The sequence below is a fragment of the Battus philenor genome, unplaced genomic scaffold (assembly GCF_028537555.1).
Source record: "Battus philenor isolate CCGP_79_NKW_IND1 unplaced genomic scaffold, ilBatPhil1.0.hap1 SCAF_14, whole genome shotgun sequence".
Lineage (NCBI taxonomy): Eukaryota > Metazoa > Arthropoda > Insecta > Lepidoptera > Papilionidae > Battus > Battus philenor.
The window spans coordinates 7,032,037-7,097,338 of NW_027181676.1; the positions used below are offsets into that span (position 1 = coordinate 7,032,037).

Here is a 65,302-nt window from a genome sequence, read left to right on the forward strand (position 1 = left end):
GGTTTTAAGAATTCACTTTTGTTTGTGACACGAATTGCAGAATTAGGTCCACAAATTATTCAAGAACAAACTATTTTTGAAAACTTGTGTTAAATAACAGTTTAAAACCATATATCTTTTGAACCATTGCTGTACCATAGTGACTGTTGGTACGTAAAATCTATCCTTAGATTCAGATCATAAAAATATTTTCTTATAATCAATATACTAGCAAGAAACGTGATGTCACTATTTACTTTATACAAGTTAAATGTATATGTGCCATCGTATTTTAAGGAAAATCTCACATCTAAAGGATTTCTTAACGCACAGGGGATATACCGTTTGTTTATGTTCAATACATTGAATACATTTTAAACTCGTTTATGTTATGTATGCATTTTGCAATTGTTATATGGGTACTATATAGTTTATTACCTTCGAATTAATTTGTGGTGAATCCCGTGTTTAGTTGTTAATTCTTACAGTTAAAATGACAATGTATTTTGCTATTCATAACCAACATTATTATTTTAGTCGTACGACACTCACTGCTAAATATAGGCCTCCTTATTTTGGGATGGGTTAAGTAATTTTATAGAAATATAATAGTTCGCTTACGTCCGGCTAACGGAAAAGTAGCTTAAATAAATAATCAACAAACTTTTGTATCTAATCGATTTTAAGTGATTTTTTGTAAAAGTTAGGTAATATTATAAATTATCTATCGAAATTTTATTCCCGTAACACAAAGCTGTGTACAAATCTACATCGACTATAATCTATGAGGCTTAATATCACTGAAAACAGTAACTTCGCTTGTTATGTCTATGTAAGTGACTTTACTAACAATAATATGAAGTAAAATCTCTAACAATTAAAGGAAAGGATACATATGAAAATAATTATTCTGTCTAGTTAGATTGTCGAAACCAATGAAGCCAGGATAATTTATGCGTCAATTTTAAATACTTAACCTATAACGAAATGTCATATTGAATTGAAATAAACGGTGGATATTTGTTTGTGTATTCCAGAATTGGTACCATATATGAAGACGTTACAACAGACGTTCTGGGAGTTATGGGAAAGTGGCAATGGCTTATGACAACTTTCCTCACTGTCCTTATGATGACCACCATGTTAAATCAATATGCATATGTGGTCTTATTAAAACCATCAACAGAATTAAATTGCTTATTATCAGAGCAGTTAGATGTAGCCAACGCTAGTTTGTGCTCTTATATCTTAAAAAGTAACCTATCCAAAGAGATTCAATGTAATAAATGGCAAACAAAACTATTAGGAATTATACCAATTAAGAAAACGGTGAGGTTTAACATTTAACGGTGACCTTTATGCTACCTATAGCAAAGGAGTTAAATAGTTTTTGTTTTAATTATATTTTTATTACTTGCAATATTACAAAGCAATGTCCGATCACAGCTCCTCAACGAGACATTGGATCCGAACTTCTCTACGAGACCAAATCAAGGATAATAAGATCTGTATATGAATATAGGTAACCAACGTAGTCATAATCTAAATTGGCAAATAAATGTGGCAATGAGCAGACCACACAGCGCGCAGAACAGATGCCCGCTGAGGCCTTCAGACTCTAGAGTAGAGACCATTGACCGACAAGCGCATTGTAGGACATCCACCCACAAAATGGAAAGATTACCGTGTAAAGATCGTAGGAAAACTTTGGAAGCAGGCCACTTCCAATCTGAGTCTTACAATTAATATAACGATGATGGTGCAATAATTTATATCTATAAATTAATTCTGTTATATAACGCATATTATGTTAAAAATGTAGCCGTAAATTATGTTAAAAATATTCTTTTCAGTGGCAAATATTCTGTGACGATAAATTTGCACTCTTATCAACTACGATAATCTGCCGCTTGGGTTTTATTTTTGGTTGTATTATATTTGGCGTAGTATCTGACAGGTAAATAAAATAATCGCTTACATAAAAGGTAATCCACTATTTATCGCTATTAAATGGCTACCGTGGTGCCTAATTAAAATGTGCACTACATAAATTTCATAATATACCAACTGGTTTAAAACATCGTTTATATACTATTTAGCTATTCACCACACTTCACATTCACATCATCCTGGTCCTAGTACGAATAATACTTAAAATATTTTAATGAAGTGTTTCAGCGGCTGCATTAGATAGAGATAAGAGGACAATGCCTTCCAGTGGGCGTCTATGGGCTGACATGAATGAATGAATTAGAAAAAAATAAAAAACAAAAAGAAAGTTAATACTAACCAGCTATACACAAATAATAAATATGCTCTTGTTATAACACTGAAATGTTGTATAATATATTCGTATGTTGTCTGTATTTACAGTTTTGGAAGAAAAATGGCGGTTGCAATAAACATTGTCGCAGAAATAATTTTTGGAGCTGTTTTAACATTTTGCGATTCTGAATCTTGGTTTCGATTACTAATATTTTTAAGATCTCTATTTGCCAGTGCTAATTTCTACACGGGAATAATTTTAAGTAAGTCTTAAAATAAGGGCCTTGACGTCTGGAGTGGAAACCATGAAGCGGCTGGCACCGCATAGAACGCCTACAAGATGGACAGATGATTTTTTTTAAGTCATCGGATGACACTATATGTAGGCTCCTACCAACCGCTTCTGTTAGAAATCTATGTAGGAGGCCTATATACAGCAACGGACTCCCCATGGCTGAAATACTTTATCTTACTATAAATAATTAACTAATACAATAATGTGCGAAAGGCATCTATTTTAAAATTTATTATTGAAAATGACGAGTATACTAAAAACTGTAAATCCAAAAAAAATATCTTTATTATTATTTTCAGTTTGTGAAATAGCCAGCAATAATTGGCGTACTTATTTAATAATTATAGTTGCATTACCACAAGTAATCGGGATCACATACATTGTGCCTTTAACCAATATTATGCCCAATTTTGAGACATACAATTGCTTAGCAAGTATTTATTGTGTCGGCTGTTTAACACTTCTAAGGTAAGATAGGTAGTAGTAGATTGCGGTCAATATCTCCAAAATATATTTAGGTAACAAAAAAACTTATTTATAAAATTTATGTGTAGTAGGGATTATATATGTAAAAGCTTTTAAGAGGTAAATTTATAGCTCATTTGTCAGGAAAAAACTTTAAAGCTTTTACTCCCATTTCCAATTACCACCCTAAAGCGATCACTCTGAAACTCAATTGGTATAAGACAAACCAATAAATTCTGGCAGTACAAAGTCTGCAGTTAGCACTTAAAACTGGCTTTTACATTTCATTGGTTTTTTTCCAAAGAATTAGCAGTAGTAATAAATATATATCGAAGACATATAACAAGGGTATCGACCTCTCGAGTTGATATGAACTGCTGTAGTTGGCAAATAAATACTTAAAATAGGCAATTAATAGACATGAGACAATAAACAACTTTTATTTTATCGCAATAACAATACAATTAACACAGTTACTAATCATAATGTTTCAATTATTTATAGTGAGATGGGCAGTGGCAGGTTAGTTGTTTAAAATAAAATGCAGCTTATGATCAAATCTGACATATTCAAACCTCGACAGGCGCTGTCCAATTGAAATATATGTAAATATATAAATATATATATATCTATATATATCTATATATATCTATATATATATATATATATATATATATATATATGTATGTATATATATATATAAGTGTTGAATTACGAACAGCATACGCGTCCGTCGCAGTATCGTTTACGCTTAAAACGCAGCCTTTTGACAATAGGGCAGCTGTAGTACATATTATTTTTAGCTGTCTCCTGCCCGCTTCCCCAACTTAATGAATTGTCCTCGCTGGAAGAATTGCGTAAATTTCATTGTAACCATTATTCGAAAAAAAATATTCTTACCAAATTCCAAGACTCTAAATCTTAAAATTCCTAAGATACCGTGATTAGTATATAGGTAGAAATTTTTTAAATAGTATATATGAATTCAAAAGATATTACGACAGCAGACAAGCGAAACAAAGTGTAGGTATTACGAAAATGTGCACTCTTGATTAATAATATTATATATGATAAATAAACAAAGCAAGCTTTACCATTGCAATGTGTTATATTTCAGATGGCTTCCAGAGTCACCACAATGGTTGTTGTACAGCCGTAAAATATCAAAAGCTGAAAAAATTCTGTTCAAAGCTGCCTTGAAGAATAAAATTAAGCTATGCAGCAATTTTAGAATCAGACCAGTTAATCACAAAGTAAATATTTTGTAATTACAAACAGTAGCGTGAAGGCTCTAATCGCAAAGTAGATATTTCGTGAAGGCTAATGTGGAATTGATAAGTTTATCAAATATTTCTACACGATGTTTATAATAGAATGCTAGTCTTTTCCGTTTTATTGGTGGTAGCCAATTGTTGAAGGCGCTTAACTTCCCTCTCTTTACTTTAATTTCGAAGGCTCCTTCTGAAATACCAAGTCTATCACGTACACTATTGGTTCACTGGAGTGAAAACACGCTAAGGTCTTCATCATCATCATCATTTCAGTCGTAGGGGAACCACTGCTGGACATATGCCTGCCCCCTATATTTCCAAAAGGAACGTTTGAAAGCGCCTGCATACAGTGTCCAGCGACCTAAATAGAAGTAAAGTACTAAAGTCGTCGCCATGAATTACGAGTATATTCCCCTTGTATATTTATATATCAATTGTAACTTAAAAATTACAACTAACAGAATAAATTATTACCGATAATAATTACTACTAAAATATTAATAAAGGTAAATATTTTATATCATGAACATTTTTTTAGGCTTATTATTGTATAGAAGAAAATAGAACGTGTATAAGTATTTTCTGTGCATATAATACAAGGATCATTGTAATATTCGCGTTGATATTTTGGCTGTGCTACAAGTTTTTATGGAGTTTTTTATATGTAGACATGTGCAGCGCCGATCGTAACATGCCATACGCTGAAGTGTTAATATTTTTTTGCATTTTTGGATGCCTAACTCTACTACTACTAAAGAAGTTTAGATTGAAATACCTCCTTTTAATTCATCTATCTATTATGGGTACTCTGTCTGCTGGCATAATAATCATGAAACACTTTCAAATAAAGGTAAATAATATCATTTTATTAAAGTACTAACATGCGTTAAAGCAGCGTGACCAACCTTGATAGTCCGAGCCATGTTTTAAATTTAGTTTATTTTTTTTGCGAGCTGCCTTTAAATGCGTATTTAAAATGTACGCAAAAAAGGTATTGAAAATAGTTACAAAAATTGTATTAATTGAAAATACATAAAGAAAAGGACAACACGTGTATATTAAATTTAATCATAAATAATTTAGCATAATTGGTATTTTCTTGACTATTCTTTAAAATTGGTAAATGATTTTTGATAGTGCTTCTCAGTTACTCATTTAGATACCGGTTTGTTAATATTGATCGGTGGCTGTATTTCCCGAATTATATAGTGGAAAAACAACATTACAAAATTTTAGTCCATTTTACTTAATATAGAAGTAATATTGAGAGCACAAATAACCTTCCTTCAAAGAACCGCAGGTTAGCCCGCGTGTTATAATAATAAATTGAATAAGCACGCATATTTCTACAAAGTTATCTTAGCCAAGAAATTAAGGAGGCGCTTCAATTGGTAACTAATAATTTAATTAACAAAAGGACATATTTGTGGAGTCTATTTACACGTAGTCAGGTATAATATGGTGCCTTACTTACAAACTATTACAGTTATCCGCGTCGCAAAATTGTAGCAGAACTAGGTAAAAAAAGACACAAATTGATTACAGTTATATAGGTGTATGAATTGACTGCGTATTTTTTGCTGATAAGAATTTTTTCTGGTAACCGTTATAGATAAGTTACATGTAATCGAGAATTGCAAAAAGTCTATTTAAAATAATGAAAACGAATGTGGTGGTAAACATTTTGAGAATTTCATTTAAAATTATCTAATTAATTAATACCTGATGGGTTAACGAATCCATAGCACATAAATATTTTTTCATTTTTACAGAATTTTGTAGACAGGTTTTTATTTTTCTCCAACCCTGTTTGGTGATGAACTTTTAATAACTTAATCATGAAATTATTGAATCCAATAAAATATATATTTTATAACAAAGCTAACGAAAAAAAAACCTTACAATAACAATATATTTTGATTATATATAATAACAAAAAATATCCATGTTGATGTATATAACTTACCCCTCGATTTTATTATTTATAACTTTAATTTATACGTAATTAAAACTTGATTATGTATATTATATATACGTAGTATTAGTTATTCCTACAAAACAGAAGGCATGTTTCGTGGAAATAATATATCAGATGGTTGGTTTCTTTAACGACTTTAACGACTAAAAAGGTGAGTACAGTGCTGCTGAAACCGCTGTACAACGCCTAAGATATGCACGTGGCGAGACGGGGGAAGTATTGGCCAAACAGTTTCGTCAATCCGCCGTCAATAGCTGCAACAGCAGCGCTCTTGCTCTTTTTTTCTTGGCTCCCACCTCTCCACGCTATTTATATATATATATATATATATGTTTTACTAGAAGGGTATGCATTTGTATCCTATTTTTAATAATAAAATATTTGTTTTAGGATGTCAAAATAGATTTTGTTCATTCAGCGGCATTGGGTACTGGAATGATAGGACATACGATACTCTTGAGTATAACACCACGTCTTTTTCCAATAAACGTACGAGCGACTATATTTGGTTGCTGTCATTCTTCAGGTCAACTCGGAACTGTTATTTGTTTCCTACTATTCCGTCTTCAACTAGACAATCATATTTCACTTATATTTGTGCAAACAGGAGTTACCTTTATTCTGATAATACTATGTTATATGATTCCCGATGTTGATGGAAGAGAACTTCCTGATGTTGTTGAAGATATGGATTATTTTTCTGAGTGAGTATTAGTTAGAACTTTCACGTACTAAAGTTTTTTATTCTATGGATATGACTACTTTTTGTATTTTAATAGGAGTATAAGAGAATTATGAACCTTAAAACAAAATCAGTACAGAAATAGTAAAAGGATAGTTAGCCTAAATACTTAGGTAAACACGGCCCTTTTTTTAAACTAGTATATGATGAGACAACCTAATTGTAAATAAGCAGAGAGAGAGAGAGAGAGAGACAGTGAGGTCGTAAATTATACACCCCCAACCATAACAAAACAGTGTTACAGTGCCTCCAATTCCATACACCAACCCATGAGATATATTTTTATCGGTAAAAATGGCCACAGACATTGCCCAGTGTTTTTAATTAATAATTAATTATATTTTGAAAAAATATGTTCTTAAATATATACATTTGCTGATATCGCTTATATAATATTGGAAATTACAATAAATTAATGCCGCTGGTGCATCAGTGCGTCAAGAATGTAGTAATTTTAAACAATCACGTGATTACAGAACCTGCACGACTTAGTAAACGAAACATATTCAAAATCAAACGACATCTAATTTTTGTCACACTCTTCTCAATGATTTAATAACGAAAACTGCATTTGAAAAAATGACATTTAGTCATAAAAAAACTGATAACTGTCATTTTTTTGACAAATATATTTATTAAAAAAATTAAGTTCTCATTAATCATACACGCTCGACAAATATTTACAATTTTACAAATTTTTCTATTTTTAATATATTCAGTATCTACTCACTATTTCACAGATTATCAAAACCTCTGCGTTGGATAACACAGAAAACAAATTCTCCTTCACAAGAGGAAGTAGAAATGAAAATATATTCCTACGGTAGTGCCATTCATAATTTTTCAATCAATAGCTTTTCTTTGGAAAGGATACCGGCACATCCAATTGGTTTCAGAAAATTATGGCATACATATTGTGCGTTTTTTCGCTCTAGATTGCGATAAAAATATTACAGGCGCTTTAAAACATTTTAAATGGATAAACCGGAGAGTCACTATCGACCCAAAAAATCATATAATATAAAATATAAAATTTGTATTGGAAAATTTTTAACACCATTACAGTAAATGTTAAAATTATTCTTATAATATAAAACTCACAAACGTTATCCAACCAATTTTTTTCCAATCACAAAACTTCATTATTAATAAATTTTGAAAGAACTGTTTTTGAACCTTTGTGTAAATGTAAACGCTATTGTATTGCTGAATAAGTTCATACATTTTCAAAATCGCTAATAAGGATGACATAACTACATTAATTATTTATCTTTGTTATTTTTTATATTAATGTGTGTCGAGGCGACCCTGGTATTCATCTAATGGTTGTGTTGAAACTTTAGATTACGTTAAATACTAAAAAAGTTACAAAATATAAAACATGTTCACTGAGTATTTTTTTTCAATAAATCTTTTGACGAAACTGTCAAGATTATAAACAAAGTTTTATACCAACCAATTTTCAAAACAAATTTTCCAACCTTCAACTGGTACTTTTCCAACCTTTTTAAACGTTAATGCGTTCACTTTTAGGCGATAAAAACTATTCTATTCAGCAGTGTTTTTAGTTTTGTGGAACAATACATATGCCAGCTGCAACTGTGAATTATATAAGATACCTGAGTCCAAAGCATTACCGGTGTTGTGTCGAAATAGTTCCGTATTTTGGTTAGACCGAGTGCACGTTGAGGTTGTAGGGTACCGTAAAACAATCCGCCTGTGTACAATAGAGTAGAATATCATTAACATTTCCTAAGCTGACGTTCAGAATCTTATCGCACGTGATGAGCCGATTTGTTAAATTTAATTTTGCATTTGCAGAACGTTTTCGTCAGCAATAGCAGTCGAACGACGGCTGCCTCTTTGTAAATTCTTCAAATCTTACCTCACTTAAACTAGTTATAACAGCGGAGAACAGTAGCTTCAAGGTCCATAATAGCCAATTGAAGTCGATTAAATGATTAATCATGTTTTAAGTTGAAGTCATAAAAATAATTGCACGAAAATAGACCATTTTATACCCAACCTGTTTCAACTATTCTAGGACATATGATGGTTTACGTTCTTCTATTTATTGCGATGCTCCCTTATATATTTCAGCAAATATGCATTTCGTAGCATACACTGAGTGAGCGCTCTGTCCGCGTTATCAATTTCTAGTACTGGAAAGGTGCCAAGTCGCGACAAAAAAGTGTTCTATGTGGTCTAAGAGCTTGGCAACTTCTCAATCGGGTAAAAAAAAATATTGTAACGGCTTTAGACAAGATTTAAAATAGGGCCATCATACTTATACTTAATAAAGAGGCTTTACGTACCTAAAAAAACGATAGGAATAGAGAAGTTCTTAGTTAAATAAAACTTCAATGTGTGAAATAAAGTGTATTGATGTTCTACACTTAACGCCTGTATTGACAGAAATACAGGGATTTTTATACACTTGGAGATGTAATATGATAGAGGGTTCCCCCTGTGCATGAGTGTCTCGTCGAGCCGACGTTTGACAAAGCGATGTGTTCTTTTCTTTGTGGCTCCCTTTTGGGGCCTCTCGTACTCCTCTATTGTGGAGGGACAGGGACATTTTTTCTTACTATAATGATTTTTACATGACTTTATTTCCACAAATTTCTTTCATTTATCAAATTTTTTCCATTCATTTCTCTATTATCCATCAGATTTTCGTTTATTCCTTACTTACTTAAACCTTGTTTGCCTTCCATACATCGCTTCGTTTCCATCGCTATACTCGCGATACAAATTTAATTTATGCCTTGTTTTTACTTTTACTTTATTTTAATTTATCTTACAACGGTCTCAAAGGCGGACCGCGAGTCGCACACGACTGTACCGACTCATAGGCCGCGTACACCGTCGCTTCCGCTGACGCCAGCAACTCTGCTTAGTATACAGTGCAGAAGTTGTCCAATTGGAGTTGCTTGCCGTATGACTGTGCGACGCACCGCATAACACAGGAAGCCGCACCCATCTTGTCTTCAATGCAGCTTCTCCGTCGGTGTAAATTGGCGTATCGGCAGCTACGGTGGCCAGTTGAGCTCTCTCCGTATCTTCGGTTTTTCCGGACCACCTGCCACCTGCTGTGACACGAAGGTCCAGAGAAAGCAGCCAAGCGAGAATAATAGCCAAGTACAGAGACGCAATCCTATAGGTCTTCGCAATTTTCTACGGGAAGCTCCGTCAAACCACGTATAACTGCCTACTTACCAGCAGCTTCTTAGCCGCCGGTTCCCATGCACTCTCTGCGTACAATACCGTTGACTCCAGCACCACCAGATACATCGTCCTGATCCTTCTTGCCTTCGCAGCCCGGCACAGCTGATGATAAAAGTCCTAGGCCTTCTTGGCCCTGTTCTTAATGTGGCCGTTGACCGTGAGCCAATCATTAACTGCTAGGCTTGGTATCATGACCCCCCTAGTTTGACCAAATGGCTCACCACCCATACTCCTTAATGGGTTGGCATACTTCAACTTATCGGCTAGCACTATCACTTAAGTTTTGTGAGACATACCTCAACTTATTTCAGACACCCTATTCGTGAATAAGGATGAGAACCTCACTAACCCTACTAAAATTGTACTCCTGGCTGCCTCCCCACTCATGTGGTGGTGGTGCTTTGTCGCTAGTGCCACGGGATTCAAGACTTCATGGAAATTTCACGGCACGGGATTTGGACCAAGATCGCCTAGACCAGGTGCTATTTCTTGTCGAGAAAAAAAGCATCTCCCAGCACACTTTTATCCGCTTGGTTTTTTAACTTTGTGTACTTTACAAAGCTTATTCGCACGATTTTTTTGGACACGACACAAAAACGTTTTTTCCGAGATATTATTTTATTATTTGCTTCAGAAAAAATTATGAAAGGCGATGAGGCGAACCTCCCTGCAATTGCGGAGACACATTTTTCAGACAAAATTCGAAGACCTTTTTACCCAGTTTTCGTATTTTTGACGTGGAGAGCATCACAGAACTCAATACGGACACGTCTTAACCGCTCGGGAGCTGCGTGCCACTCGTAGCAATATCCTATTACACTTTAAAAATTATTCTTTTTTAGAAGTACGTCGTCTCTTAACAAAACTAAAATAGCTTTAAGTGTGGCAGCTATATGATCTAGGCTAAGCAAATACAACGCCCTGCCACTTCAAATCTGGTAAAACTGTAAATGCCGAAAACGACCAAAAATCATCGATCATCGAACGTCCACTGCTAGACATGAGCCACCATAGATTTCCAATACGACTAGCAGGAAGCTACGTGTTCGGTTTTTGTCAATTAAAATGTAGATTAAAAATAAAATAGTACTTTCTTAAAAGATATTTGTTCCAATTTTCATTAATAATTGTTACAATTGTCTTAAAACTTGGCTTGCATCAACGAATAATTTGATTATAATAAAAATGATACGATTGCTACATGTTTACATTTTCAGCGTTTTATCCGCTCATAAATCATATCGCATATACTTAACATTGATAATTAAGCAGGCTCGTGTATATGTTATTCATATATTATCTCAGGTCTTATGCGTGTCGCACACGACACCGTTGTATAAGACGATTTAACGAGATTAGCTCAATTAAAAGACTTTTTATAGTACAGACCTTTTTAAAATTCTTTTTACCCAGTTTTAACAATACCTAAGAATTGTGTAGTAAATATTAGTGAGCAATATAAATTATAACACAAATAAAGAGGAATATACTATACGTTACTAATTAAAACGACGAAATGGTTTGGCAAGAAAAATTAGGAGCAAAACGGTACTCTATCCGAATTGTAATTAATAAGTTTTATGAAGTATAAATTACATAATGGAGTATAAATAAATTCAGTTCCTTTGTTCTTAAAATCTATGTCTAAATGTTCATTATTTATAATAAATAACTAGAAACAGTAAAGCTCGGACATCGACATAAGATTGAGAAGTAGAAAGATTTTCTATTCTATCTGAAATAAAACATTTTTGTGGGATGAAGTAAATGGTTGTTCCATATGAAATGCTTGCATTGGTATTTGGTTTCAGATAAAGTAAGTGCTGAATTAGCCCAACGGTAAATGACTTAGACTTAATATAATAACTCACACTGTCTTTGAATTATACAGAATTGCCACTGCTTACAAACGAGCGTTCTGGACGTGACGATTTTGATATATTCCCCTATAGATAACTTTGAGGAAGGCTTATATACCGGCTAATATACCTTGCTGTGGGCGACCATAGGTTAAACCACGAAGCGCTGTAATAAGCCTTTGCGGCTCTTCCAGCTTTATCGGTGATGAGTTCGCAAAACAAAGTGGTCCACTAACTTATCGCGTGTATTGACATAATTACATGGCTGTTTATACACTAGTGCGAATAATATCATAAAGGATTCCTACAGATGAGCACCGTATCAAATGGCACGCTGTTACACGAAGTTGCGGCGGCGTTTCACAAAGCGCGTCGTCTGTTAAGGCGGCGTTCTTAAAGGGGAGTCGCATGTTAAACAAGACGGTTGTTCAAAGGGAGTCGACTTCGCTTAAGAGTGCAGTCAATCAGGGTCCTTCTAGTGTGGCACCTACAAAATAGTTTAAAGTTATTTATAATAACATGCGATAAACATAATTGAAGGTCCAAGGCCAATAGAACCAATCGTTTTCAATGCGAATAGAAACTGATAACGTACCAGTATGAACTCCGTGAAAATTCCGACTATAAATAATTCAATCACCGATCTAAAAGAACACACCGAATGTGGTAAAATATATGAGAGAATAAATGAAAAATGCAAGGTAAAAACTTAATGAACTTATTGTTCGTCCTATTGGTGTTTAGTTTACACAGTTTTGCTGAGCCTCTTGGACGTTTAGACGTAATAAAAACGTAACTAAGTCCTACCGGAGTCGGTACGGGCTGTTTCATAGAGTAGATTCCGGCTCAAGCTTTCGCTACAATAGGTACCTGAGAGGATAGTCATACGGATCAACTTGTTGCTTTAGTTAAACTTAATTTGACAAATAACCAAGAGGCGTAAAAAAATAAAACCTAATACCGAGTTAATACATTACATATAAAGCTGAAAGCAACGTACGTCCCATAACCGGAAGTAGAAGTTAGACAGGTTCTTTTAACGTTACAGATACGCTCCGAAAATTTTTGTTTAAATTTTATCATGTACAATAAAAAAAAATTGTCACTGCCGGCCAAAATATTGAAATATCTACGTCGAAGGAGGCAAAAGAAATGAAACTCAAAATAGTTGTAATTAAATTAAAATATTTATTTACACATACACATTCATCAAGAAGAAATCAAAAACTTCTAGAAAAATTAAATATTTACATTTAAAATACCGCTCACATTACTATTTTTTCTCAACAAAATAACTCTTGGTCGCTTTCGAAAGTATTGTGAGTCTTTGAGGTTTTTTCTATTATCCTAACCTCTGCTTTGCTCAGGACAAGAGAAAGAGAAAGTCCATATATTGATTTGACTTGACCAAGGTAGAGAATCGTCTAAGTGAACTTTTTCTGTCTACTTTCTCTACGAACAATGGTGTCTCTATTGCATTTTTTTACTTTTATCACTAGTATTGAGTAGTCACTTTAACGATTGTTTCTTTGAAAATGTTATTCTAGTTTTCTCATAAAGCCGTCCACATGTCTTTTTACGAATAGATATAACAACTGAGCACATTTCTTTCAAGCTCTACAAAAGCTCAATAGGTTGACATCTAGGTTCATATGCCCCCCGTATGTTACATTTTAAGAACCTTTCCTTTCGTTCTGAATCCCTGCATAACTTTGAATTACGTTTTGAATCATTATCTCATTGGAAAATATCTCTATGATTATATTACACCAGACCGAAAAGGATTTGCTATAGTATTTGTTGATATTATTTTTTATCCGTGATTGAACATCTTTAGACTAAGGTCTTAGAATACAGAATAGAACCAGCACGCTTGACTGCTAATAATACAGTTTGAAGTAGTCTTTTATTATACGATACATCGAACAAGGTTGTTTGTACCAAAAATGTAAGAAAAAATCAGTTCTACCTCGGTAGTAAAGGGCCCACTGAATTCGTTTTTACATGTTCTGAAGAACGACGATGCAGGCAAAAAATAGTATCGATTTCGATTTTTAATAGGAAAGGAGAAAAGGCTTAAAAAGCCATTTAAGTAAAATACGAAAGGGCATAAAATAATATTTTATTAACTCATCTGTTAAAAATACCCCAATAACTAATGAGCATTAGTTTTAAAATATAAACTTTCTAGCATTAAATGGTACAATTTATTTTATACATAAATTGTCTCAAAAATAAATAATTTAAACATCACTTGCTTAAAAGAAATTATGAATTTAAAAAAAAAAACAAATTACACTTATTTAAAAGGAACTAAAAACAAAAAATGCTTGTGCATACTCTCTGTAACTTGAAAATATGTTTTCATTTATAAATAATTAATATTAAATAAGGAACAGTAACAGAAGAATGAACAAGCCATAATTATCAATACAATCAAAATTTTGCATTGTTTTCATCCATATTTAATTATATAGTAAGAAATAAAAAAAAAAAACAAAAAAAGCTATTATGTTATACTAAAGTAAGGGTCTGCAAACCTCTGTGTTTAAGGGAATATAATCACCTAACTTACCTAAAAATTTTAATATAAAGTTAACAATTACCCTTAATTTCCAAGGAAATGTAAAGACATCCTTCATTGTAGATAATTTTAATTCAATTACAGATTACAATATACTTCAAGGTTTATTAAATACACAGTTGGAAAAATCAGACATATATTTCATAAGTGAGTTGGATGCTACATACATACATATATAGCATTATGTATGTCTACCTGTGTGTGTCTACCTATATATCTAATAATCACAAAATCTCTGGAATAATAAGGCTTAGAGACCTGAAATAGTAGGAATATTCCTTTTAGCCGAGTAGAGTTCAGCTAAGAAGGATTTAATGAAATTCCACCTGCAAGGTAGGTTGAGGTTGAGTTCAATAAAATTGTACAATACTATAAACCAGTATACTTATAACATTTCAAAACTACTTATAACTTTTTTTAAAAAAGTATCTCGATTATTCGAAATATCGACTATCTCATATTTGATCCTTTTGGATATCAATCTCTTTAATTTTTGCCGTCGTCTGTATCACAGCTGCTTTTTGACGAAAAAAATTGACTATATCTCTAATAATTACGGAGTTCATATATCGAATCACTTCGATGACGTATGCAAACATAAAAGACCTCGTACAGCCAGATAAAAAAATACAATGTATAGATAATTGACATAGTATTATGTTGCATATTAATGATAAAGGTTAACTCGAATTTTGATATGCACTTTATATCGTTGACGATAATATAGTTTAATTATGCAATATAATTTAGAGAAACTAACAATTATACATAGTGAACATAGCTAAGTGATAACGTTAATGTTTATTTTTATTTATAACTCTACGTACAAAACAAAATTTTTGTAACAAAAACGTTTGCCATACACTTTCCAGAAATTAAATGTTCAAATACATATTTATCTAAAGTTGACTTGTACGTGTACAGTCAGTCAAAATAAATGGCTTTTATGGAAAACATTTTGTATATAAAAAGTTTTAATGAAAGAGCGAAAAAAACTACCTACTTGGGGGAAATTAGACTTCAAAATGCCCTTTGTTAATTAATCTATTAATAACTCATTGAAACTGTCTCCGTAACTTAGCTAAGAAATAGCTTTAGGTAAACACACATACGGAATTTTTAACATTTGCATTCATTTTAAACAACAACTGATTACGTCATGTGCAATTAATATTGCATATATAAAAATAAATTTATTGTCTATTGATTCTTAAAAATTATGTCAATATAATTTACTACCATAAAATACATAAACTTTTAGTACATTTACTAATAACACTTTTAACTTTTTGCGTATATTAATAAAATAATTTCTTTTCTTATATAATCTCATAGGAAGAATTGTCTGTTAACGAAACGTCATAACAACAAAATTGAGCCCGAGGTGTAGAAAACTTTATAAACGTCAATTAAAATGATACGTTTTTCTCTATCTACAGTATATAGAGTAAAACAAAGTAATGAAATTGTGAGCGTATTTGTCCGCTTGTTTACTATTAAAACAATATTAATAAAAATCTGATTTTTCGACAGCACTAAAATTCAAATATATGAACAATTATACAAAAATAGTATGTAAATATTTCTTACGAGATTCTGTTGTCATACTACATTGGCGATTTGATATACTCTTTCATTTGCACCATGATTATAGAAATATTATATTTGTTATCTATACATATTTAACTTAAGTTAGGAACTTGTTGCGGTAACTTACGTGTGACAACAGATTTATGTCACAAACGAAAACAAATAAAATGCATTAATATAATGTAAATATAGGCAGTACCACGCGTAATTTAAAACATAAAAACCGTTACACTAAAATTAACAACTTTAAATAACAACAAGCGGTAAATATAAAATGGCATACTTGTCGTCGTTTAATTAAGCTAATAAAAAAGATTATTTATTTATTCAAGTGCCTTTTACTTTAATTGGAGACCTTACAAGGCCGTTTGCTGATTAATGCTTCCATTGGAACTCGGGAATGATGTAGTGTGTTCTGAAAGGTAAAGAAAAAATATGTATATTAATAGGTTTATTCTTAACCAAGTAGAACGAAATATATATTATAAAATACTGTATATACTGTACTGTATATACTTTACTGTTTCTGCAGACTTAGTACTATCAAAAGTTATACACCACTCGTATTTGAATAGAAAAAATAAATTTCTATAATATATTTAAGAGTGATTTGTAATAGGTGTTAATGCTGTAACGTTTTTTCTTAAATCTTTCTAACACAGCACCTTTTTCACCTATTACCCGTCATCCTGTATGTAATCCGGTAACTATTGTGGCCTCAAAATTTATGTGTTAAAATTGTTACAGAACCTAATTCCAGGTTAAAATACTCGTTTCTATGTTTATTTTCAAGTTATTTATACAACTTTTCTTATAATGCGACAGACCAATACTAATTAAATGAACTACCGTGACGCAAGTAAATACCCACATCACGCATTATGAGATTGTATTTCATAAAGGAAATCAGGCGTAGGGTTTTGTAAAATAAGATTAAAAATTTCATGTGAAAAGAGTCACGGTTACCATTTCGTAATGAATTAAAATTGACAAGCATGTTTTTTCACACGTCGTCGTCGTTTATTCCGCTGATTTAAGGTAGAAGTGTTTCCATAACAGGACCCTCACTCACAGGCCAAAACTTATCTGTAACATATTGCTACTGTCCCCTGGCATACGAATTGGACCGGTATTGTAAATCTTTAGAGGCTTTTGCCTAGCAGTGGACGTTTTACTGCTCAAAGTATAATAAAACTAATTGTGCGCAACGCTACTCTATTAAATCTTTTGGCGGTTTGCTTGTTACTTGTGAAAAGGTTTTCTCCAAAATATATTAAGAACTATTATTTATTTATTACTTTGAACATTTTTATTTATATAAATATTCCAATTACATTTACAGTACTAAAACACATTGATGTACTACAATTATGAATCTTACATGCGTTATTAGTGATATGGAAAACGTCATTTTAATACATTCAGAAAAGCGACAAAACTTAGTACAATGTTACTGAAGGAAGTCTATTCTAACGAAAGATTTTAATAATTATAAAAAATTTTACATATAAATGTCTGCACGCGTCAATGATACTTTTAAAAATACTATTATAATTATAATGAGTTAAAAAATTATTAATATTAAGTGAACCTACCAGAATCCTTGGATGGTAAAGTGTGACCATTCGTTTTGTCGACTTGCTTTGGATCTACTTTTTGGTAATGAATGCTAAACATCACCGTCGCACCAATCAATGGCGAGATACCGGCAAGGATGAATGGTATTTTATATGATTTATATATACTATATATGTAGCCAGCAATGGGAGGACCAAGGGACAAGGGAGGCGCAGCTAGACCTAACATACAACCTATCGCTTGTGCTGCGTGAGTCGCTCCGCAGAGTTCAAACGCTATTGGACCGATAAGTGCAATAAATGCACCATCAAATAAACCCATACCTAGTGAAATGGCAACCAACAAGTTAAAAGATGCCACGAACGGTAAGAAAATCGTGAGCGAACCAATGACGTAGAATGAAATTTGCTGCAGAAGAATTCTATTCATACCGCGTTTATCAGCGAGATAGCCAAAGGTTAACCGTCCTATTCCAGAAGTTATTGCAATACACTGCAATGGAAGGTTGTCGTTGACATTTGAAAAATTCTTTTCTATAAATTTCTTAATGTGAACATACGGTACAAAGTAACCGAAAAGAGCGACTGGCATAGATAGAGCCCATAATCTATATTTCTTATTTTTCCATATTTGTACGCTGACAATTGTTTTTAAAAGAGATTTAATATTATCGTGTTTATGGGAAGGCTTTTGTATAATCATCAGAGGAGTTGGTTTAAACAATAAACCACAAAGTACGATTCCTACTGTAAATGCGGCTAAAACACGAAACATCCATTGCAACCCATAATTAACAATGATATGTTCCAACAACGGGGGCATGACTACAGTGAACACAGAACTTCCTATAGTGACAATACCGTTGACAAGTCCTAAGTATTTTTTGAAATAATGACCCAGAATCGCCAGTGATGGTGTGTAGGCCAGTGATGCACCTAAACCGTACATTATTCCGTACGTAAAGTAAAGCACGTCGACATGGTTCACAACGAATGACGACATAAGTAAGCCTGCTGTAGCAATGCTGCCGCCGAGAAGTGCCGTCGACCGCAAACCCAGAAATCCGGTTAGGAGTCCTGATAATGGTGACAGGAAAAACGTTGTACCCATCGTCAGAGCGCCCACCAACGCTAAAACAAATTTTAACATCAAAGTATTATTATTCTTCATAACTTTTTTATTCACGCACATTGTTTAATTGCATAAATAATATTAAATGACAAGTGCACAAATAACCTACGCACATATTAAAAATAAAACTATTCGAATACTTTACGTAAATACATAAGTTAGAAATACCTAGTCAGAAAATAAAAAATAATGAAAATATACTGCAACGGCGATATATAAATACCTGTTTAAAAAGATTAAAAAATGAAATTTGAAGCACTCCAAAGCTAAGTGGTGGACAATGCCTCAATCTAATCGGGTCACTTCACTTAGACGACATGTTCGTCTTGATTCATTAAACTTGATCCTTTATCTATATTGTATTTATATATTTACCTATTATTTCCCTATACTATTTCACATTTAAAAAAGATTGCTCTATTGTTACAATTTATGTAAACAATAAATATTCCTATTATTTATATGCATTATGTACAAACAATGCAGACGCAATAACAAAAAATATCAAACCATATAATTAATAATTACATTATTGTTTTCCTCCAGTTGAAACATAAAAACCGCTTACATGGGTGGGTATACACTTTAAAACCGCCTTTAACATAAGCTTTCGATTGATACTTTACATGCTAAGATAAAAGCGCCTATTACAGCGACACGCAAAATCAGGTTTAATTATCGATGTATCAGATAAAATTAGATATTTCAATTCACTAAGTCATTATGAGCACTAGCACCCGATCTACATATTATTGAAATAAATTTCTGCCCAAAATAATTTTAAAGTGATCAATGCCGAATTTGTAATTTCCGACTTTAGCATTAAAATAAATTTTTAAACGAATGTACGTTCTTTATTACAATCCGTCACAAACGGTATTGATTTTTTCATTATCTATTAGAGACAATTAGATCCGTACGGCAACTATAACAGCGTATGTTAATGCGACAAATAGTCGCAATTATTTTGCGTCTACAAAAGTATATTGATGCAATCAGACGGCCTTCGTCTCCAACTATCACAGCGTGGACGGGCGCGACGATGTCCGGCGCCAGAAGATCGAATAACACTAAGCCTACACGATTTATTTATAGATTAGTCCACTAGATGCAATGACTCGTAATGTCTTATATATTCGCTATTGATACAGTTATTTATAATATACAATCAAGTTCAATTATAATCTATTTCCAATGTGTACAATCCCAAAACCTCATTGATATGAGGTCTTTGCCTTAACTAAAAAGAAAAAAGAAGTAGTTTACTAAGTAACTTTAAATTCAAAATTCCACAAGATATCGTGAACCATCCTTTTCTTAGTTTTGAATATAAAATTAAGAGCATATTATTAAATGTACCTTATTATAGCATTAAAATGTTTGTGGACTTATTTGCAGGGCTTATAATGTATACAACAAACTTTGTTAAATTTTATTAATGAAAAGCAGCTGTTAAGTAGTAGCCTATAGGGTAAAGTTGCAATAACTGCCGATTCACAAGTACATGTAAGTACCTACAGAATTAATATATAAATAGAATTTAAATAGTCAAAACCGAACCATAGAAACATTTTACTTATATACATATATATATATGTATATAAGTAAAATGTAAATTTTTTGTCGCATATATATATATATATATATATATATATATATATATATATATATATATATATATGCGACAAAAAAAAACAAAACTATTTCCTAGACAGCTTTTAAAGGAATTTAAAATAAATATAGATTATGTACGTTGCTTTCCATAACATGGTACGTACCACGAGCCTATAGCTTTAAGATAATAAGAATCTGTGGGTACTAGCTCCGAAAAGCAAGCAAGGTTGTGCAAAATAAAAATACGTATAGAAAAATAAGTTTATTTTGGCCCTCCCAAGAACTAAACCAGTGATTCCCAAAGTGGTCTATATCAACTGCTAGGGGTCTATGACAACCTGCAAGGGGTCTACGTCGGCGAATAAAAAATTGGGGGTCCATGAAATGAAAATGGGGGTTCACGATAGTGGATCTCAACACATACACTGATAGTACCTATTTACTTACATCATACTATCTTATAATATCAAAACAACATACCCGTTACTTATCCCGTATTATGGAATATAGCGAGGAAATTTTTAATTTCCTTCTATTTTCCATCGTCATACCTAGTGGAAAAGGGGGTTCAGTGCTGTTACCAATCTCCTAACGAAAAAAAGAAACAGACTGGACATCATTAGCCGAGGAGATTTAAGATTAACCCTTTCAAAATTGACGCCGTGTTGATAATTTATTATTAAAGCAGGTTCATCCTTCTCACTAAAAATATTGACTTATTGCTTATGTTATTTTATTTATAGCTTATTTTATGTTTATTTAATGTTACGAATATTTTACATAACAAATACAAAATTTTATTTTGAGTAGTTTTAATTTAAATTCAATTAATAAATTAACATGTGTTTTTACTTTAAGTTTTTAACACTAAACTTCAATACAGTTAGAAATTTACATGAAAACAATATCATGTAAGTAGGGGGTCTAACCAACACGAAAAAACATGGCAAGGGGTCTACAAAAAAGTTTAGGGAACTCTGAACTAAACAGTGGTGGTAGATAGATAATTATGCTAAGTATAAATAACGCATTACATAATACCATACATGGCGGTGCACAACTATTAATATAAAATAATATTATACAAGATCTGTTCAAAAAGTACTGAAAATTCTCTTTTTTCAAAAATCATTTACATATTCAAAAACACCTTTTTCATCCTTTTCAAAGTAATCCTTATCAGATATTACACACTTGTGACGTTTTTTCCAATCCATGAACTACTTTATAAATATTTTTTGTAATCTTATCCAGCTCTTCCTTGGACGCTGTTCCTTCTCAATCGTAACGTAACGTCGTCTTTTAATGAGCCTTTTTAATGGTGGGTAGAAGAAAGTCATAGTTGACCACATCTGAGGTTAATAGTGTATCTTAAGGGTTGTTTTTCGCAAAATTTGCGCACAATCGACGACGCATTAGTAGAGACGTTATCATGATGCAAAAGCCAATTCTTGTTTTCCCACAATTTACTTACATTAATCATTTTAGTCCTAGAACATCTGCTGGACATAGGCCACCTCCATAGATTTTTAAATAGACCTATTAGAAGCAGCCTGCATCCAGAGTTTTCCGACGACCATAACAAAATCGTCTATTCTAAGATTACTTTGCGCAAATCGAGCATAACTTGGAAGTCATGTTTTTGTCTGTTCTATCCTGAAGCAAGAACTCATAATGCATTACAATCACTACAAGCAAAACCGTCACGAACTCGATGCGCTATTTTAGTCATCATTTTTTTTTATTTTTTTTTGGCTCCAGCTTCTTTAGGGATGATTGAACTTAGATTTCCATGAAATGATAAATTTAGCCGTTTACTGCTTTGATTAACATATAACTTCGTCAATAGATCTGCTAGATTCCTTAGTCTAGAAAACACGAAGAATCATCACGAAGACCACTACTGCACTGCCCACATCTAGCGCTTTCCAGCAACTTTAACTATGTCTACAGTCTACCCAAATGGGGGCAAACCCACGCCGCATCTACAGGCTCGTGGCTCCTCTCGAGAACCAGACCAGATAACAAAAATTTAAAAGCTTAATTACAGGATACATTTTTTGCAGATCTAAAAAAAATCTTGTTTCATTATATTTCTAAATTCTACTTAATACGTTTTACATAACTGGTAACTTCTTGAACTGGTTACACCAGATCTGATATTAAAAACTAGTTCAGGTATTACATGTTATTGCTAATAAATCATTTAAAATTTATCATCTAAAATTAGTAGATATGATAAGAGACATTTAATTCGTGTAAACGACATGAAACCAAGAAAACTTATGATACATTACCAATTATTACATCAGATTTTTTAAATGTTTACATGAAAACGAATGAAAACGCACGAATTTACTAATATGTCGAATTACTCGTCAGTTATTTGTGATTAGGCACGAACATCGCCATCAATCATAGTACGGTAACTATTTTTAATGATTTTTAATTGATTGCCTTATTCCAATGTTTTCCAGTGGAACTAGAATAAAAAAGTTATTAATTTAGCCTTTTGTGGCCAAATTAAATTAAAAATTACTTTATTCATAAGCATTTACATTCACTTGTGAACCTTCAATTGTTTTAATATTATAAGTAGCAAGCTACCACCGGCTCGGAATGTTAATCCGTTGAGAAGAGCCGACCATAAATCAACAATGCCTCTTATTAAATAAAATTTAACAATGTTTGAAGATACATTGTAATATCAGCCATGTAAAGCAGTCAACTAACTGTACCATACTACCAGCGATTTTGCAGAACACGCGTAGCCTAACGATTTTCTTTTAAAATTTACGAAACGCACAGATAATTCGTCAAACGTTAAATCGAATTACATTCAGTGCCACGTGCACACGAAAATTTTACACGATGTGGATTACAAAATTAAAATCATTTACGGTTTGAAAATACTACGTTATATATTATATGTGACATGACAATATTTTATGCAACCACGTGTTAAACGACAAAAAATAAAAAGATTAGATGCCGAACGTGTCATGGCATATTCGAAGGAATCAACTATTGTAAATGTGCTACATAAAGGTTCAATAAGGTTACTTTTAAACATCACCAATAGTTATGTTAATCATTATATACATCCGTCGATAACATCATAAAATGACGTGAACAAAGTGATAATATAAGTTTATAAAGAGGAATTATAAAACAACAATATCAGAGCAGAACTAAGTTAGTTTCTATTTTCTTTTAGTAATCCAATAATTTTGCTACCCACGTCAATTGAAAAGACAGATATTTACAAAAAAAAATTAGTAATTTTTTTATACTATATTAACCTGCAAAAAATCTAAACATGAAATTAACTTTTATCTTAACATATCAGTTACATAGGCACATAACATTATCTTTCATAACAAAACACTGTGTGTCTGAGTCACATTTTAGTTTTACACTTTTCCCTACTTATGATAACCTAATATGCAGACACAATATTTAAAATTATTTATTACCTGATAAAGTGTTAAATGAGATATATAATGAGAATGGATTGTCAGCATCACTGTAATTAATTGTGTTGTTTACATTGATTGAATTGTTTTTTTTTAAATGTGTTACAGGGTTAAATTACCAGGTCATGTGCGGCATTTTATTATTTATTTTTAGACTCCAATGTATCTCATAAGGCTAATAACACTGTAAACTACAAAAGTTGCTATGATAGTACCTACAAGCTACATTAGACAATTATGATAATATACTCGCAGATTTAAGACACATTTTTATGAGGAAATAATCATATTAATCAATCAAAAATGAGCTAAATAATTGAGAAATTATTAAAAAAATGTACAAGCTTTTCAATTAAGTCTGTTAAATAATAAACAAATATTACTTTGACTCACATCTTACTACAATGAAAAAATAATAAAATGCATCATCACATTGTTTCTAAAATAAAATACCTTAAACTTGAATCCTATTAACTATTCTGAATACAGTATATTGAAGAAGAGTGAAGATCTCTGATCTAATATAAATTTAGGGTTTGTATGCAGGTAATTGTACAAAAGTTTGGCCTCTCGTCTTTTAAAAGAAGGTAAATGTTGATCATACAGAAAATTTTATAGATTATGTTGGTTTTGTTAACCGTGTTGACAAAATCACCTTATCATTAAACCAAGGTATTTTTAATAAAAATTAAAGACAAAAAACACTTAAATTACCTCATGTACTAAAATATTTAAACCTTTAAGAATTTTACACTTTTAGTATACTTATATAGCGATCATATTGTATGAGAGATAATTATCTCAACAGCTTACCTTAAAAATAGTACATTGAAGGAATTAAAAACTGCTTCTAAACCTTACATAATAATAAATATAATAAAAGTGTGAACTCATAGTTTAGGTCAGGGTTTTTTGGTCAATAGACTGAAATATAATATGAAATTTTAAAGGAAAAATAAAGTTGTGTATGTGCCAATAGATACTTATTTTATATGATATAAATAATATGATATACTTAGACATAAATATTACTTTTATGGGGCATGATATAATACTACATTCAGTTTTTATTTTATATATTAAGCAAATATATCTCGCTTTATAGTATAATTCACTGCTGCTGTGTACATACTGTTGGGAATATTTTTTCAAGTGATTGTATATATACATTTATATATAAAAACAATATGAATAATTATAAAACAAATGATAACTACTTACATGCTTTACTTTCTGAATTGGGCACATTTTCATTCTCTAAGCGCTTTTGTAGTACTGTGTAAATCACGCTATAAGAATTTATAACACCAAACAATAGGCCATTGGTCAAAAATGATCCAAGTACTATCAAATAGGCTCTAAAACCACCATCAGGGGGTCCCTGCAAAACTTCATCGCAACTGGTAGCTGGTTCAATATTTAAAATATTATTCTTAACTTTATTGTTACTTAACAAATCAGTGTTTTCTTTAGGTTCTCTCTCCATTATCAATTAAGATATTCTAAAATATTTGATTAATGTTTTCTTCGCTAAAATCACGAAGAAAATAGTTGCATTTTTTGCATTAAAAACCTTATATTCTTTTTTAATAAACTGCATTCGGTTTAAAATGCTATTTCACAGTTTTATTTATAAAATTAGACACGTTTTAATTAATATTGTTTCCGAGATTTCAACGTTACGTACACAACCTAAACTAACGTGAGCCGACGCAGAACTGTACTAATATTACGTGCATGTGAACTATTTTAAACTACGCACTACAAGCGTTAAACTTCAAAACAATATGATAGAGCCACTAGAATATCATCCCAAGTGGTATTGAAAGAAGTAAAAAAGATCATCGTGTAGATTATGTATACATATCACAAGATAACATCAAGTTACTGATTTAAAAAAATCTGATTATTTTTTTAAAAAAAAATCTATATCTATTTGTGGTCCAACAAAAGTATAAGAAATTGAATCAACGCTATTGTTGGTAAATTTTTTTTATTGAATCTCCTTAGGGAGAAAATTTGAATTAAGTTTTACCTTAAAATAAAAATTAATATTAACGTTATGATTAAGATAAAAGACATCCTTATTTATTAAAATTATTACTAAGTTGAATTAAAACCCAGTTAAAAGTTGAACTACTTAAATTTATCCTAGCGTGTACAATAAAGGATATTAAATCAAATAAATGTAAGCAAAAATCAATTTCAAAATTTAAGTTAAAAATCAAAGTAATTAGTTCAAGTATCTAATACATATACCTAATAATTCAGTACAACCAGGGGCGCAAATACTAACAAAAACATAATTATTATTGTGTATTAAACGAGAATATCATCTTGTGATTAATTTGATCGACGAACTTATAACGTTACTCGTTCGGTGTCGTGGCGGGGAATTACCTTACCTCTGCGCTTTCATTCAGCTGCCAGGCTGGCCTGGCTATATGATACTCGCTGAAGGGGCCGTCCTTCGAGCGCCTAGCGAGTATCATCATATACAATCACATTATATACTTCATTCCTTCAAATAATAATTGCTTTAAAAGTCAATCGTTAGAGACTGCAACTTTTATTAATTATTAAACGATTTGCAGAGAGAAGCGAAATTAAACACATCTAAATGTATATGTTTAGTTGAATTGATTATGTAGCGTTAGCTACACGGTAATCCGTTAACTCTTCTCATGAATTTTAATTCATAATATTTTAACAAAGCATAAAAAAATATTGTGCCAGTTCATTAAAATACAAATAAACTACTCAAGCTAATACCAAATGTTGAAATTTTTTAGTAAAACGAAATGTGCAGAAAAATTAAATTTATATTTATCATAAAAATGTTATTGCCCTTGTTAAAAATACGTTTAAAATCAGATAAAATTTAAATTATATTCTCGGAACATATATTCCAAAAATGTAATAGGCTGTAAGTTATATTCCCAGTTATTAAACATTTTTTAAGGTATGAAGCTTATAAACCTGTTGCTAGTATTTTAGGTTGTCTTTCATCATCTTCATCATTACAAATGACTTATTACTGATGAGTTCTTACACACTGTGGCCACATTACCGATCTCTAAACAACTCATGTCAATGAATTGGTTATTATTGGCATAGGAAAAGAATGAATTTTCATTTGAACAATCTATATGTATAGTAAAGTAATAGCACATATAGTTGAATTTATTTATTAAGTTTTGAGAGAAGTTGATAAACAAAATAGAGGAAAAAACAAATCTCCTATTATGAAAAAAAAAACAAGACTAAAAATCAAGTTTTTTTATATTTTAAAATAAACACTTGTCCAAAAAATTATCTGCTATATTTATCTCTATACACATTCACCTATGTTTTATTTAGTTTTTTTTATTTCATTGACTAGATCTTTTATACCAGGCATTTCTTCCCTTAATTTTTCTTCAATTTCATACTTTTCACTTTCATTGGCTGTCAAATATTTGGAAACAGATTCTGAAAAAAAATATTTAAGTACGGTATTAATAGTAAATACAGGTTCATATTTATTTATTGATAGATATCCGAAAAGACAAAATTTATTAGAAGATTGTAATAAATACATAATTTTCAATACATTTCTTATTAATTAATTTCACTTTTATATAAAGTTAAATCTATTCTCATATACCATTTGTACATTTAGGTGTCTTTTCATCTTACTCATTTTTCCATCCGCTTTTTGATTTTTTTACATTTATGAGTTTTACTTATTTCACTTACCTTTATTAGTTTATCTCTGGACTACTCATATTATATTTACTGGTAGAAAATGCCTTTGGCCTTATATTCACCATTATACATACACACTGTATAAGAAATGTTTAAATATAAAATTAAATATTGAAAACTTAAATTAAGATTAAGATATTTACCATGAAACTGTTGAATTTGCATATAATGATCTTCTTTAAGATGGCTTTTTAAAAACAATACTATTAATGGCACTAAACGTCCAGAAGCGTGAAGCATGTTTTGAGTCACAATAGTGAATATAGCCAGTACTCCAAGGTGTAAAACTAATGCAGGGTCATTACAAATCTCAAGTTCAGCAATTAGTTTTTCTCTATGATTTTGCACTAATAGTCTATAAAAAAAGTAAAAAAAAAAAACAGAATTGTGAAAATGATTAATAAAAAAGGCCATTGTTAGGATTAAAACATTGTTATGACATGAAGATATGTAGCATAAAAATTAAGTTGTTTAAAAAAAAGTAGGTTTATATTTTTTCAACATTGTTCATTAAAAATCTTTAAAAGAAAGGAGAATACTTGATTCATAATTAAAAAATGACTTACTTGTCCTTCTTTTTATCAACTTTCTTTAAAATCATGCCACATTCTGATAAACAGACATCAATAGCTTGATAAAAAAGATCCATGTTCTGTTCAGACAAGCATGCATTTAAATTCCTCAAGGGCTTCATATATTCATCAGACAGATCATTTATAATTTTGTTTCTTAGCTCCACAGTTAAAGTGTCAACTTGAACTGATAAATTGCATTGATTTGCTGCATATTTACAAAATTCAGATAAAATGTCTCCGCCAAAACTTTTTAACAAGTATTTAATGTACTGTGGCTGTTGGTCACTTGGCAAAAGTTTTAGACCTTTTTCATACAGTTTTATGTCATTGATTAGGACATTTATTCTATCTTGTGCTGATGAATGTGTTTGCTTTCTATTTTGATTAGCATCTTGGAGTAACTTATCAGCATTTTCTTTAGCTATAGCTAATCCAGCTTGATTAAGTGATCTGCAAGTGTTGAAACAAAAATGTTTATATGAACATAACAAAATCAGCACTTATTTATAAATGTAAACATTTCTAAAGACAAAAAATGTTTGTTGTTAATTACCCTTGTAGATACTCTGCAATTTGAGTGCACAAATCATCTAGACCCTCATTTTCCAAAGCTTCTCTAATAATATTTTCCACATCTTCTACTGCTACTATTTCTAAATGTGCAGGAGCTTTTTTGCTAACATTTAAATTTTCATCAGAATCAGAGTCTTGTGTTGTTTGTCTGGATCTTTGATGTTTCTTCACAGCTTTTGTTTTTGTTTCTCGCCCTTGGGTTCCACCACCTCCTTTTCCAGATGCAGCTTTTCTCCTACGTTCTTCACGTCTTTCAGCTTTATAGTCAATGTGAGTTTGAGGTATTAAATCAGCTGTTTTCGCCAATTGTTTTTCCAGATAAAACTGTTGATATTTTCCAGACTTTACTATATCCTCAGCTTTTTTTGTTACCATGGACATGCAAGAGGACTTTAAGTTTTCTATAAAATTGATGCTGAAAACTATAAAATTCTAATTAATAAATATTTATTTATACATAAATTTTAATATAATGAACTACGTTACATTTATTTAAGAGTTTACAAAAATATACATTATTTTATTGTTGAACTTAACAAATAGTCACAACAAAATTTGTTTATTTTTACAATGGTTTATACATAGTTCCCAGAAATATAAGCACAATGTTCCTTAATTAAATAAGGCATTGTAATGCAATTTTAATGCTAGAAGGGTTTCTTATAGCTATAAATAATTTATTTCCATAAGCATATAAGAAGTAACTTACTGTAACAATTGTTTACCTGTATTATCAAATAAGATGGTTGATTTACCAGAGCTTTTAAGCAATGTCTCTAGAACATTCTCAATGTCCTTATCTGATAAAACTGAGGGTAATAGAGAAACTACATCTAGGTAACTTTTTGAAGTTATACATTCTTCCAAGGCTGTTTCTAATTGCTGTCTAATATGAAAACCAATGGCACAACCGCCCAGAAAAGTTAAATCTTCATTTGGCAGAACCCTCTTAATATAACTCTTTGGGTCTGAAATTCCCAAACGAGACATAGCATCATATTCTAAATAATTGTTTTGCTTGTAAAAATTTAAAACCCATTCTGTTTGTGACTTTGTATAACAAGATGGTACATATAGAGCTCCTGATTGACGTCCTGTTAATACTCCTGGTGCTACTATTTGATCAAACAATGACATGAATAACCTTTCTTGTAAGTTACAAGAACTTAAAATCACATTAACAGGTGTAGGTTTTAGTAATCCCATTAAGGCTCCATGGATTTTAGCTTTTATCCTCGTAATGTATTCTTCGGTGTAAAAAGTTCTAGGTTCCGATGTGTCCTGTCTACCAATAATTATTTTACCCAAATATCGCTCCAAGACATGTTGCAAAAGTTCAGCTGGAAGATCATATTGTAAAGTTAATTCCCCTACAGATATTTGACCCAGCACTTGGAGTTTTTCATTAATTTCCCTTGCAATTTTCTCTAGATAGTAATGTGCTATCAAATATCCTGATACTAATTGAACATCTTTACTCTTTATAATTTCACCAATGTTAGCATTGATCTGACTTAAATCCACATTTAATTCTTTTGCTAAATCTACAGTGTTAATTCGTCCACCATGGACATAAAGTTCTTCCTTAATTTCCTTTATAAGATGTTGCGGTGTCAAATATTCCTTCCCATCCGTTGTGAAAATTACGTCAATTAGTTTGAGTTCTATTAACTTTGTGACGATTTCAACACAATTTCGCTCTGATAATCTACATTAAAAAAGGCAAATTAATTACATATGGTGCTAAGAAGAATTTATTAAAAACTGATAAAAAATGTTTATAACCTTTGGGAGGTAGAACTTAGTTGAGCCTTTTGAAAATCAGCAGCTAGCCTTTTTATCTCATCCCAGTCAGGAGTCATGGCTGTAAATTTCACAATTTATAACATACAAGAACATATTTTTACCAATAGGCTGATGTTTTATTAGAAAAGATGGTAAACGATATTAAAAATAGCTTTAAAACCTTGAATAAAATGAGATTTGGAACTTACTTAAATTTAAATTTAACGTTGTTTATAAAACTTATTTCTGTAATTTAAGTCTACTATTATTACATTCCTTGTAGAGGTTTACATGTAGTCGTGGTAAACGTCTGTCACTGTTGACACGTTCTCGTCATTCTACAATACAGATAAAGTATGCATTGTCTATTGCAAGTTAATTAAAAATAGTAAATATTTTTATAAAATTAATTGTAGTAAAAACTTTGAAGCAGTGCTTTGTTATTTCTAATAAATAATTATCATTGAAGATCTGTTGAGTTATAGGTACCAGTGCAAAAACTTTTTTTTGCTTATGGTTAGTTTAGTTTATATTGTCATTAAGTTATGTACTACCGCAACTCATATTTTGATTGTAGTTTGTACAAAAATATCACGTTTATACATATACAGCAAATGATTATTTACTTTTTATCCAGTTTATTTCTTGTATGAAATAATGTAGTGAATATAGAAAAATTATTTACAAAAGCATTTTATTTAAGCTAGATTGTCCTATAACTAAGGCAATAACTGTAAATTTAATGATAAGAAAAACCATTTACATTCAAATTAAAAATTGTTGCAAATAATAATATAATATATAGATCGCGTAATAATACTCACTGAAATATTGGAAAATAATAACAATAATAATAAACATTATATAAAAGAAAACAATTTTGATAGTAAGAATTTTATTATTAGAAATTATAGGGCTGAATAAATATTTTAAGGTTATGTCTTATTATAAACAAACTTAAACTCAAATCGTTATTATTTACTTTTACTTTGACAAGTAGTGATTACAAAATAATTTTGCCTAAAATTAGTATTCAACATATGAAGAGGTTGTCAGTTGTCTCTCTGTGGTTTGCTGTGTGTAATTTGTGCCTATTAGCTAGAAGCTTTCGCTGCTTGACGTCTCTTCACATCCCAGTTGTATACTCGAGCCATATTTACTTCTGTAGTTGTCCATTGATCACTATAATTCAAAATGTATAAAGTTAATTTAAATAGAAAATTGTGATGAAAAGGCTTAAATAAAATAAGCAGTATAAATTTAAAACATATGGTAACAATATGAATAAAGAAAAGGTTATAATATTTTTTTTTAATTTCACGTTGGAAAGTAAATGTTTTTTTCATAAATACATTTAATTTGCGTGGATTGCAGGAATCAGGGTGCTGATAGCCCTATTATAATTTATTGAGAATAAACCTCAGCATAGGGTATTCAAATCAAAATGCTTTGAATAGGCTAAATGGCCTTTGAAAAGACACTTGTGCTTAAGCTGTCACTCAATATTTGTTCAATATTCTGATTTAACAGTATCTAAACACTGAGAAGTAGCTGATTGGGGCAGTAAGTTCATTGTCAATATATTACAGAAGATAAACTGGTTACTTCACTCTACAATAACCTTGAACTTAGTTTCATACTATTTATACTACAGATACTCATCATCAAAACAGTCTTAGCTGATTAATAAGGAATAGTATTTACAAAATCCAGAGTTCCCTCATCTCATATTTATATTGTAATATAAGTAAATAATTGTTAAAAGTCAAGGCAATGTTATGCAAGCTTACACACATTACATTTATAAAAATATAACATTAGTTTACAAAAAGATATTTTACCGCAAGAAATCCAAATCATGTTCAACGCGTGACAAGTTTTTCTTGGCTGTGGCCATGTTTGTAGTGAGCAATTGTTCTGCATCTTCTAAAGAGTATTCTAACATTACATTTGCTCCGAGCCACAAGTAAACATTTTTTGTTGGATTAATATTAGCCTGTATGAAACAAAATTTAATTTTACCATAGTCATTCAAATCTTAACTAAATATAATAGGAATTATTATGATAATAAATGATCCTGTGCGTAACATATATATATGTATATATATTACAATGCCTTAAAAAACAAGTCAAGAACAATATTAGTATTAAAGATATTATTTCTATGGCATAGTTAAGTGTACTACTGAGAACATGCTATAGGGAATTCCTGTTTTTTTTTTCATGGGAAAGTAACCTTCAATTAAGTCTCAGTGGACAAATATTTGATGTATGTCTTACTACATTTAGTTCATAGGAGTCTCATATTACGTTTTCTTCACAATGTATGTGTTATGTATATGTACAAATAGTTTCTAAGACTTTATCATCATAATTATTCATAACAACATGACAACAAGCAGGAGTTACATTAAATATAGACATTTAATACTAGGCAAAGGGAAAATTTAAATCAAAATTACCTTGACAAAAACTTGATCGCTTAGAAGAAACTGTGTTTCCATGTCTTCTTTTTGAGTTTTCAACTTTTCTATCATTTCTAAAGACCTTGCTAGATCTGGTATTTGTTGACGAAGACGCCGTCTTTTTGAAGCCAAGGTATATTCCATAAATTTATATTTTGCATGTTGTTCATCAAGTCTTCTTAAGACCTTATCCACCCCACCGGAATTATCAGGTAAATTCATAAATTCATCAACATTATCCTGTGTAAATATAATAATATTTTATAACTACATATTACAATATCTGTAATGGGTGTTCATAATTTTTTTTTTGTAAAAGTTTATCTTCTTTTAAAAGTTAAGTTGGATTGAATAAGTTGAAATAACCAAAGAAATCATTAAAAAAAACACAATATCGTCGCTTTCATTCAATTAAAAACACTAAAAATAATATTTAAAAAAAACAGGTGTATTCAGTTAACCTCTCAATCTTAAAAATTAAGAGCTAATAGATTGGTAGATTTTTTGTAAACATGTGTGTATAAAATTTAACATATTATATTACTTACTACAAAAATAGCTTCGGGAATTCCAGAAAAGGTTTTAGCAGCTTCGGGACCATCGCCTTCCATTGTTAAAGATTTTTTATTTTTAACTTAATTAACGAGTAATTTGCAAAAGAGTAACTTTCAGAAGAAATTAATAAATTTTAGAAAATGTAGTAATGTACGTAACAATAAAATAGAAACCTTAAATGAACCTTAATCCCACTTAATACTTTAAAATTATTTTATTTCATTAGCTATGGTTGCCAGTGCGTACGCACTGCTGTCATTATTATTTATGTATCCATAGTGAAATAAAAATATACATTAAAAAAATAGGATAATATAATACAGGGATAGTTATAATTACCATATTTGTGCGGTTATAAAACTAAATGGTATATTTTTTTAATGAAAAGGAATAAACACTGTAAACTTGAGTTAATTTAATTGGTGAAAACAAAAGAACATTTTTCGCAAAATATATATCTTTTTGGTAAAGTTATGAAAAAACTCGAAGATGTAATGTTATGTATAGTCATTAATAATTGACTTTTAAGAAGAGATAAATTACCTCCTTGACTTGATAGGAAAGCTTCACCTAAATGTGTAATGCACCTTAAGTTTAGCCATCGATGTAATGTTTACATTTGCTGTAGAAGTTAAGGCGCGTTTAGCTGCTTACACCCGAAAAGGGAGTATCCCCTATACGTAGCATCCGTCTTGTACTGTATAATGTTTCGGGTAGATAACGGACGTTTCTCTTTGCTTCAATATAGATGACCAGGATCCAGAGGTGCTAATTCTCTAGACCATTTTTCTATATGTGGTTAGCTTTGACAGCTTATAATTTTATATCCATTACTTTAATAATCATACAATTGAATTGTAGGTACCAATTTCTGGCTACGCGATTTGCTATTTAAATTTAATTCATTCTGACCTCTAAATACTTTGTTTTTTTTTTTAGTTTGTAAATTGTAATGTTTGCGACATTTCTCTATTGTTGTATTATTTATGTTCTTATATTACTAATCCAACATTTAAGCTTTTTTGATGTAATATATATCCCCATTTTTTGTTATCAGAATTTTGTTAAAAACATATAAATATAGCAACACTGGTAGTTCAGCGGTGTCAAATTTTAGGAAATAAGAATCCAGCTTCTAATATCCTAAAATATTCAAGGTAGGTTTAAACTGTGACCCTTCAACATTTCTGACAATTTAAGTAACTATCATTTATATTTTGCGAATAGTTTGTTGTATCAATGTTTTGTTTATAATATTTCAGATATTAGTAGTTGGAGGCTACGCCCTAACTCGTACTACCTTGGGTGTATATTTTCGCTTTCAACATAGGCCTATCAGATACTGCCGTTATGGATATGATGGTATCAACTTTGCAGCAGCAGCGAGCTGTTACGGAGCAGCTGCGACGGGAAGCTGCTATTAAACGTACCCCTGTTTCCGTGGCTGTGGCAGATATTATCAGATATATAAATGATCACGAACAGGAAGATTGTTTACTCGTTGGATTTTCCAGCCAAAAAGTCAATCCTTTCCGCGAAAAAAGTTCTTGTACTGTACTTTAAGCTAAAATGCTTATTTATCAGATATATGTTGTGATTTAACTCCGACTTAATTATTACATATTCACCTATATTTAAATATTTAGTAGTATATATAATGTGTTTATTTAATTATCTGATATATCTTTATGTACCAGGTTTTGATGTGTATAGATTGAAATAAAACTATTTTTTATTTATTACACACTAAACTTGATATTTGTAATGAATTAACATGCTTGGTATATGTTAGTTTTCTGTAATGCTTGAATAAACATACAGTATTCATAATTTGTTTCATTTATTGTTACTTTAAATGCAATTACAATAAAACACATTTGTTTGTATCTTGATGTTTATTAGTGCTCAGAAAAAAACTATCAATTCCACGATATAAGTTAATGTAAATTAAATTTTAATAAAACTAATTCTCTAAGATCAAAACCAATGCCTATACTTTTTGATTTATAAGTGTATAACAGAGTGAGAGATTTACTTAAAAAATAATTTATCTTAAAATATTAGATGAATACTCATACTGAAGTAAATTTTTGATATTATGAAGCTTTTTAATTTTTCTTTTTATTAAATTAACAAAAGCTTCTTTTCCTTCTATGTTTAAGTTCTGTTTAAATGTAAAGCACATTCTACATTTATTAATGATTGCAAGAGAAATAATTTTGCAGTATGATATTCAAACAATTATAACCAGATATTAGATATTTGGATGTACATTTATGTATTTTAGAATTGACTTATTTTTAAAAGCATCTTTAAAAAGCATTAAACTAAACCTGGTAATGCATGTAAGACAATAAAGATATTATCCCCCTGTACAGGAAGAGGCTTTGAAAACTATTTGATACTGCCTTCATGATTTCTAATATCTAGACAAATTTGAATCCAAATACCCAATCTCTGTTTATAATTAAATTATAATTTATGTCCTTGCATTATCATTAGTAGGGAATACCTATGAGATCAATAAACTATTCATAAATATTACTAATCTTAATTACTCTACTGTATGTGATTATGAAATTAATTTTATGGAAAGTGCATTTGACAAAAATTACATTTTCATATAATATATATTGACTGTGTTATATATTATTAAATAATTATTTAATCCAAATAACATTTTCATAACACATTGTTCAAATTTAAGTTTTTTTTGAAAACTACAATGTGCCATATTTTTAACATGTCAGTGCTATTATTTAAAAAAGCATAATATTTGAAATAAAGTTACAATTAAATATTGTATGTTAGTAATAATTATTGGTTTGTGCAATGCATCAACTCATTGAATTTATTTAATATCACAAATTAATTTGATAATTATTACTAATGGTGTTCTATGTTATATCAGTAAATGTCATTTTCATTGTAAATTTCATTTAAGCAATTCCTATATTTCTTTTATTCAATGATATTATCAATTTAGGTCTGTTATGATTGTGGCAGTGGAGCGGAACAGAAGTAAAACTTATTTAATATTTGTAAATTGTTTGAGCAAATTTGGATTTAAATGAATTATCTTAATCTAGGGGTAAAACTATATAAAAAAATTAAATTTACCAACTATCAGTCTTTTAAATTGATGTTGATTATCAACCTTGTAGCAATTTTTCTCTCAAAAGTTTACAAAAATAATAAACTAAATTCTAAAGTAATACCACAGGAAAGGTACAACATGCTTATGTACTAGCATATCTATTGTCAGATTGTTTATCATAAGAATGTACTAAGTAATCATCAGAAATCTCATATTTGGAAGCATATCTACTTGAATTTTAATGTAGGCTTATGATGGAAAACACTTTTGTATTAAATCAACTTGGAAAGCATAGAGGGGATGAGACATGACCAAATACCTCCATGTGTAAATAATTCTTATTGTTAGTTTATATATTATTAGTATCCAGAGAGCAATGGAAAAAGCAATGCTCAGAGTTTTGTTATGAGATGAAATCAAAAATGAGATTAGCAAAAGCACCAAGATAACTACTCTGAGGTAGCTCGAAGAATTGCTTGTCTGAAGTAGAAGTGGGTGGGCTACATAGCTTGTACAACTGATGGCTATTGTCGGGAAGCCATCACGACTGGTGAATGTGGCATGAATAGGCCCTTCAATAAGTGGACATGACATATTTAAGAAATATGGGAGGTTGCTAAATGCTGACAACATTGTCATATATGTCTTACAAGATGTCTATCAGCTGATTTGATGAGTATCCATTGAAGCTTCCTCTAAAATTTTATAGACAAAAAATACTTAAGGTAAATATGCATCCAAGTATCTTAACTTCGGTAATAATACATTATTTTACATTATCTATTTACAGCAATATTATTTTAGTTATAATTTGAGCTATTTACGGAATGACTGTGAAACAATTAAATACTAGAAACACAAATCAAGAATAGATAATCTGTATCACATAGTATAAACATGTAAGACAAAATTTTTGTTCATGTTAATGACAAGTAATTTAAAAAATGGCAATTGAATAAACAAATGTTCAATACATTTTCAAGTTATTTAACTTAGCAATTTTTATCAATAATTATAAATTTAGTACAAACTTACTTAACTTCTTTTTAATAACGCATTTAATAAAGAATTACAAAATTACATACATTAAGGAAAATTTATATCAAATATTAATCTTATTATGGGGTTTACTAGTTTACTGTTAGCTAATATTACCACTGTTAAGAATATTAGGCGTTTAAATAGAATAGTATGTATGTAAAAATTGGTATCTTCAATTATCAAATCATGTTTTCAAAGAAACCTGTTAGTATTTTCAATCAACTTATGGGACCTAATATTTAGCATCACAATGATATGCTATTACCAGAATTTAAAACTATGAACAAACTATCAATACACAATGAATTTTATAAGTATGGTTTCTAAATAGGAAGCTTTATTACATGCTTGTTTGACTCCAACATTAATTACATACCCAGTAACCTATGCACAACTATCAATCAATTCATTATCCATCACTATGTATTACTTAAAGTGGAACTTTTATGAATTACACATAATGAAAAAAATATTTGTTGTATGATATACTAAATGAGTTTTCAGTTTTGATGACTACCTTAACATAGTTTGTGTAATATTTAGAATGCTGATTAACTATCCTTTAATATTAGCTCATTTTCATAAGATTAGCTTCATATTACCATCTAATGTTTATGCATACAATTCAATGTGTATAATATTCATAAACAAAAATGTTGCAATTTTTCAAAATGGCTATAATGCTATTCTTAATATTTATAAAAAAAGCTTCATGTATTTCTGTGTAAAACAATAGCTCAATTCTGTTATATAAATTTAAGACAGTTTATTCCGTTAATCATTGAATTTTGCAATGAGTACCATATCCTATTACATATTTGTTTATATAAAAGTATTTGCAAGCATGGTGATCTTAAAATATAAAAACTTCTTTGTAAACTTTTGAGATCTACTATCCCTTAAAAATAAATACTGAGGGTCAGATTTACAGGACACAATTGAATTTTAAAGTGCAAAGACCTCATTAAATCCGCTCCTGGCTTGGTGGTGATACATCTTCATTTCCATTCGCTACACTTTGATGGTATAATTTAAGCAGCTCCATAGCATCTTGTGCTTGACGCTTTTCCAATAAAATTCTAAAAACAAAATGAAATTATTTTAAAACTTACTAGTTATTTACAAAACAATTATTTATTCTCATAAAGTATTATATGTGTTAGGTGTTTGTTAATATTTGAACTTGATCTTGTTTAGTTTTTGGAAAAAAGAATTGTTAGAACATGTCATATCTTGTTTGATGTGAAAGTCAATAAAAATTGATCTATTGTGTTATGGTATAATATGATTTTAAGTCTAATGACTTGTAAAATTGTAAAAGTAGCTCTACACAATGGAGATACTACTAGTTGTAATGAATCTAAGGGTTTATATTGGTTATGTCAGTTTTAAATGAGAATTATTGAGAAATAAATAAAAGTACTAACATTTTCTTACCTTCCAGAAGCTTCCTTAATGTGTTCTAAGATAATACGGTTATCACGATCTGTTACAATATCAGCAAGGCTATCTGGATCCATATCTGAGAGTAGTTCCAGGTCTTGTCCTCCGAGTAATGAGATATGGCAAAGGTTGTGCTGCAATCTTCCTACAAGACTTGCCACCTGACCCTTGTCACCAAGAGCTATATCATCCGTTTGATCCAACGAAACTTGACATTTAGGCATATTAGGTGCCCATTTTTCGTTACCATGTAAAATCATTAGAGCTGTGTCAGGATCTAAAGTTGAGAAGTATTCTTCGTCGTCCACCTCTGTACCATCACATTCCAGAACCACCGTTAAATTTTCACTTGGCAAGCCTAATTTTTCTGGTACTTTGGCAAGTAAATCCTCTAAAGATGATGCTACTATACCTTTCTTTTTGTCCCGATTTACATCACAGATTTTATAAGGCTTGTTAATGTCGTTCTCCATTATATAATTTTTAGTCTGGGCTTATAAATAAACCAATATGATATTTTATTTTGAGTCTACACTAAAGAATTAAAAATCAATTATCATATTATTTCTGTACCTGCAATTGTTCAGGTCTGAAAAGATGTATGTAGACAATAGATAAATTAAAACTTTGACATTGATAAAGATATATTGCCACCGAAGAAAATAAATAAATTATAACTTATGCCTTAGAACGTAAATTAATTTATTCCACGTAAAATAATAATAATTGAAGATGATATTAATAGTTTTGAAATAATATCCAAAAACTGTTTTAAAAAGAAACTGAATACGAAACACTGTCGTTCAATTTTAATTGAAGTAGCCTAATATTTACGAAGCGACCGTCTTCGGGGAGAGAACTATTGAAAATGATGCTCAGTTCAGTGCTCACCATTGCCGTAGTACTTATTCTCGAATAAAGGCAAGTTCGTGCAATGTATGCAAGTCGATTAGATGTAAAATAAATACAATTTTCCGTAATATTATTAAAATATTTTTAAGTTTAATTAAATAACAGAAAAATATTTGAAATATTACTTTTTTATTAAATGTGTTTTGCCCAAAAAAGTATATGTAATAAGTAATAATTGTTGTAGTGCTTTATTAATTAAATAGATTAGAATTGTAATTAAAAACAAAAAGATATGCGCTCCTAATCTCCGGCGACCAATAGACATTTGTAATTATAACGTATGACTGGCCTAGACTTAGACGTTTGAATTTGAAAAATTGTGGTTTTGACAATTTAAGGGTTGTTGTTTTTTTTAATTATTTGATGTTATATATCAAATTTTAATCTATCTTTCAATACAATTTATCATTAAGTTGTTAATAAAAATAAGGAGAGTTTATGTTTTGGTTTGACCTTTAATTTTCTTAATGTAGGTTTCCAATAATTCTTAATGTTGGTTTATAATAATATATTTAATTAAATTAATAGTGGCTCGATGTACTATTATCATGTTTTTCATATATATATACTTAATTGTTCATTAGAAATTAAATCAGTTTTGTGTAGTTTTACAAAGTTTTTACTAGCGATATTCGAAGAAACATTTAACGTAATAGAAAAGGTTACAATTACCACTTATCTCTGTGGAATGCCCGACTCCTTTTTATGAGCGTGCCTAAGATGAACGACGATGAATGAAAATACAGTGCCCACGCTTACTTCTTAAACAAAAATTAGTACAAGGTTTCTTAGTCCTAGTTTTCAACCATGTGCATTTTTTAATTCTTTGATTAACTTCATTCTGACCAAATTCATTTTATTAAACGAAAGCTTAATCATAAGAATATTTTATTTTTGGAATTAATTTATTTAATTTTTAAAGATAAAGATTTTAGAGTTAGTATCTAGTAAATAATTGTAAAATATTTCTGTAATTTTTTCTATGATTTTATAGAGAAAAAGAATAATCGTGAATCGTCAGAGGGCAGGTGGCGTACAAGGGTACTAGAGGAGGTCATGTTCGGTCAGAGCGTGGCGCGACGGAGGAGGATCAATAAGAAGCCCAGTCTCCCCATCTCCTTTCGCCGCTATTGCATGCATTTCGCATTTTGCTAGTTACGCCTAACTTATTCCATTTATATACCTGAATTATTCTGACAGTTAATATGTTTCCGCTGGTGTGGGTTTAGCTTAACGGTGTGTTATTATAATTTTGGTTTCAAATTAATCATTATTATTAAGTTTCTAAGGTCTACTATTTTAATTAATTCTGTAGACCCAGTAAAAAAATAAACAGTTCATACATATAAGAAACTTAATTTTAATTATAAGTTTATAGTGTATGTGAGTAGTGTTTAATTAGACAATAAAGCTTGAAAAATTGTATAAGCATTTATATGAGAGAGAGAGAGAGAGACGGAGAGGGAGAGAGAAAGATGGAGAGAGAAAGAGGGAGAGAGAGTTTATTCTTGTTATGTGGTTATTAATAGGTAATAGTCAGATATTTCAATTTGTATAATTTAATATTTTGTAAAATTTGGCAATTTTTTTCCTTTCGTAGAGGGTAGTTTAAAGGATAGAGCCCCATGATTGACCCCTCTTCAACTATCTTGAAATAAGAAATTTTAAAACGCAAAATAATAATTTTCTTAAGCCACCGTTTATTTATAAAAAAATATTAATTTGAATATGGCGTACTTAATCAAGACAATTTTTTGTACATTTGCAAATTATTTTGATTTCCGTCGTGTTTTGGCGTTTTTGAACTAGTAAAACTAATATATTTGTCGGCGTGATCACCTTGGAAAATCGCGTAAATTTTGAAATTTTTTATTGTAGATAGACACATAATTTGTAAATACCTAATTATTAAATAGTATAATTGAAAGTGAAAGAATATAAGTTGGTTATTGGTAAATAACAATGCACCGAAGACACAAGAGAAGAGTTGGTTTCATTCGTCTCTGAAGCCGCTGTTAATCATACAAAACATGATTCTCCGAAACTACCTGGAAATGTGTTATAATCACCGAAATATTGTATTTGCGGACATCAAACTTTTTAAAATAACAGTTAAAATTATTTCTCCACAGTACAGTACAGGGGCTGTCGAATAATTGCTTGACTATTTAAGTAAAATAATTATTTATATAATATCATTAAAATTACAAAAGTTTTATTTTTAAACTCAATCTCCAACTTTAATCATTTAGCCCAGTTTTTCAGATTTCTTTGGTTCTTCCAAGCTGTGATTCAGTTATGACCTCTTTATTCGACCCAAATCTCTTACTGCCCAATTTTTCAGGTTTAGAAAAAGTGATTGTTGCAGGGGAATACTTTGAATCTGAAGAATTTGCTGGATGGGGTATGAACTGCATAGCCGAACTTATGGATTTTTACCATTGTGACTACACAAGTGTGCGCTGATGAATTACCTTGATGCAACAGCATCTTTTGGCCAAATGTGGACGTTTTTGCTTTAAATATTAGCCGGTGATCGTTCTACCCTTCTCTTGATAATAAGTGTGAATAACACCTTTTGTATCCCAAAAAAATATCATAGTTTCACGAGTCTTGTTGGCTGAAATGCCTTTCTTTGGTGCACCTGAATAATTCTACTGTTATTATTGTTCTTTGGTTTCTGGGTTATTGCGTATATATGGATCCATGTGCCGTCTAAGGTTATATGGCGCCGTAGAACCTTCTGAATGCGGTTGATCATCGAGAATTGAAATTAAAGTGCTCATGTGTGAGCAATCGTAGCCCGAATCTCGCAGATATCTTTTACATGCACAAATTTACACGAAGTAAAATGTGATCGACACGTTTAGTTGTTATGTCTACAGCCTTAGTCATTTCTAGTGATTACATTTTTTGGTCAACAAATATAATTCGAATTTTATCGACGATTTCAGGCGTGACGATTTCGATTTGGTGACCTGAAAGTACGGCGTCGCATTTGCTGGTGCGACCACAACGCAATTCAAAAACAACTTTTCACCCATTCATATTGATGGCGTAGTTCCCATAGCATTTACCGATTCTTTCCTTAGAAATTCACTTTTTTCTATTTACGTTAAGATTCACGAAGATAACTGCTTTTAATCGCTATCAAACACAAACTAAATGATAAAGCTTATTAAATATTTGACACTAGCCTTTATTAGGTGGCGGTTGACGGTAGCAATGTGACTGTCATTCAAGGTTAATGCGAAATAAAATTCAAAAAGCTACGGAGTTTTCAAACAGCCCTTTTACTTTTATAACAAATCGAGTTGCAGAAATCCATAGTAATCAGGCTTTAGAAGTAATCTTAATAAATCTTACAGCTTGCATGAACTGTCAATAAATTTCATTACCCTGTTTATGGTCGGGAAATATAAAGGAGTGGAAACCCATGACGGACACATTTTTTCTTCACATCGAAGGGTATAGTAACTAGTGTAGTGTAGAAGATTTTCCCTTAAATCCCAAAATAGGTATTTATTTCATAGCAATATAAGCACGTGATTTAGATCAAGAGTGGCATATACCTCTTAACGTGTTATATTACAGATAAAATATTCACGAAAGGTCGAATTGCTTTGGGAATTCAAATCGATCTAGGCTTTAAATACAAATATAAAAGATATAATGTGATACATTAAAATCGATGCAGTAATATTAAGCTAAGTCTGTACATACAGACATGTCATCAAACAATTCTGTTATAGTATGATTCTATTTTATACTAGATTATCACTACGGAGTATTAAATAAACTTTGCATTTAATTAAATAATTCATTTCGACGTTATGAGAGGCCTGTGTTCAGCGGTGATTGAAATGATGATAATAATGTCAAGAAAATTTAAATAGTCATTAATATTAAAAAAAAGTTGTACTTTCAAATATTATTTCATCCAAAATAGGTTAAAAGCGATCTTTTTGCATACGAAAAGTTACTTTAATGTGTAATCATTTTTTCCTAATAAATATAATTGAGTTTAATTTAAAAGTCCTAAAAATATTATGCCTTTTATCGTGATTGGTGTTAAAAAAATAATATAACGCAGATCTTTTTTATTTTCATTAATAAATATAGAACTTAATATGTCGATTATTATTTGTGATTGTTTTATTAAATCCAATAGCTGGAACGTTACTTAGGTCCGATGGATCCAATTTATTCTGTTATACGTGAAGTGCATTGTTGTTATAGTGCGACGTTGCATACAGTAAGTAGATAAAGAGACTATTATTTTTACTTAATAGATATAGGGTAGATAAAACATATGTTTTGATGTAAGTTATTTAAATTTTTTATTCAGATAAGTGTGTTCACCCACAAAGTGAACTAGGCCGCTTCCAACCAGTCCTACTAGAAATCTATGGGGGAGGCCTAGGTTAAGCAGTGAATGTCCTGCTGCTGAAATGGTCACAAGTAAAATGGATCACACTCACTCAAATGAAAAATCAATTTTTATGTGATCATACTAATTTTTATTGTAGTCGTCTAAACAAAATAGATCAATAATTCCTGGTATCCTATTTAGTATATGCACCAATAAATTATTGCAACAATTTCATATTCCACAATGATTTCCATTCAGTTTATTGATCTAATGGTGTGTTTGCAATTTCACAATTATAACGTGAAATATTTCTGTTATGCGTGAATCTATTTCATCTGCATTTTGATTATAGCTGTAAACTATTACACTACAGAGTAATTTATATAAACTATAATATTTGGAAATCGATGATTGGTAGAGAATACCAAATATAAGACATTAGGTTTGTCATTGCACTAAGTGAAAAAAGTAAATTCTTAAATAATTAGGACCCTATTATAATATGCATGTTTTTAATTCAAATTTTATCTTAAGTTTCGTATACATTTTAACTTTATTTAACATTTTAAGTATATGAATATAAAATGGCTTTTTCGGTTGCTGTAACAGCTTTGACACTGAACCAAAACGACACGGACATTCAACAACTTTCCCACACGTGATCACGAGTGCTGCTGAGCTTTGAAACATCGGGAAAATAGAAATTAAGTAAACTGCGATATAATCCATTGAAAATTAGTTTCGTAGGAAGGATGCCAGACTTTCTCGTACTTCGCTGCACTCGACTGCCAATCCAATCCGGCCCACGTACTGCGAACGTTGCCTAATTTCAACTTCTATATATCCCAGTCTAGTTCGGCTGCTGTAAAACCGTTATCACAATAAACACGCATCTTTTACATAGTCGTCTTGGTGTTTTATTTACTAAACTGAACCGTGAGAGAGTTTTATTCTATATGTTAGACAACTGATGTATTCGTTAATTACAATCACGTAAATACATTATAAAATGGATTGACTTTATAATGTATTCTACTTACGCTCCTCCATAACAAGTTATTAGCGAATAGTCGGTAGTAGACGGTTACTCTCCGTCGCTGCGCTAGGTATCAAAGAAGCGTTCTGGCTGTAGTAAAATTCCATTGTAAATGTTCTTTCTAGACATTTTCTGTTGGCGTCAGCTCTTCAGATTTTCTCAACGCAGTCATTATTGTGAGACCTGGTCATGACATGGTCAATCTGGTTTAGTATTTTGCAACATATTGTATACCTTCGACTATGCTACTACAATTTCGCTGTCAAGTTTTTCTGGTTAGCTGTGAACAGTGTAATCACAGCAAGCGGACGTTCAGAATGTGTTTATCAGGGTCCGGATATAATACACTACAGACATTAAGTGAAGTAGTCTGAAAATTTTTAACTATCACAATATATCAAAATACTGTCATTACTATATATTTTTGTAAAAAAATATTATTGCCTCGTGTCGTACAAGACATTTATCAGTCTCAGTTAACCGAATATTTTATACATATTAAAAATTAAATATATATTTTTAATGTATAAAGGTTACCTTTACGTTATATAAATCTGTCATCAAGAATAAAGTAAAAAATATATAATGCTAGCGAAAATGTTACATATCGTGTTTGTACTAAATTGGTTTTGTATAGAACAGTTGAGTTCTACGTGAGTTCTAGCTGGAACCGCAACATAACCGCCACCGCAACGTTATTGTGCGCTGAAATTAGCTACTACATAGTAAGCCTCACGGTTAATTTATATTAGCATTATTTTAAAAGTACTGTAACTAAAATATTTGTATTTAAAATAAGTGTCAAATTACTGAGAGACGGAAAGGTTAATATATTTTTGATGTAATCGTAATCAATATTCTTCATGATGATACAAAATATTTTGATTTATTTCTTTCAATTTTTATCATTGAGATTAAAAAAAGTGTAACCTTTACATTTAAAATGATGATACTCATTTTTTTATTTTGTTTTCTTAAGCAACGGGCAACAAAATTGCTTTGTTAAGCGGGCAAAAATCTTGTTAAGTGATCACATTCACATTTTAAAACCAAGGTCCTGCTCCATCCAGCATTTTTCTTATTGTGGTAAATGATTTTAATATCCATTACTCTCCGCTGTCAAACAACTTTGACTTTATGTTATACTTTCAGAACATTGCTTTGAACACAAACATTGTCTAAGATATAATGGATATCATATGATTAAGGCAAATCCTTAGGGGAAAAGTTTCACTAGAGAGTAAATAAACAAAATAACTTCTGAAACGTAAAATATTAAAACAAAATAAGATACACAATAAAATAATTGTATAGTAAATTTAAATAGCAACATTGTGTAGCAACATTGCTGAACAGAAATGAGGAGATCCGCAGAAGAAAAAAGGTCAGCGACGTAGCTCGAAGAATTACTCATCTGAAGTGCGGTCGTGCAACCGAAGTTGGTTGGGGCTGAAAGGTTCTCAAATAGCGAAAACGAGCCGGTAGGAACTGACAAAATTATTGCCCCAACAAAACCTTGTTCCCAACAAAACCTTGTTCCCAACAAAACAGGGGGTGGAACGAGAGGTGCCCAATAGCGGGGGCCATAAAAAACACTAGTGGGTAGACGAGCGTGGGTAGGTGGGTAGGCCACTAGGTGAACCGACGACAGATAAGGTTTCAGGAAGTCCCTGGATACGGACAGCGCAAGACTGTTCACGTGGCGATCATTGTAGGGGGTCTATGCTTCGCAGTTGGCGTCTATGAGTTGATATGACGATCTTTAACATACAAACTTAAAGCCAACCCAATACTTTTACTTTCGTTAAATTCGAAGCTACTTTTAAACATCAATACCTTATACGGTTCGTATAAAAAAGGTTTTTAAAGCTTTTGTTGTCATTTAAATCAGGCGTTATTTTGGTAAGTGTAATAAATTAATGACAAAATAAAAAAAAATGTAAAATAATGATTTGTTATTATATTATATTAACCGAATCTAAGATTTACTTTTAGACTATTTAAAAAAAGATGATAAACATAATGTTCTTGTCATGAATTTAAATTATTGGAAGCAATGCCTTAGTTGATATTATCATAGCTTTATTTTTAAAGATTTAGATCAATGAGATTACTGACACATTCAAAGGATTATGCAATCAACTGAATAACCTTGACCTGAAATATCTTGGCAGAAAGGTCATTCTATATCCGTCCAGTGTATTCTTGAGGGGATTAACATAATCGTTACTTAAAGTATTAATTAACAAGGCGTACGTGTCATGTTACTAATAGGTTTAGTTCATTAACTTTGTTTTCTTTTATTATTTTAGGTTGGCTATTTTTGTGTCGTCTATTAGTGATGTGGTTAATACATTAGTTATATGAATTGGATATCAATTTTGGTTAGTCTTATTTTTTCTGGAACGTTTTTCTCCCATAAAATAATGAGACGGGCTGGGTGTTCACAAGGTTCTAAGTGAAACGCCGTTTTAACATCCGTACGATGGTTTTTGGTACATTGACATGGAGAACTTCCTCGGCACCCGAACCGTAATTTTATAGCTGATTTTGAGACTGTCAAGCTATGAGGCCATTTAGGGAGCGCTTTATGGAGAGATGGCTTAAGCGCAGCTAGGGCGTTTGGGAGAATAAAATCGCGGCTCGAGCGGTTGTCATAATCAAATTATCGAGTAAAATTTGACAGTTAACTTTATTTTTAACTTGTTCCCTTGATACGGGCAATCAGAGACATTGATGCATAAACAAACTATTATTTATTTGTACACAGAAATAAGTTACATAACCGAGCTTGGCCGTTATATTATATCTTTTTCTTAAAACAGAATATATATTTCATTTCTTCGTATTAAAAAAATTGGTAAAAGCAGTTGTGGCGGAGTTTAACAGGTTCGGTAGGTAATGTTAGAGATAATTCCTAACGAGCTGGAGCACAAAAATTAAAACGCTTGGATGAAAAATAGACAGTTTATTTTAAAAATTAACCTACATATTCAGATACACCAACGCTGTAATAAATTATTTGTCATGCAAATGAAATAATTTTTACATGAAACTTTCACCTCTTATTTGTTAATATTAAACATTGATTCAAAATTGATATAAGATAGTCTTTAATTACATATTCCATCACACCACTAAAGATAAGTGTTATTGTTTGTGAAATTGTATTAATGAAATTTCACAAACAATAACACTTATGTCACTTAACGCCGTTCGCCATTTTTTTACTTCATAATATTTTTCGGCGTGAGACGCGGTTTTGACAACCGCCTACAAATCATACACTGCGCGTCCTTAGTTTTTGCGCATGCGTGGAACGATGGATTGACAGATAAGCGAAAGCATTTTGACAACTGTGATTATTTCGCTACACAGTAACCAGTCTTTTATCGTTAAAAGTGGAAAACCTGCTTCTATAACCATTAAAATTTCAGCCTTTGGACGTCCACCTTTGAATATAGGCTACGTAGCGGTATGATATTGTAAGTTTTAGGCAGGACATACGCGTCTTTGTCTTGGAAACAGCTGCTTTGGCACTTGTCACATTGAGATATAAGTTTCTTCATTTAGTTAGTCTTGTGATACCGACTGGTGTTCTTCAAAGAAAAACAACACAATTTTGTTTATGTATGTTATTATTGTATTAAGATTAAATTATATCACTGCCAGGTAATCTAACATAAGGCAATAGTTGCTAGCACTATTGTGAATTATGAAATATTAAATTAGTAAAGTTTGCTTCGAGGAGAACCTGAATGGAAGTGGCAATATCAGTTGAATAATAGTTGTCTCTTGACCTACTTTACACTTTTCCAATGATATAATATGCAGTGCATGTGTACCTAAGATTTGCAATCGATCTGTAGTACCTGTAATTTGGATGAAATTAATTATTTATAATTTTCTTAATCGTAATATTTATATGAAATACAAAATTTATAGTCGAATATAAGCTAAGTATATAATGCCTCAAATTCTGTAACGGAATTGTATGGCATAGTGAATACGTGACGTTGCTTAAGATTCTGTTCTTAACGATATTCCACTCGTCTATAATCATTATGAACATTCACACGTTGGTAACATGAATTACATAAGCTTATCATAATTTTTGTTACGATTTCGACATTATGTTGAACTAATTTTTATCTTTCTGTACACACGGTAGTTCGTCTTTTCGAACTAGCTAGTCTCCGAAACGGTAAGTTATACAGAATACCTAGGAGCATTATATATTACTTGCCCCCTATGACTACCGTTTGTGGCCCTTTGAATTGGTCGAAACATGGGCGGTGTTTGAGTTCCTCCAGCGATATCGATTTGAATATCGGTTTATACAGAATTTCATTCGCCAATAACGGTTAATCTTTTGATTTCTGAAATTGTTTAAATGACTTTTGAATTGCAGCAACATGAGCTTAAAATTACGTTAATTTTTCAATGCAACAATATGATACAGTTGCAACTGTTCAATATTCACAATTTCTTATACAAGAAGTTATATAATAATTTCTAATAAAGCCTTATTGGATGTTCTGGGGAAGGCCTTTGTCACCGGTAGACCTCTTACGGCATAAATGATAATGATGATAATGAAGATGAAATAAATAAACTAAAGAGTATACTAGTTAATCGTTTTATATAATAATCATGTGTAAAAATAAGTATTACTACATAAAGAGATTAGCATTTTGATAATTTAAAAATGCCGATCGAAAACATTTAATATGTCTTAACAGGTCTCATTATCAAGTCTTAGCTCATATAACAGTATGTTATTGAAAGGCCGATGTCATAAGGATATCAAGCTATTTGGTTAAGAATTAAAACATTTTTTTTATTAAAACTAACATAGTTGTTTTAGAACTAATTACGCGGAAATCTATGTTCGGTATATCTCTACTAAGTGGTATCAAGGGTAAGGAGATCTGTAGATCGTAACCGTCAAAGCGCAGCGGATTGGCAAGCTAACTGTGGGAAAGACACATTGTGTGCTGAACTGATGGCAGTTGAAGCCTTCGTGCAGTTGTCTATACACTCACAAGTTTGATAGACTTACTTGTTAGATTCGTCGGAAGATGCTGAATGCAGGCCGTTTAATGTTTTATTGGATCTCTATGGGTAAAACCTACGTCCCGTAGTCAACATACTTCTTTTGAAGTGATGGTGATACATGATGTTATATATACACACACACACACACACACACACACACACACACACACACACACACACACACACACACACACACACATCTTTTTCGTCTGCCCCCGGTGTAGGATGCAAAATCTATCCTGAAACTCTGATAGCTACAATGCTATCCTCGCCTTTGGCCTGGGAACTTACGAGCGCGTATTGTACGACTGTGCTGAAGGACTTGCGAAAAATAGAGCCGGAGCGAAGGAAGCTGGCCTGAACAGCCAGTTTAACAGAGAAAGCTGCGGCTTGTTTTTAGTCGGTATTGACGCCTAGATCGAGTCGACATACGGGGCACCACCACCATCAGGCCCTATGATACGTAAACGTATTTTTAAACCTCGTCGAAAAAAAAACACAGACACACACACACACACACACACACATATATATATATAGTACCTTGATCATTTTTGAGGCTGTCTTAACATCGAAACACGTGGAGGAAGTGAAGTGGGCATTTGAAAGATCCTTCCAAGTAATCACCCTGTGGATGAGGTCAGTCGGACTAGAACTGGCTGAGCAGAAGACGGAAGCAGTGCTCATTACTGGCAGGAGAGTTGCGGAGACCATCACACTCAATGTCGGCAGCTGTGAAATCGCAACTCAACCAGCTATACGGTACCTAGGAGTAATGATCGACCATAGGCTAAACTTTAAAGATCAGGCTGAGAGAGCAGCAGCGAAAGCGTCTCTGGTGACAGCTAAACTCTGCCGACTCATGCCTAATGTCGGAGGTCCCAAGCAAAACAGAAGGAAGTTATTAGCGTCGGTGACTACGTCAGTGCTTATGTACGGAGTACCCATATGGTCCGACGCACTGAGCAAACAGGAGTCCCGACGGAAAATCGCCTCTGTTTATAGAGTCAGCACTCTACGGGTAGCTAGCGCCTTTCGTACAGTATCGGAGGATGCAGCATGCGTGATAGCAGGTATGGTTCCTGTTGCGCTTCTTGCAGACGAAAGAACTGATCTGTACCGTAGCAAAAAAAAGCAAATCAGACCCAACTTCAACTGAACTTAGAATTCGGGGAAGACTGAAAAGCTTGCAACAGTGGCAATCGTCCTGGGATAAGTCGACGAAAGGAAAATGGACGCGTAAGCTTATACCAAACCTAGAGTCATGGGTGAACCGAGATCATGGAGAGTTGAACTACTACCTGACTCAGATGATATCCGGCCACGGCTGTTATCGAGCGTATCTCCATAGGTTCAAATACGAAGATTCCCCTGACTGTCCTAATTGTGTCGGAATGATTGAAGATGCAGAGCATGTCTTTTTCGTCTGCCCCCGATTTAACGAAGCCAGGAGGTCTTGGGAAGAAGGTGTGGGATGCAAAATCTATCCTGAAACTCTGATAGCTACAATGCTATCCTCGCCTTCGGCCTGGGAACTTACGAGCGCGTACTGTACGACGGTGCTGAAGGAGTTGCGTAAAATAGAGCAAGAGCGGAGGAAGTTGGCCTGAACAGCCACTCTATCAGAGAAAGCTGCGGCTAAATCCCCCCCGCGAAGTAATGCCTAACGGCCATGCCGTGGGGACCAGGGATACCGAAGAGAGAGGATTGTTTTTAGTCGGTATTGATCTAGATCGAGTCCGACATACGGGGCACCAACATCAGGCCCTACGATACGTAAACGTATTTTTAAACCTCTATAAAAAAAAAAAAAAAAAAACATATATATATATATATATATTTAAACAATTCAGTTCAGTCAAAATTTTACTAATTCAGTTTATATATAATATATATAGATATATATATATATAAACTGAATTGGTAAAACAAAAGAAATTCAAAAAAATGCGGGTTGGAGAATTTACTGGAAAGTCATGAGTTTTTTTTTTGTTGTAGTTTTAGTCTATGTTGGCTATAGAGTCATTTTCAGCGACCACTCACTCATGTATGTCATGAGAAGAAAGCCAGAAGTGCCCAATTTGATAGAGATTACAAACTTCCAGCTACAAGGGGTCCAAACTCTTTCTGATCAGATTTCTCTATTTAGACTCTTTATGACCACTTAAAGACCTTCTATACCATGAAAGTACTTTTTTTGTTAATAAGCTTCTCAATTTTATTATTTGATAAATCAAAGACATAACACGGGAGTGTTTCTTAATATCGTAAACATTACGCATAAAAGAGTTATTAATTTATGGAGCTTAGATATCAGTATAACAAACATATCTTTATTTTTAGTGCTATTTTTCTTATATTCATATTCATATCAATGTCGACCAGAATATAACAAATATATGTTATTGGATTCAACTTGCATTTCGTTATCACTGAAAAAAGATTTATGAATGTATACATCAGAGTAAATACTAATTTAAAAAAATAATAAGTAAAGTGCAATTATTGACAATAATTATTTAGTCAAAGAATTGAAAGAAGAAGTGAATTCAAATCAAACCTAATATATTATACAATAAACATTACAAAGAGATAAAAATAATTCACAAAATTTTATAATAATACTGCAGAGTGAAAAAATGCCTACTGTACAATAGCTCGTATATAGCAAGCAGAAAATAATTTAGTTTTATATGCCGATTCAGGCCGCATAACCACAAATGAAAGGTCACGAGGATTATCGCGTACATTGCTGCACTCAGTTTTATATCCAATTAATCAGTTAAATGCTCATCAACGCTAATAATGAATATGCTGTTTTACTAAAGCTTTTTTAATTGAAACATTTTTTAATTTTTAAAGCATAATTAAACTTATGTTTTAAATTCAGTAGTTATTACGATTTATACGGCCTTTCGGGTCTTAAAGGCAAAGTCATAGTCGCTTAATGAGCCATGGAGGGGGTTATACTCGGAATTTCTCTATGATATCCGATCATGAATGATGATGAATTTCGTAGATTAATAAAGTGACCGTTATACCACTATCCGGCAAAGGGGTGCCCAGAGTGACCGCTTAGGTCACTTCATTTAGACTCCCGCATACTCGCGCTCTCCATCGTTCCGTACTCGCATTATCTTCCCCCCCCCCCTGCCGTTCGGAAGAGAGGTGCTGAGTAGATCGACCACACCTTCACCATCCCATTCAACAATGGAGCAATCCTGGCGTCATTACACAGGTCGGGAAGTACCTGGAGGAGTACAAGGCAGATGCCAAAACCGTCCTACCCGCTTCCTGAGTGACTCCTCGTAGTCACCAGACACCCCCGACCGCTACGAAAACCGAAAATCCCTGTTCATTGGGGACCCACACCTGAGCGAGGGCTCGTCGGACTACACCTCTGGATCTGAGTACTTACGCTCGGACTCGGAGATAGAGATTGACGGACCGAAGCCAGCTCTCCGAACGGACGACGAATTCACTCTCGTCACCGGCAAGAGGAAGAGGCCGTGCTGCACCTTCCCCTTCTCACCGCGGCAATACCTCCAAGACTGCCTCCGCGTCGGCTAGCCTGGCCAAAAAAGTCGTACGCAAGCCCTCCCAACAGTAGCTCCCAAGTAACCAACCGCCCAACCCCAACAAGTGGCCTTGGGAAAACTCGGCCCTTCTCGCCGCCCTTAAAGTGGAGTTTAAATAATCTCCGCTCCCACGTCTCAACGTCAGGATATGCACCTCACATTGAGCCCCGGCAGTCTCGATGCACATATCATGCACTACTCACATACACATGACTCGACTCTTGAACCCACGTTCAAGCGAGGGCGGTCGGGAGAGACCCGTGTCTCTTTTGTCACAAAATGATCCAATATAGACAATAGATTTTTACAATTTATTACAAATGACGTCATGTCTTAATTATAACGTCTTAGCTAGGATAGCTATAGTTTTCTTCTAGAGATAAAGGAATAACGATCTATAAATGTAGTCGTTGCTAGAAACACCTTTTTGATTTACATAAGAAAAATAATACCCGATCTCTGAATGTTACTTTTGTATATTTTATAAATATCCTTATATTTTAGGTGCTTCCAATTAACATCGTTCTCCTGTGTGCATCAATTATTTACATAGCCTAACGACCTGAGTCGTTTGCGTCGCTTTTTTTTTTAAACGCGTTCATCGTGTTTTAAGTTTTTGGAATTTGTATAGAACTAAAATCAATGTTTATGTTTTTGGATAATTCGTTAATAAATTTTTGGGGCTATTTATTAGTACTGCTGTAATAATTAGTACATGAGAATCAATACAGATTTACCCTGTAATTTCGTGGAAAAGAAATTACTTATACTTTTGATGCGACTCATGACTTTGACTACGAAATAGGTTTTTCAATAATTTTTAACAACGAAGCTAGGGTCATTTTGTGGGTATATCTATTCACTATCATATCACCGGACAGTCACTGCAAGGCACAGGCTTTTTTCAGTGACTAACCTCGACCTGGACTATGTCGTCAGTCCACATAGCATGTCTTACTTACCAATATGAGGAGAATATATTAAGGGAAATAATAAAATCAGAATTCATATAGGCTATTAAATAATTTTTTTATTCCTTGTACAGGTTCTTTTAACAAAGATTCTGCTTACACTTTTCTATATTTATAAAAATATTCAAACCAAAGCGTTTCACAATATAGTGTATCATATCTCTTCTGACGCTGTCATCAAAAACTTAACCTGATTTATTTTGCATAGAAGCTCTTTTTATTGAATGACACTTAACCGGCCATTAATCTGACATATGAACGCGCCGCAGATTGCTTAACCTCAATACCAGCCCATCGATATAATGCAACCGAACATGAGTATCTAAAATATTATATGTAGTAAGCAACGATAGGCAGCAAACATGTTAGAGCAATTTAGCAAGATTGTTAATTTATTTATACACTTTGAGTGAAGTATAGTAGTCACGATTTAATAGAAAAAACACAGGCGTGAGTCGATTTAGTAAACTATATGGACTAGTAAAAACTATGTGGGTTTTAAATGCGTTGTGATTATAGAAGAGCTGATAGTAAATTTTGGACAGGTTTTTATTGTCATCATCAATGTAAACCTTTTTAAATAGACAGTTTTAGATATTCAATTGTAACAGCTTCATTATAGCAGAATATTTCTAACATTTTTTTTTGGGATTACCTTTAAATTATTTATTGTATGATAGTTTCGAGGCAATTTAAGTTTTTTTTGTAAATGTGTATAAAATTATCTTTTAAAAACCGCTTAACACTTGGCAATAAACACCACGCTGCGCTTTATAATTCCAAAAATAGGAATTTATTGCCTTTTTTATCGTCGGCACATTTTAAACGAAGTCTTTTATTTTTTAATAATCGTTTTGTTAGACATGCAACCGTTTTGCCTTCAAGAAAGCCGCTGCAACGGACTACGCATTTAGAGAACCGCCGCAATAGACCGCGCTTCGTAGAATGTCGCCGCAGCAGGACACCGCGCTTTGACAAACATGCCCACAACAAACGCTTTGCCATTTGATACGCTGCGCGTCTGTCAGAAACATTTATGATATTATTGTAAAAATAGATATATAATTTTTTAATTACAGGCATTCCGATCTTTCGATTACTAAACCTTACATTATTATAAGTTTATTTTTACTTGTTTATTTTTTAAAAATCGCAACAGATATTTCGATTAAAATTTTAAGAACCGAGATATTAATTCATTGTGAGCCGATACAGTATAATCGTCTATCTAAGATATGTGAGTTTAATTAGCTGTAAAAAACATCAGTTGTAAAAAGAATATTTAGGCCACCAATAATTTTGCTATAGTATTTTTTTTTATATTGTTATAGTAATTGGTTGGTATTATTAAAATCACACATTACACATTAATAGACGCTCAACGATTCTGGGAGATCGAATCGAATATGAGGAATTCCGTAAACGAACAAGTTTTTTTTTTTAATATTACAAAATTTTCCTCTAACTTAGTCAGAGCCTTTAGTTACTGAGTTACAATTTCTAGACGGGGGGGGGGGGAATCCTCATTGGACGCCTGGGAATGGAGGGCAGTGGAGGCAGTGTCAGACTTTTACTGACTAAAACCCCCCACCGTCGGCTCTGTTACAATGGAAATCTTAAAGTTATACATTATCTTACTTTCTAACGAACAAAAGTTTGTAATCCTGTGGTGAAGTTACAGCGTGCAGGCCAAGTCGTATGCAGAACAGACCGCTGAGGCCTTAGAGTCCTGGATCATGGAGCAGCAAGCGCAACGTAGAACGTCCATCTATAAGGTGCGGTCCATATAACTTTTTAAATTCACTAGAAGACGCTGGATACAGGGCGTTTACAATGGGTCTGATTAGAAATTTATGGGGCAGATCTATGTTCACACTATGGACATCCTACGCCTGAAATATTTACACATTACTTGTATTATTTATATAAATTAACACAAGCATATACATTTTTAAATTAATATCAGCAAATTACGATACAATATTTTTTTAATCATAAATTTTCACCGAAGAATAATTTTAATATATCGATTTTAAACATTGAATGTTACAGTTCTAAAAAACGATTATTTTAACCTGCATTTTAAAACTTTTCTTTTTTTTGTAACTAGTATTTCGAAAAATGAACCTCTAAAATTCATTTTCAGAGTTTTAGATTGACTAACAATAAGGAAATATTCGCACACGTTCCCACACACAAAAACATCAATGAAACTCAACCTAAATGCCTGGTGAACTAGTTTTATCGACAAACGTTTCATGACTTCCACAGGTGTAGTTTTTATGTATGAATAAATTAATTAGAATTTTGTATTGTTGTAGCTTACGTTTTTAATGTATTGATTATTTACAGTGCTATTTAATAGTTATGATTACTTCAAACTTAGAGTGTTGATAACTTTACTTTTAAATAATTTGTAAAATAATTGCTTTTCTTTCTGTTCATAATGCCATTTGGTTTTATTAACTTCAAATATCAACCTCTTTTTTTCAGCTGATGGACGGCCACGGCAAGGTATAGTAGGGCTCCCCAAAGTTATCTTTGGGGGATATACCATAACTGCCATTGCTTTTGCCTGGCACGTTGACGATTGCAATGTGGCATTATGATACGCAGAGGACGCAATTGTGAGCAATGACAATCATGTATAATTACTGCACAAAGTGTGAATGATTCAAATTCCATTCTGGGAATCGAATTCGCTGTCTACCAAGTCTCAGTACTCTACCGCTGCGTTACCACTGCTGTAGCCAAAAACAATACTTGATATTATATGAAGTTAAAGAACACTACTGTTGATTATAACAGTAGAGAACATTTTCAAAATCTATTGACTAAATCTAATAGTAGTTTATATGTAAAAAAGCCGAGGTCAATTTTGAATCAACGTTCTCCATCATGATGGTTGGTTTAAATTCTTTATTCATAATATTGTTTCATAAAACATATTTAAAACTAAATGTGGCGACTTAATTCATACGGTTACGTAATACAAGGGACACGATGCTTTCTCAAATATTTTGATGTGAGAAAAACAATTTTCGCCAATAACTTCGAAAATGACAAACCCGTAGAGAAGAAAATATTGGTTGGAAGGGTGAAATAAAAGTAGAGGCGAAGGTACTTACGCATAATCGACTCTCGAACCTGTTAGCATAATTGTAGTCTAAGCTAGTGGTATCTGTGGAGTAAGAATAAAACTGGGAAGCTAAGTGTAAGTGAAACGTTAGACTTCTTGATACACGGCATTCTTACGCAACAAAAAAATAAGTTAACATGCATATGAAGGTTAACTTATAACTCAAAGCTTTTTGGGCTTAGTTAATTAAGACCGAAATGTATGCGCGAACTTTGTTGGGCTAATACTGCCTCACTTATTTCGTCCTTATTTCTCATTCTGGCCACATTTTTTAAATTTGTAAACTCTGAGTTGGAATATTAATTATCTTAAAACTGTAACTAAAACTCGTAACGAACCATAGTTATTCTGCAAGGTTCTTTTGCGGCGCTGCCCTTCGTATGAAATTTTGTCAAAAAACTAATGTTGAAGTAATGTTTTGATTTTTGTATAAAACCATAGTATAAGAAATTTATAACAGGGTTAATCTGTTGTTATGAATGAAGATTTTCGTTCCCATTGGCATGGACACTTAGAGTCCTTTAATTACTTTTCTTTTCAACTTAAGTTTTGTGTGCATTTTAAGCCCTGTCCTGAAATTTATACTTTATTCCTCTATTAATTTATGACAGTTTTTCCTTTTATTACTCTTAAGTTTTATTTATCTAACAATGTTGAATTTACTCATTTTTATCTACAATTATATTCGTAACTTTCATTACTTTTTTATATTACAATAATATATTCATAAATACAAAGAAGTTTTGGTTCTTGAGTCTTGAGTCTCGTTTATTTTTTCTTCATTTTCCTGCTATTACAGAAATACGATACTACTTTTATTTCTCTTATTTTTGAAAAAAATACGTAAATTAAAATAATTTGCGGATCAATTAAAATACATAAAGAGCCTTAGGTTAATGGATTTCCCGCCATTTTCATTTTGGTAAAGTTTCGCTCTCTACCTAAATGATTAGCCAAGTAGCTCAAACTTGGTGTACGCATAACTCGTGTGGCAGTCTTCTCGACCTCATTCATTGGGCTCAAAAAGGCTTTATTATTCCCCGAAAGCTATTAGAACCGAAACTTCTATGAATATCTTGTAGTAAATTAGTATTTGGTACATGACATAGTTATCTGTCTTATGTTAACAACGGCCTATAGCCTAATTTTTTCTTGATTGTAGGTAAAAATTTGAAAAGATTAAATCACCATTAAATAAAGTGCTATTTTCAAACATCACATTAAATGTTTTATAGCTTTTTAGGAGTTGTTGAAGTCGTCATTGTATGCATTAAACAGTATAATAAAATAGAATAGAAAAGAAATACTCTTTTTAACTTTTTTATGTTGATTTTATTGTTTATATTACTTTTTTTTATTACATGGCCATTTATTGCTTAATTCGAGGATTTATATAGCTAGTTGAGTTTTTTATAGTTATGTATTAGCATTATGTAAGTTTTCTCTTTTTGCCTGTCCTCGTCATTATTGTGTGTGTGAGTCACTAGGTGATAACTGTAAACCAATGACGTGATGTGATTTCTACCATATACCGCCGGAAACATTCACTTTTTTGTCACTTTATGTAATCTGTATATGTTTTTGTTACTCTTTTAAAAATTAAAATATGATATTGTACAGTCTACATTACATGCTTTACATTACATATATTGATATTTTCGAATCAACTTTACACTTGTTTAAATTATACACAGAGTTACGTCTATAAATATTATGAAATTTAAAAAAAAATACAGTTTAGGTTCTCGTTAATACAAATGTCTGGTTAAAAAATATTTACAACGTGTATAAAATATTTAAAACGTGCTAGAAAACTACTGTTTAATACTTAACAGCATGATTAGTTCTAGGCAAAAGGCGTAAAGGGGTGATTGTTTAGCTCATTTGCGGTCAATTAATCAATCAAATCAATTCTATAGGGTCTCTATAGGGTACCCCTATCCGAAAAATCAAAGGTTTCGGAAATAACGTAATAATATAGTAACAAAAAGCGTTTACAAATTTCAGACTACTATATATTAAATTAATTATTGTTTACTGTCTATCTTCGCGTATTTTGTACTGCCAGAAGATATTGGCCTGTTGCATTCCAACAAAGTTTCAGAGCGATCATTTTATACAGGATTATTGGAAAATGATGTAAAATTTTTAAAGGTTTTTATTGATAAATGATCTATACATTCAACCTTTTAAAGTTTTTACTCCTATAAATTAATCCCTGTATTATAGACTAAGCAAAAAAATATTTTTAAAATTATATCTTAATTTATTAACAAATGTTTTGTAATTGGTGCGTGTACATAATATTAACAGTTACTAAAAAAACTGCGATTTAGTTCTGTATGTAATAAAATGTTTGTGTAACATCTATACATAAAGTTTAAATAAACACGACACCAAAGTTCATGTTACATTTTATAAAATACCATATCTTCATTTACAATTATAAAAAAAAAGAACTATTAATCTACTGAAAGCTCTAAATACTTTGGTTTTTCTACATTCAGGACGAGTAGAATAAAGTTAGACATGTACGTGTCCTCATTTACATTTTGCAAGCCTAGTTTGTTCTTCATAGTAGAACATAGATGTGCACTTAGTTAATTACTTTTCTCAGTAAACCGAGCACCGTTTTCTCAAAAATGAAATCACAATAAAACACATAAAGAAGCTGCATTGAACCAAAAAGTTTTAAGTCAAGATTAACTTTGGTTACTTTTCACTGCAAGATCATAGAAACAAAACAAAAAATATTTCTTATACAAGTTAATAAAATAACAATGGAGTTGTACGTTTTTGTTATTATGTTTATTGTCTTTATCTTGTACAAATAGTTTAGCTGCTCTATTGATAATAACATTATGTGTTACTAATTGAACCAGATAACGAAACGTCTTAATTAACATAAACATGGTTGAAAAAGGCCTTCGATTGTCGCCCACCATTTCTGAAGTACTGCAGAACAATCATAAAGGAAGTCATTGAAAGGAATAAAGGGTCGGACAAAACCGTAGGAATGAAAAAATTAGTAAGAATAGATAAAAAACTAATTAAGATGAATAATAATTTATTCATGCAATATAATAAAAATTAAGATACCAAATCCAAAAAAAAAAAACTAGGAAACCACAATATGACAAATAATCTGTGATACTTTAGGAATGGAGTAGAAGGATGAATGAGGGAAGAAAGAAGACAAATGTAAATAAAAATTGAAATATACCTGGAAAAAATATCACTCGAACTTGTAACGTCCCTGTCCCACACAAAGCAAGAGGAACGAGAGGCTCCCAAAAACGGGGACCATAAATAAACATACAAATAGTTACATTCTTTATTTTAGTTCGAATTTTAATATTACTTTTATTTCTATTAATATAGTTTGTTAAAAAATTATATTAATTAATACCTTCAGGTTAGTCCTAACTTTAAAGTATACGACGCAACAAAAATAAAATTACGACATCAAGAAAAGCTAGTCTTTGAAAGCAGAGCCAATTTGCAAAAACAGCTCGACTCTAGTCCCTACCTGAATGTTGTCATTGAAGTGGCTCGCTTTGTTAACGAAAGTAAGTTCTTTGATATCCAAGACTGGAATTTAATCTTTATTTACTCTGGAATTATTACAGGGCAAAATGTAGGAATCAATTTAGAGAGTTATTTTTTTTAAATTCTTTATAATTATATAATAATAATGTGTAACTTTCCGATGTATTTTTTGACGGAGATGTAAAAAATGGTGACGCTTTCGTTACGCACTCCGACAAAACTATTTTAACAGAAACAGCAATAATGGTCAATGGAAGTTTGTAACATTTATTTATGAGAAACAGGAAAAATTTAATGATATAAAAACAAAAATAAAGAGAAAAAAAATTGAACTTATTAATATCCCTGGTTTCCCTAATCCAAAATTTTTGATGTATTCACATGATATTTCAAATACAAGTAACAGGAACTTGGGGCACAATTGTTTTGTACAACTCCCAGCCAGTTTACTCGCTACGTGGCCACTTGAAATGTCACAAAGCACATTGACATAAGACACGATTATGATATAAAATATAGATTTAATAGGGAAAGAGGCGTACGAAAAAAATAATCGTTCACGAAAGCAAGATATCTGTAAGAGGAGAGTAGTTTACTAGCATTTGATACATGTTGTTTTAGTAATAGTTAAAGGAAAATATCCACGCAGCAGAGACCTTGTTCATTGAAACAAAGCTTTAGCGCATTCGGACAAACGAATGACCGAGTATTTGACTATGAAAAGTATGGAATTGTCAGGACTTTCTCCTTAAAGTCACCACCTTACACCATGCAAATTACATTCATTCCAAAAAGCAACAGAACCTCATGTATTCTTCTTCATCTATTTTAAGATGCGACGATAAAATGATTGCGTTTGAAAACGTCGTGAAAACATTTCCGAAGAGGGTTCGGTCAACAGCTTATTATAATAGTTTTATAGGAAGTAATGTTGCATATATTGTTAAGGGGACTAACGACTTTAAAATATATTATTAAATGTTTTGTATACTATATGTATTATAACTTGTTACACACTTTGATTTTTGGTATTTTAAAAACTTTCACCTCTCGTAATTCATTTGGCGTATTCGGCTCAGAGCCAATTTAGTTAAATTTCATTTCCCTCCAGCAAGCGGAATTCAATCAATTTATCAATATTGGTAATAATTCGTGAAGTGTTTACTTTGCTACTATGGATTGGTATTTAAAAATTCTAATTTTTATGTAACTGCTATGATATTTTTATATAATATTTATCGAAATACGTGTCGAATAATGTGTTGTGATTTTTTTCTTACATTCAGAACAAAACTATATCCTTAAGTTAATTTTTTATCTACTGACGACGTGTTCTAATGTCTGTAATTTCTTAAAACAAAATTTCACGTTTCCTTAAAATGGTTTCTTGACGTCATTACCCTAGTTTTTTTTTGAAATAATATATTTACAGAGTTAAAAATGTTTTGATAATATTTAAGGTTAGTAAAGTTAAATATTGTTACAACCGAACTTCTTTATTTGAAATCAAACAAAGTTATACATGTGATAGTTGTATAATATAAACAGTATTTCCATTTTCATATTAATTATTAATTGATTTATTAATATTTATATAAATAGTTTCTCTGTTTAAAGGTCTTCATCAATTATAAAATACTAGGCGGAATTTTGAAAAACTGGGGCATCAGAATTGATTTGGTACTTCATATCGCTTGCTGTAACACATTGTAATGGGATTAACTCATTTACTGTCGTCACCTTACCTGCCTCGGTAAACAAAAAAAAGTTTTCGGTTACTAAACGCTATGAAAAATTTTGTAAATATTTAAATAGACTAAAAAACTAAGTAATCATCATTCAGCATTATTTAAGTCAAAGGACGTCCACTCTAAATCAAATCAAAATCATAATATTGTTTATTCGAATAGGCTATTATAAATATTTTTGAATCGTCAATTAACATAAAATGTTGGCATTGTCCCTATAGGAAGCTACCTTTGGCTTGGACGGCAGTTTCGTTGAGAAGAGCCAGGGAGAAACTCAAAAGTTGCCCTTTACAAATATAGTTTTACAGAGAGTCCTTGACAATAATTAGCTTCCTGAATGAGCATCAACAACATTTAATTTCACGCATTAATGTCAGTATAGTACACTTGGAGAGAATAATATACTTTTTTCAATAATATATTTCTAATATTGATTTCATACCTCTCCAGTGGCAGATCATAATTGATTGTTGAATTTTATATAAGTACACCTTACGTTATAACCGATTTATTTAATTTTCGAAGACGAACTTAGGAGTGTGCCGCTTATTTTTATTCCTTGTATTAACACTGTGTCTATCACTTTTTTAAAATAATATTTAATGTTTTTGCGGATACACAAAATATAATGCGAAGCAGCCGTTTGGATACCAGCTTTATTAAAAACTACTCGCAAAGAATACCGAGCCTCCGTGTAATAAATGACCCGCACAGCTCTTTTTTTGGATTACTAATGTTAACTCGATACCTGCCGCTTTGCCCCAGAGTATTATGCCATAAGACAATAGGCTATGAAACGAGCCAAAATAAACGAGTCTGGCTATATCAGCGTTCATAAGCTGTCTGATTTTTCGAACAACATAAGCAGAGGTTTTCAGTTTATTTGTAAGAGAAGACAGATGAGTGTCCCACTAAAGTTACGGGTCTAGGTTATCCTAAAATACCCTGGAGTCAGTAAACTTGATGGTTTCATTATTGAGTTTTAAGTTAGGTCTTGTTTTCTTCATATTTGGCATTGTACATTAAATACATTTACTTCCCTTTGCCTTTAGTACCAAGTTATTAGCAGTAAACCAAAGAAGTTCTTGCGACATTGCACCATTTATTTTGTCATAATCATCATTATGATCTACTTTAATAATTAACGAAGTATCAGCTGTAAACAATACTATATCGCACAGTTTCTTAATTTGATAAGGAAGATCATTTATGTATAATAAAAATAGGAAAGGTCCAAAAATTATTTCCTGCTGCAAGCCCACTCGTAAATATTAACCGCATGACTATTCATTATTACAGCAACATGCTGAATCTTTTTACTACGATACGAGGCAAAAAAATTAGGAGCGTTGCCGTGGAGTCCACAGCAACGATCGTACGCACGTATTCGTGCGCCCACGCATTCGTGCGCCCACGCGTTTAAATGCTATAGACAAATCGCAAAATATTGCGATTGCATTTTGTGACTCCTCTCAAGTATTACATATGAATATAGGCCTGCCCTATAGATTTCCAATAGACTGGTTAGAAGCGGACTGCATCCAGCGTTTTCTTAACAAGGTCATCTGTCCACCTTTTGGATCGACGTTCTACGTTGCGCT

At 31.7% G+C, this 65,302-nt stretch overlaps 7 protein-coding genes across 8 annotated transcripts; 3 read left to right on the plus strand and 4 right to left on the minus strand.

Moving 5' to 3' along the window:
- Positions 1-472: 472 nt before the first annotated feature.
- On the plus strand, positions 473-4,272 carry LOC137918522 (solute carrier family 22 member 2-like). Its single transcript, XM_068761342.1, has 6 exons — positions 473-480; positions 1,017-1,308; positions 1,833-1,936; positions 2,353-2,507; positions 2,839-3,007; positions 4,122-4,272. The coding sequence occupies exons 1-6, from the start codon at positions 473-475 to the stop codon at positions 4,270-4,272; spliced, it is 879 nt and encodes a 292-aa protein (XP_068617443.1).
- A 673-nt stretch (positions 4,273-4,945) lies between these two features.
- On the plus strand, positions 4,946-7,940 carry LOC137918523 (uncharacterized). The gene is made up of 3 exons (XM_068761343.1): positions 4,946-5,125; positions 6,644-6,957; positions 7,736-7,940. The coding sequence occupies exons 1-3, from the start codon at positions 4,946-4,948 to the stop codon at positions 7,938-7,940; spliced, it is 699 nt and encodes a 232-aa protein (XP_068617444.1).
- A 5,348-nt stretch (positions 7,941-13,288) lies between these two features.
- kar (monocarboxylate transporter 10-like protein kar) lies at positions 13,289-25,843 on the minus strand. The gene is made up of 3 exons (XM_068777856.1): positions 25,277-25,843; positions 17,852-18,964; positions 13,289-16,671 (listed from the first exon to the last, which is right to left on the minus strand). Exons 1-3 carry the CDS (start codon positions 25,539-25,541, stop codon positions 16,613-16,615), a joined length of 1,437 nt encoding a protein of 478 aa, XP_068633957.1. The 5' UTR covers positions 25,542-25,843; the 3' UTR covers positions 13,289-16,612.
- Positions 25,844-27,358: 1,515 nt separating this feature from the next.
- On the minus strand, positions 27,359-31,053 carry Ufl1 (UFM1 specific ligase 1). Its single transcript, XM_068777763.1, has 7 exons — positions 30,945-31,053; positions 30,736-30,814; positions 29,676-30,658; positions 28,931-29,372; positions 28,369-28,827; positions 27,946-28,157; positions 27,359-27,526 (listed from the first exon to the last, which is right to left on the minus strand). Exons 2-7 carry the CDS (start codon positions 30,810-30,812, stop codon positions 27,408-27,410), a joined length of 2,292 nt encoding a protein of 763 aa, XP_068633864.1. The 5' UTR covers positions 30,813-30,814; positions 30,945-31,053; the 3' UTR covers positions 27,359-27,407.
- A 601-nt stretch (positions 31,054-31,654) lies between these two features.
- mgr (merry-go-round) lies at positions 31,655-33,965 on the minus strand. Its single transcript, XM_068777931.1, has 4 exons — positions 33,751-33,965; positions 33,200-33,442; positions 32,577-32,731; positions 31,655-31,917 (listed from the first exon to the last, which is right to left on the minus strand). Exons 1-4 carry the CDS (start codon positions 33,811-33,813, stop codon positions 31,830-31,832), a joined length of 549 nt encoding a protein of 182 aa, XP_068634032.1. The 5' UTR covers positions 33,814-33,965; the 3' UTR covers positions 31,655-31,829.
- Positions 33,966-34,830: 865 nt separating this feature from the next.
- Ggamma1 (guanine nucleotide-binding protein subunit gamma-1) lies at positions 34,831-35,576 on the plus strand. The gene is made up of 2 exons (XM_068777734.1): positions 34,831-34,914; positions 35,020-35,576. Exon 2 carries the CDS (start codon positions 35,108-35,110, stop codon positions 35,318-35,320), a length of 213 nt encoding a protein of 70 aa, XP_068633835.1. The 5' UTR covers positions 34,831-34,914; positions 35,020-35,107; the 3' UTR covers positions 35,321-35,576.
- Positions 35,577-37,982: 2,406 nt separating this feature from the next.
- LOC137933827 (lipid transferase CIDEA-like) lies at positions 37,983-39,970 on the minus strand. 2 transcript variants are annotated; one of them, XM_068777890.1, is made up of 2 exons: positions 39,333-39,969; positions 37,983-38,974 (listed from the first exon to the last, which is right to left on the minus strand). In XM_068777890.1, the coding sequence occupies exons 1-2, from the start codon at positions 39,809-39,811 to the stop codon at positions 38,860-38,862; spliced, it is 594 nt and encodes a 197-aa protein (XP_068633991.1). In that variant the 5' UTR covers positions 39,812-39,969; the 3' UTR covers positions 37,983-38,859. The 2 variants fall into 2 exon arrangements, with proteins under 2 accessions (XP_068633991.1, XP_068633992.1); XM_068777891.1 differs by having other exon boundaries at positions 38,887-38,974; positions 39,323-39,970.
- Between the last annotated feature and the right edge of the window lie 25,332 nt (positions 39,971-65,302).

Excerpts from the sequence above, each read along its gene's own strand:
- LOC137918522 (XM_068761342.1), top strand. Across the intron at positions 2,508-2,838 it reads CTACACGGGAATAATTTTAA|TTTGTGAAATAGCCAGCAAT; the intron begins GTAAGTCTTAAA and ends TATTATTTTCAG. Across the intron at positions 3,008-4,121 it reads GGCTGTTTAACACTTCTAAG|ATGGCTTCCAGAGTCACCAC; the intron begins GTAAGATAGGTA and ends GTTATATTTCAG.
- LOC137918523 (XM_068761343.1), top strand. The coding sequence starts at position 4,946 with ATGTGCAGCGCCGATCGTAACATGCCATACGCTGAAGTGTTAATATTT. Across the intron at positions 5,126-6,643 it reads TGAAACACTTTCAAATAAAG|GATGTCAAAATAGATTTTGT; the intron begins GTAAATAATATC and ends TATTTGTTTTAG. Across the intron at positions 6,958-7,735 it reads GATATGGATTATTTTTCTGA|ATTATCAAAACCTCTGCGTT; the intron begins GTGAGTATTAGT and ends ACTATTTCACAG.
- kar (XM_068777856.1), bottom strand. The coding sequence starts at position 25,541 with ATGGAGAGAGAACCTAAAGAAAACACTGATTTGTTAAGTAACAATAAA. Across the intron at positions 18,965-25,276 it reads CAATTCAGAAAGTAAAGCAT|CGTTGGTGGGCGCTCTGACG; the intron begins GTAAGTAGTTAT and ends AATTTGTTTTAG. Across the intron at positions 16,672-17,851 it reads TTTACCATCCAAGGATTCTG|AACACACTACATCATTCCCG; the intron begins GTAGGTTCACTT and ends TTTACCTTTCAG.
- Ufl1 (XM_068777763.1), bottom strand. The coding sequence starts at position 30,812 with ATGACTCCTGACTGGGATGAGATAAAAAGGCTAGCTGCTGATTTTCAA. Across the intron at positions 28,158-28,368 it reads GTTGATAAAAAGAAGGACAA|ACTATTAGTGCAAAATCATA; the intron begins GTAAGTCATTTT and ends CTTTTTTTATAG. Across the intron at positions 27,527-27,945 it reads GCAAATTCAACAGTTTCATG|AATCTGTTTCCAAATATTTG; the intron begins GTAAATATCTTA and ends ATTTTTTTTCAG.
- mgr (XM_068777931.1), bottom strand. The coding sequence starts at position 33,813 with ATGGAAGGCGATGGTCCCGAAGCTGCTAAAACCTTTTCTGGAATTCCC. Across the intron at positions 32,732-33,199 it reads GCGATCAAGTTTTTGTCAAG|GCTAATATTAATCCAACAAA; the intron begins GTAATTTTGATT and ends TGTTTCATACAG. Across the intron at positions 31,918-32,576 it reads CATGATTTGGATTTCTTGCG|TGATCAATGGACAACTACAG; the intron begins GTAAAATATCTT and ends TTTGAATTATAG.
- Ggamma1 (XM_068777734.1), top strand. The coding sequence starts at position 35,108 with ATGGATATGATGGTATCAACTTTGCAGCAGCAGCGAGCTGTTACGGAG.
- LOC137933827 (XM_068777890.1), bottom strand. The coding sequence starts at position 39,811 with ATGGAGAACGACATTAACAAGCCTTATAAAATCTGTGATGTAAATCGG. Across the intron at positions 38,975-39,332 it reads ATTAAGGAAGCTTCTGGAAG|AATTTTATTGGAAAAGCGTC; the intron begins GTAAGAAAATGT and ends TTTTGTTTTTAG.